At 37.2% G+C, this 56,042-nt stretch overlaps 1 long non-coding RNA gene across 4 annotated transcripts; it reads left to right on the top strand.

Annotated features, from left to right (window-relative positions):
• The first annotated feature begins 9,388 nt into the window (after nucleotides 1-9,388).
• On the top strand, nucleotides 9,389-37,697 carry LOC107195457. 4 transcript variants are annotated; one of them, XR_003045457.1, is made up of 6 exons: nucleotides 9,389-9,794; nucleotides 24,023-24,107; nucleotides 24,410-24,510; nucleotides 27,476-27,565; nucleotides 27,682-27,950; nucleotides 35,677-37,697. It is a non-coding gene; the product is annotated as an uncharacterized LOC107195457 (long non-coding RNA). The 4 variants fall into 4 exon arrangements; XR_003045455.1 differs by having other exon boundaries at nucleotides 24,410-24,514; XR_003045456.1 differs by lacking the exon at nucleotides 27,476-27,565 and having other exon boundaries at nucleotides 9,391-9,794.
• The last annotated feature ends 18,345 nt before the right edge of the window (nucleotides 37,698-56,042 follow it).

Below are 56,042 nucleotides of genomic sequence, written 5' to 3'. Positions count from 1 at the left end.
TGACTGAGCTTTTTTAAAATGGTAATGTCTAGTTACTGTTTTTTAGAATCAGCAATCATCATGTTTCTTATTGCCCATAGATATAATCATTAAAAATAAATAAGTAAAAGTACCTGACATCTATGTTTGCTTGCTGCCTTGCCAATATATCTTGTAGAACCCATTCGTTAAGCCAGAGTTCTGTAAGGGGTGCTGTCTTTCTGGTTTGCTAACTTTTGAGTAGCAAAGTCTTCACTAGAATAATCAAGTGAGGTCAGCCATGTATAGATCTATAAAGAAAAAAGATTTAAAACTTTGTGCTCCTATGAAAATAATGATATGATAGGTGGAGAATGACTGGACTCACACTATATTTTATTTATTCAATGAGTAAATGAACATGGGAACAAGTGAATGAATGACAAAATAAACAAGTGGATAAAGGAGTAACTACAAATGAAATAAAAATTTAACCTTTCTGTTAAACAATTATATGTAGAAACAGTGGATAATTTACTGAAGTATTAATGAAATTAATTTCTAACTTCTCAAATTGGAAATAGTGGGAGGAAAGCCTTTGATAGAAGAAGGTAAAAGATAGTATCCCTTTTAGATAGATACTCTCTCAGTTTCTACTGACATTTTTCTACATGTTCCACATTGTTCTGGTCAGCAATATTTGCTTCTTGGTGTTTCAGAGCCCATGTTATCAATAGCAGAAAAATAGTTTCTCCTCATGCACTTGCTCAATGTGCACTATAAATGCAGTCTTTAGCAATAGCACTTGTAAGGAGAGTTCTTTTATTAAGTAATTTCCAAAATGCCAACTATATCCTTAATTTATTTCCCTAGGATTAATCATTAAAAATAAATAAGTAAAAGTACCTGACGTCTATGTTTGCTTTCTTTCTTTCTTTCTCTCTCTCTCTTTCTCTCTCTCTCTTTCTCTCTCTCTCTCTCTCTCTCATGCGTATTTTCATGCCATAGCAAAAGAATGTGGTTTTATATTCAGATGCTTTTGGTAGAAAAACAATTTTCTGAGAAGAAAACAGATTCCCCTACTGGATGAAAATACAGCCACCATATGACTTTTTATGTAGTTTTATTATTAAATATTCCCTCCCCCTGACTTAGCTGCTCAGAAGTTGGTATAACTTTTTCAGTATTGATAATTGAGTGTTTTCATTCTATCATTCAACCTTTTGGTAAAAATTTTATATTCTAATCTATTGTGTCTTTTTGTGCTCTATTAAATTAACCTAGAATATTCTTCCACCACCAACTCTTTGAAAGCAGGAACTCCAAGATACCTAATAGTGTCTTTTACATATGTGAAATAAATTAAATTAAATTAAAATGACTTAATATTGCTTGAGGTTTTTTAAATGTGGAAAGTAGTATATAATATGTAGGGTACAAAAACAAGTAACTAAAATATTTAATATGTGGGTAAACTCTAGACACATGAAATAGTAAAAATATTAATAAATGCAGTCAAAAATATAATTTAACTTATTACATGGATTTGGAGACATTAAATGTTAAATCACATCTCTTGAAATGTAACTTCACAGAGTAAAATCCTAATGTAAACACAGTCATTCTTTGGGTTTTGTTTTTCCACCTCAGCCATGTGTTGGGGTCTGATCTCATGGGTTGGCCTGGCTAGCCAAGAAAAAATGAGATAGAAACTGATGCAGAGAAATAGCTTGACAATGAGGTCTGCTACGTTAGGAAAAAAAAAAAAAAATCTGAAATGGAATTGTGACAACTATCAGCTCCTGCGGACATAGAAAATTAGTTTGCTCAAAATTCCAAAAGGCATGCTCGAGTAAGGCAGTTTCAATCAATGCAAAGGAAGGGAGATGGACGCTCACTAACCTGCCAGGTCCAGTCCCTTCTTTATGCCTCTGAACATGTCTGAAGCACATTAAGAAAATATTTATGTGCTGCTCACCTTGAATGCAAAGGCACACACCACATCCCCCACACAGTCCATGCAGGACCTTTCATTTTCAAGTTTACAAAGAATAAAATAAAATTAGAGCTTGTCACCTTTAGAGGGAAGGAAAGCAGATGCAAATTAGGCAGCAACCTGAATCACTCAATCATCAATAGAGAGTAACCAGAAAAAGGAGTGTGTGGTAGCCTGTTCTTAGGCACAGCCAGTAATGAAGTTTTTTGTACACAGTGTAAGTGACTTCTAATTGCTCTCAGAAACTGAAACTCTGAAATCATAAAGTCCCATAGACTTTGTTCACATCGCAGCTTGTAGTAGTTACACTTTAGTGAACTGCATTCCTGGCTCTCCCCTACCCCTAGGTACTGTAAAACCTTATCTATTCAGATTTTATGAACTAAGAATTTTGGACATTTTAGAAAGTAATTTGGGCTGAAGCTTATCTTACCTATGAAGAAAATATTTCTAAGATATTAGTATTGTAAATAAAATTGCATCAAATGAGTAAATTTCATGGCACAGGCAAGACCAAGATGGCCTTTAAGGTCCCCCTCAGTTTGACTTAATCTCAAAGACAGGCTCTTCCCAGTTATAGGCCCTGAATACCCCCTTTTCCTAGAGCATTTATTTTAGAAAAGCTGTAATTGTACATTATTTCTCTGTCCCTTTAAGATATAAACCTTCTACAACCCAGAGATGTCTTTCTCAAGGACTGAAGAGTCATCCCTTTGAAATGTAATCACCAAAAAAGATAGCACCCCTGTATTCCAGTTTCTGTGGGAGGGTAGGAGCCAAACTTCCAGAAGTGACAATTAACAAACACAGACAGCCTAATCGCAATGACCTACCTCCTCCCCAGCATCCTTCAGTACTTTGGATGAGCTCATCCCAGTGTTTAAAAATCCTTCCACCTATTGTTTCGGCAGACTTAATCTCAATCTCTTTTTCCTGTTGTAACAGTGTCTCTCTCTCTCTTTCTACTATCGCAATAGTTTTGAATAAAGTTTTCCTTGCCTGTTTAACTGGTCCAGTGCACTTTGAAAAACAATCACTGGATATACCATCATCCACTATCCCCTTCTTCCATGTTTTATTGAGGGCAGCAATACTCCCAGCCAGAAGATTACTTGCTCCAGCTCTCTCTGCAACTGAGTGTGGCCATCCTTGTTCCAGCAGCCATTTTAACTGGAAGTTCTGTGCTCAGGATGGCTGAGGAGAGTGGATGCCTAAGTCTGGGAGCCTGGTAACCTTGCGGAACTATCACTAAAGTCTAAATTGGTCATTCCCTCCTGCCTTTGGAGAGAGAAATGCACTTCTCTGCTTAAGACACTGTATTTTGGGGGAGGCAGGCAGAGGAGCTCAAGCTATTTGATAGGATAAACTTTTCTGGCTTCCTCCAAAACCTGAAAAACATCTATTTTACATATATCTTAGGACCTGAAGGGATATTAAAGAAGATCTAATCCTTACTGTCTATTTTACAGATGAGAAAACCGAAGAGACCCAAAGATTGCAATCAAGCTAACCAAAATCTTTTATAGAGGCCAATAAGTGAAATACAATAAGTGAAATACAAATTATTACTTTTTCCCAGTGCCCAGCCTGGCACTGACATGTGGCAGATACTCCATATGTGTTTAGTGCATAAAAGAGTATGTAAACAAATTATTATAATTCAGTGTAGTGTTTATTACATTAGACAAATAAATAAACTGATGCGGAAGTATAGAGGCATGTGCCACTAATCACTCTACCTGTAGTCACATGTACACCACCTTTAAACTTCAAAACTCAAGTTTAGAGACATGTTTATTTTTAATTCCTTAAGTCAACCTTTTTACTAGCAACTGTCCTTCATATTAGTGGTTTTTATATTGATTGCAATCAGTACTTTGTTCAACACACCGAGTCTGGCTAAAATATTCAGCAGACCCAATTCTCTATAAGTACAGAGCTATTGAGTTCCAGACATCCTTCCTCCTGAGGATCTGTTGCTCAAGGTCTGTGTAAAGTTATGACAGTGGAATCAAAATATTAAATCTCTCTGTTGGGTTAGTTCTCCTGTTGCGTGTAAATCCACACCAAATATGCCAAACCAAAGTGTAAATTCTGTCATATGCCAGAATTTTAAACTTATTGTTAATTGTATGTTTAAATTTGCAAATATTTGAAGTCAAATGCATGGATGCCAACTTTTTACTAAGGCGTAAGTTATATCAAACTGGAAGCCTGGTTTTTTTTGTCATAGCCTCTTCTCTATGACAGGGTCATGTAAGGGGTGTTAATATGCAAGAGACACTACGGGGGAGCTTCCTTTGGTCTCTGTGACTTCACGTTTATGGAATTGTTTCCTCATCTATACGGTAATGTCTAACCAGACAGAATTTCAGGTCCTGTCAGCTCTGATAGTCTATGACATTGTTATTTAATTTCTACACTGTGTAGTATGGGAATTGCTTACTTCTCCATCACAGGACATAGAGAAAAGAAAGTTCTGCTCTAATTCCAGAAAGAAGGTACAGGAATGAACCGTTGGGTTCCCACTTTCCATCCATTCACTCACTCACTCACTCATTCACTCCTTCCAATAGGAGCAGGAACAATTTATCTGATGGGGGAGGCAAGGAGCATCTGAAATCCACAGGACCTTGTTTACCAAGGGTTAAGGTCACAGCATCAAAACTCACATTAGCCACAGATATTATTTTGCTGTCTTGGTTCATGTGCCCTAATGCTGGGTGTTCTCTGCCCCTCTGCCTCTTGTCCCAAACAGTATCTTTCTTCTACCAGGAGAGCCAATAATCCCTGACTTCTCTGCTCAGGACTGATAGGCAAATTTCAACTGGGGTATGAGATAAGAGGCCAAGCCACCATCCTCTAACTTAGCTTCCCTTGTATAAAGCTGATACTATACTTTAATCCATATTTGATAACTGGCATCCATTATTGGTTAATGACAACACCACATGCAATAATTGTCCCAGAATAAGGGCTTAAGCTGGTATTTTCTGCACATTCCAGAAAGTCAGGACATGACTCTGTCATAGAGAAGAGGATATGACTAAATTCTGGAGAATTATAGCTGGGCCTTGAAGTCTGGGCAATAAAGGGAACAAGGAAGAAATTGACACATGGTAAATAAGGAGAAGTTGAACCAATCTGAGTGTAATCCATTGCAAAGTTGAACCAATCTGAGTGTAATCCATTGCATGATGATATCTGTATCATTTTCCAACTTAACCCCAAGAGAATTTACAGCAAGATTTACCAAAATAATAAATTTTAAGAGTAAGGTTAATGAGTATCTTCTATCAGAATAAGGTTAATGAGTGACTTCTATCATCAGGGAATCTGTAAGGAATAGCCAAACTATTTGATTCCTTAAGACAATAAGTAGATAAAGGAGTTTGCAACAGTCAGAAGGGAAGCCTTCTCTCCTCTCCCACTCAGCAGTGATGGGAGAGGATCAGCAGTCAGCCACGTCTTGAAGCAAGGACAGGAGCAGAAGCCATAGCTAAGAGGGGCAGATCAAATATGGAGTGAGGAAGGCAGGAGAATGGAAACTGCCAATAGTCATGGCTCAGAGGAGACTGGGTGCTACTGAGGAGCCCCAGAGGAGACAACAGGGATAGAATGTGATTGGAGTTCCAGTAAACTTTTCACAGCTCAGGAAGGAATTCCAGAGGATTGTTTGTCATGACGTACATTATTAAACCGGAACTGTTTAATAGTAATAGGCTACAAGCCACATAGGTGAATTTTATAGTAGCCACATCAGAAAAATGAGAATAAACAAGTGAAATTATATTTCATAATATATTTTAGTTAACTCAACATATTAAAATATTACTATTTCAACATTTAATCAATATTGAAAATTAAGTTATTTTTTATTCTTTTTTTTTTTTAATACTGTCTTTGAAACCTGGTCTATATTTTATACTTACAACACAGCTCCATTCAAACTAAGCCACATTCCATGTGTTCAGTAGCCACATGTGGCTAGTGGCCATGACATTAGATAATACAGTCTTAAATAATAGCCAATTGTCTGGTTAGTGTGGGAAACATGGACCGGGGTATGTGTGTGTGTGTGTGTGCGCACGTGCCCGCATGTGTGTATCAATAAAACATCTCCTAACAGCAGCAACAGATGTAAACTTTGAACTCTAAAGATATTACTACTGAACCAAATTGTGGATGATGTTATCTTGCAAAGTAGGTAATGTTCTTAATCTAGAGCCACCATTTACCCACATATTGTAGGTTTCATCCTAGGGTCAAAAAAAAAAAAATCTTTTGTTTCAACATATCTCAAATCTGGCTCCACAAAGCTGCATTTTAAAATCCCCAGATCTTAGGCATTCAAGATTAGCCTCTCCTGAGCAAATCTCCCCCTCTTCTTGCAATTCTAGGTTCATGTGAATAAGTTGGCCACAATGTTGCCTCTGCTCCAAAGAGCAAATCATTGCAACTAAACTGTCATCCCTTGTCTCAGTGGGTATCCAACAAAGGTCGATCCTGTAAATTGCCAAGGAAAATTTATCTTCTCTACCCGTGAAATCATTTTCACATTTACACTAGTAAAAGATTAGCCAACAATGAAAAGATTTTGTCACAGAAATCTGCATCAACAAATCAGTCTCCTGCCCTTCCTTTTCCGTATTTCCTTTGCATTTGTAAAACCTAAGACACAACTGATGATTTAAATATACATATAAATATATACATCCTTTTATTCCTATGAAAATGTGCTCTAGAGAGAATAAGATGAGTTGCCTAGTATCAGAAAAGATAATCTTGTTTAAAATTTAGGTCTTCTGTCTCTCACAGAGGCAGTTGATAAATTAAAACAGAGGAATTAAAAGATATATAAGTTAATGCAGCCTGAAGGCAACTTCAACTTTAATGTCAACAAATCATAACATTTTTAAAAGCTTTTTCCTGCTTATTTTACATTTAAAAAAAATGAATACCTAATATAGCAAAAGCATTCCCTTACAAAAACATATACAGCATAAAACAAGCAGACCTTTTTTTATTTTCCTACACTAATGAATCAAATTCTAAACTACAGCAATTAGCAATCATTGAATGATCAATACCCAAGATTGATTTGGTTGGGCACTTGTGAAACTAGGTTTTGACAGTAGGAGTTAATGCTATGTGCTAGTAAGAAATCACAAAGAAAGAGAACTTTGGGTAAATAATGAATCGATGGTTTTATCATGTTGTCAACTGTGCTCACCTTGCAATTTAGTCTTAGAAGCTCACGATTACTGAGCATGACTCAACTACAGTGACCTGACTTTTTGAAATCCTACAAGAAACGTCATCATTTAATTCACAAAATCTTAACCATAACCTCACGTTCTCATGCCTGTGATCATTCAGACACATTCAGTCTCCAAAGATAGACTCTACTTATCTGCCTCTTCATGACTGGCCCAATTTACCTTTAAGACCTGAGGCTAATTTCTCCCAATAGTGGATGTCAGTAAACGGTTAAACTTTCTTGCATTAACGTTGTCATCCTTTTGAAGTGGATCTCACCAATTAATTGTTAGGCCTTGTGGCCCCAAATTTGCAGAAACTCTCTTAGCAAAGTCTCCCCAGTAGCAAACCTGCAGCCCCCTTTTGGAAATCGAGTTATAATGTATAAAATTGTATTATTTTTATTTGAAAAGTGAGGAGAAAATATTTGAGGGCTGAGCTTCATTAATATAACATAAAGAGGGGTTTAAGTTTCCAAGAAGAAGGTCAGTGCAGTTTTAACTACTGTTTTACATGTCAATAAATGTTGTAAGCTGAATTTTTAGTGGCACATTTTTTAAGAAATCTACACTATGTGACTATTCAGTTACTCGATTAATTTTACATTGTGTAATACTTTTTAAAGTATATCCCTTATCTCCATCACTGAAAATAAATAGATAAAATTTGCCTACCCAATAGTCATTTTCTTCTGGCCAGTTCTTCCATTATGGTCACTGCCTCTGCTGCCATCATTATTCTTCTACACCACACACTGAGGAAAAAAGAAAAGATCAAAATAATGTCTAGCCAACCACAATCCATGACCTCTCCAGACCAACTGAGAAAATCTACCCAGAGCACAAATCTTCAGGGCACCTATAACTCTGACTTAACAGAGTAGCACTTGAATGTGCTGGATTGTGCCTTGTAACAGATCATGCTGGTGACAGTCACTTATCTGTCCATACCTCCCACCCTTTCATTGTAACTGGAGACCTCAGATGTCACCTCCAAAAAGTCACCTGGGCCACATTCACTGTGTCAGGTATGCAGGCTAGCCCCCTCCAGAAGAGAATGATTGCACATTTCCTGCCTGAACTCTTGAACATCACATATGTTTGGATTCTCTATTACTGTGCTCCACCTGCCTGCTTATAGACTACTCATCAATTACTTCAGCTTGAGGGACACTTCCTACCTAAGCGATACCCTTTAGATCTTATGATTGGATGGGGAACGCTAAATGCCAGCCGGCATTAGCAGCTAAATCTACCTTCTCCCCATTCCCTACCTCCAGTGCCTGCCCCACCCCTGCAAATAGAATATTTCCAAGCCTTATTTATACCTATTTCCTTCCCCCACCAAGTCACCTCCCTTCCACCTAGTCTGCCACATTCTTCCATAGTTATCAGGCCATTGCTGGCTCTTTCTTTGAAAATAGCAGCTCTTAAAATGATGTGGATTTTAGAGAATTAAGCAGTAGTCAAGAAGTAGGACATCTTTTCTTCTTATCTTAAGTTTAGCCATCAATAGCACTTCACTATTTCTTTTAAAGTGCTAGTTTTCTAACTCAACCAAACACTTGCATATTCATCAGCTATTATCTATATTAAATTATCCATGCTTTTGCCTACTGCCATAACTGCAGTTAATAAAGAGCAATAGAAAGTAGAGCTACTATATAAAGTCTGAATTTTGTGGCAAAGTATGTGCAGAGCTAGCAGATACTCTTGCTATATTTGTTGACCTTTCATGAAGGTAGAAAGGAAACTGAACGCTTCAGATATTTCAAAGGATTTGAAATGATTTGGGAAGAATTTGATTTGCTAAGAAGACTTCTCTAAAGTGAATTGCAGTTTGAATTGTTACATCACATATCCATTTTTATTGCCATTTCTATTCATTCAGTCATCAGAACACCAGGCTAAAGCATTGGACCATTGGACACAAGAATGAATTCCAAGAATATTAGAGAACCAGGAAAGTGAAGAATAGGTTTAATGACTCATGGGTGAAGCATTAGTCATTGGTCATAAACCAATATGGAACCAAAGACACTAGGAATGAATTCAGGCTGCAGAGCAACAGGTTCTGCCTGTTCCACTGAACAGTTCAAGCAGCTGACTCGACACTTCTGCAGAGTTCACAAAGCAAAGTCCAGTCAGTTTACTATATTCCATCTTCCATTTAACCTTTTAAAATCAAGGTATCATTTAGCATACTAGAACACACACAAAAAAAGTGATTTATGGAAAGATAGGATTCCTAAGAGAGAGAACAATAACCTAAAATACTCAAATAAACACATAAGTAAAAGGCTGCAATGGTTAAGCTGGGAATATCTGTTTAAAATAAATTCATTAAAATGTAGCTTCTAGCATAAGCAGTATCAAGTGGTTTCATGGATGACTAGGAATTGGGAATTCTGGCTCTACTTAATTCTGCCTGCACTTGAGGTTACAACTCAGTCTAAGCACATCCCTCATGTGCTCTGCCTCTCCATTTTGGACACATGTAAAGGAATGTGAACCTTCTCGGGATCCTTTTCAGACCTCTCCACATTTCTGAAGGCTTCCTCGGTCCTTCCCCTTACTATAAAGTAAGTTGCACCCCTCTCTGTACCACTTCTTTATCCTAAAGGTATTTCCTCCTTTGCAACATACCTATTTGTACTAGTGATTTACCAACTAGTACTGTGCTTCTGCCCACTCTCTAATTTCTAATATGTTATTAAGAGGGATTTATCATTGTTCAGGGCTGACGAACAAATTTTGGCGGGGATCTGATTGGAGAAGTCATCTCAAGATTAGAAGAGGCATAACAACTTTAGATTAACTGACCAGAATTGTGGTTCCCAGTGTTTGATAATTCTGATCCCCAATGTCCATATTCAACTAAACAACCAGCAAGGATGTCATACAAAGATCATGGATATTGAAGTCAGACTGGCTTGGATTCAAACTCAAATCTGTCTAAATGTACTCTAATGCCTCCATTTGACAAGTATATGTTGTGTATTTACTATGTTTTAGACATGGTTCTAGATGCTAGGGGTATAGTAATAAACAAAACAGATAAAATAGAGAATTGTGAACCTGGAAGAAACTTTAGGGGTATTCTAAGTTTGATCAGGATATATTCATGCCCATTTGCTTACATATTGTCTCTGACTGTGTTAAAGCAGGAAGGTTAAAGAACTGTGGCAAAGACCAGATGGACCAAAAAATTCTAAAATATTTACTTCACAGAAATTCTTTTTTTGCAGAAAAAGCTTGCTGTCCTTTCTCTAAGGGCTGCTCACTTTTTTTACTGAAAGCATTCTTCTAGGCTTTGGGAATACAGTGGTGAATAAAGCACATACCCTGTCTTTAGGGAGCTTGCAGTTTAGAGGAAACAGGACAAGTGAATAGGCCATTAGTATCCGATAAGGTAAGTAGAGTCCTTCCTGTTTTGTTCATCAATGTGTCCCAAGCACCTAGAATAGAGTCTGGTAGGTTGGAAATGCTTAAGAAATATTTTTAATGAATTAATTTCATGTTTCCCAAAGGAAGAGGCATCTTAACGAAAAAAAGTAAAGATTTTCTAAGCAACTAGAAAAAAGAGAAGAAAATGTACATGCAAAGGCCAAGAGGCTAGTGCAATTTTTAATAAAGTAGATCTATTGGAATGAGATGGGTGAATATTGAAGAAAAAAGCTGGAGCAGTTAGCAAAGGACAGACCCACAAGGCCTATTAAGACATGCTGATGAGTTGAGACTTGACCCAGAGCAATAGGCAGCCACTGAAGGATTTGAGCTTAAGTGTGACGTATTTAGGTAGACGCTTTAAAAACATTGCTCAGTGTAGGGGCTAGGGAGGAGGTCCAGGGGCCAATTAGCAAGCAGTGACAGTTACTTTGCAAAATGACACAATGAAATCTTCCCCTCTAGGAGTAAGTCTAACTCCAGGTCTCCTCAGTGGACGGTTTCAGGTGTTTGGGTGTCTGTGCCCCTTGGGTTATTGGGAGACACATGATCACACCAACACTCACAACTGACGACTGGGAACTGTTAAATGATGAGGAAACACATTAGCAGAGCCTGTGGTATTTCGAAATTATCGTTAGAGTAATTGGAGATTTTAAACAGATACCTTAAAAAATCCAGACTCCTGGTTAGCGAAGAGAAAAGAATGCTTATCTTCTCTGAAAAGCATTATCACTTAAAGCTGATTCATAATTCAGTCAGGAAAAAACTCTTCCCATTCATTTGAAACCCAATGTGTGGTTTCTCTTCCTAGATTAGAGTAGAGGTGTATGGCAAAGTCACAGGAAGATCAGCATTGCCACCAGAAGGAGACACTATCAGGTACCACACATTGTCTTGCTCGATTCATCCCTGCCCAAGGTCCTGGCATGAACCTAGCACATTCCAAAACTCAGGCCCAGGGATGATCAGGCTAAGGGAGGCTGACTCAGGATTACTGTGTTTACGAAAGATTGAAGTATAAACCAAAAAACCAACTTATTATTTTACCATGAGAAATATAAGTAGCAGTAAGTTATTAACATCCTCCGCCTGGTGTGTTCTTTTTCTCTATAAGCAAACTATGCAGGGAGATAAATTATAATCAGACCATTTCATGAAAAGTATCGAATCTATACAAAATAAATTAGTCACATGCTTTAACTATGGTGACATTGGGCTAAGACAGCCAGAGATAGACATCCCACCATGACAGCGTTCTTGCCAACGGAAAAGAAATATTCAAAGTCCCTCAGCTAAGCCTCCTTCTCCCCTGGGTAGTTTTAGGAGAGCACTTGCCAGTATTTGCCTCTCTGACTTTCCATTTTCTGTTCTTCCATTGCTGTCCAACTGCAGTTCCGAATGATAAGTTCTGTCTTTAGATATGTTAATATAGTTAATTAGGTTACAGTCCAGTCTTGCTGACTCAATTTAAAGTCATTCTCAAAAGTGTCTTTCAAGTCTGTGAACTAGTCTGCTAGGTGCAGAGGGCACATTTATTCCCTGGTTTCCAAATTCTTGAACGCACTTCCCTCTTGCTCCCCCATGCAGATACAGTTTCTGATGTTCAAATGCTTGCCCCTTGTCCTACGTGTATCTAGAAGCTGAAAGCAGGACTTGATTAAGATAGGACCTCTTGCATTATGATATTATTCTTGCTTTTTACTACAGTGAATTTTTCCACGTTTGAAATCTGGTTTCCTTAGGATATCATTAAAGTGTTTATATTCTTTACTGATTAAAGATCTCTTGGATGTAAGAGACAAAAATAACACTGCAATTAATATGGTGCTTGCTATTTACAGGAACTAGATTAATGACTTAATAGCCAGTTTTTCATTCAAGTCTCTAAATACTCTATGATGAAAGTATCATTACTCTCCATACATGTATAGGGAAACTGAGGCTCAAAGAAGGCAAGTGGTTACCGAAGGTCATTAAGTGATACGGCTGGGATTTAAAACTAAGCCCACCAAACATCAAAGCATGTACATCACCTGCTCGTGTTCAGAAACGTTTAGGAAGAATTAACTTGGCTACTTGTCAGATAGGAGCCTGGCTGTTTTCCATATTCACTGTACTTGTCAACTCTTTCCAGAAACTGAAAGCTTAAGTGTATTGTATTTTGATGGTCAACTGACTCTTCCAATTTTCGTCCAGGTGGTCCCAACCTGTGGCTCCACATCTTTGATATTGACAGTCCCCTCTGTGTCGCAGCACTTTTAAAGGTATATTATTGTCCAGGAAAAGGTTGGGAAATATTTCTTTATTTGTTATTTCCCTACATCATGTGCTTCCAGACACTAGTAATCAAACTGAACTCAAAATTGTTGCAGGCTTCATAATTGGATGGATTCTAATGCCTCCTAGGTATGGCTCTGCTAACCTTCAAAAAATTCTGCTCACTTCCATCCTAGAGTAAAGAAGAATTCATATTGATTAGTGAGAGAATGATGTTTCATTTATCTTAATACAGTGGGTACTGAACCGGGTTGGTCATCAGAATCACTTCAGAGATTTTTAAGCATGTAGATTCCAGAGCCCACTCCAGAAACTAGTAAATGTACATAGCTCCAGAGCTAATTTGAAAACTCATCCAGATTTATGATTCCTAGTACAGTGGATACACCCATGGGTGTTGGGAGCAGAAGATCTAGGTCTAAGTTCTTGTCTGCCATCACATGCAAATTTATCTTGGGCAAATTCATCTCTTGAGCATCAATTTTCTCTTAAGTATATGGAGGTTATAAAATTCTTATTTCTTGATATGTGCAGGGAGGACTAAATAAGATAACAGATGAAAAAATCTTTATAAATAATTATTTCATTTAATATCAACATACCTCAATAAGAAAGACTCTAAAGTAAAATGGGCATGCAGTCCAATTTTAGATTCATTTTTGGCACTTAGTGCATTTTACCATATTCATCCTTGACTTCAATAATTCCAAATTTATGACAAATATAATCATAGCTATCCCTTATAAAAACAAATATAAGCATTTCTGTTGTATTTAAAGAGAAGCCAAGAATCTTGAGAAGTCTTTCTTGTCCTCAAGCTATTAATTTGTCTGTCTTTTGGGAAAGGGTGTTTTGAATTTCTTGCTATCAATCTTTCACTTAATATGGAACTTCATGAATTCCAGCTGTTAGCCACATAATTTCTCTCCACATTAGATTTCTGGGCTTTTCCCTTGTCTCTAAATTCTTCCCATATGTTTGTCAGGGGGCCCAGGACTGCGGGGGGAGCAGAAGACAGGAGGCTCAGAGCTGCCCTCTGTCCAAGGGCTAAAGTGATATGTGGGAGCACGTGACAAGCCGCAAGTGCTCTCTGTCTTCATACCAGGCCTTCTGCCCTCCAGGCTGCGGCAGCCACCTGCTCCTTATTTTCCTGAGCTATTCTTCAATTCACCATGTTAAGAAAAATAATTATACTTTTTTCAGCTGAAACTGCTCCTAGACTGTCTGCATCCTGGCTTTTGTTTACAAAGGCTCTGTGGTGTTCTTGCCAAGGGAAAAGGAAGAAAAAAAATACCCTAGTTCATCTTCAATTTAACCTTTTACAGTCAAGATCTCTTTTAGTACACTGGAAAAATATGAAACAATGATTCACATGGGAAAGATGTGATTCCTAAGAGATAGAACAGTGGCTCACAATATTCAAATACACACATAAGGAAAAGGTTGCAATTTTTAAACTAGGAGTATTTGTTCAAAATGAAATGCATTGAATGTAGCTTCTAACATATGGAACATCTAGTGGATTCACAGCTGACTTGAAACCAGGAATCCTAGGACGGTTGAATTTTGCCAGCAGTTCAGGTTACACCTCAGCCTGAACACAGGGAATCCCTTGTGCGCTCTGTCTCTTCATATTGGCACACATGATGATGAACCAGACCACCCCAAAACCTTCAGGTGCTCTCTATGACCCATCCACCTGACGGAAAGTTAAAGACACTCTTCCCTCCACCATTTCTCCATCCATCATAGCCCATCTCACCTTATTCTAATTACCTGGCTACTTCTTCAGCCTCCTCAAGTAGGCTGAGCCCTCCTAAGGGTCAAGATTATACCTTAATGGTCAAGATGCTTCCCAACCTCCACCACCCAGTACAGTATCTGGTAAATCTCAGGTATCTGTTGATGAACTTCATGAGTAGCAATGTATGTTTAGAGAATTAAGGAGAATGTATGTGTCAATTATTAGTGATATATTCATCTTAACTCGTTTTTCCACAGCCTTCACTCTTCCCTTCCTCTCTGCTTTAAAATTTTCTCTAGACAGACTATATTTGGAGGGCTTATTTAATTCTGAGCAGCAGCTTTGAAGAAATGTAGAGAGACTGGAGCCCATCCAGAGCCCAGCAGAGAGCCTGGTGGATAGCAGATGCATCTGCTATCTCTTGGTCCTACTTTTCCCTAATTCCAACCACTGCCATAGGACCAGATCAACTTCCACAAATGTAACTGACAGCACTTGCCTCAGATCCAGCCTCATGCCTTTTGCTTCTTCCTCAGGTCTTCTCTGCTGAAGAGGTTAGTTTGGGGAGGATATTCCTGCTCAGGCATTTGCAACCTGAGAGTGAGGAAGAGTTAACACCCCACCGGGCAAAGTTCTGATCCATAGAAGATGGGAGACAATAGATAAATGCTTTCCTTGTATAGATGGTCCTCAGACACATCTCACAGGGCTCCTTGAGCCCTGCCATGGAATGGAGCATCCTGTTCCCCCAAGCAGTGTCCAACAGGAAAATACATCTTTTATTGACTCTTTCTTCAAATGGCTTCCTTATCCCTCACTTCTGACCCTAGGTCATACACCCCAATAAAATATTTACATATAAGCTTTGACCAATATTTAAGTGAATGAATCAGAATGTTAAAATGATATCCCATGGTACATAAAGAACTAGGGCAAAATCCTTTTTTTAAAAAAAAAAAAAGGAAGACCCTAAAAGAATGTAGAACTTGTAATATGAGAGATAGAGTAGGTTTATTCCATGTTGCTCCAATCAAGTTAAACTAGACCTATAAATGAAAGTACCAGTGAGGAAGACTATGACTCAATGCAGAGTTAGAAAAATGTTTAATGATTAGAACTGGCCTCCCTGCCAGTGTCCTGGCTGCCAGCTCTCCTCTCAGACAACCCTGTGCAGTATTCACAGATTCTTCCTTTAATCAATAGCCCTTTAATCAAGGTAGCTTCTGCTTGAACACCTCTTAAAGCTTGCAACTCACTTAAGGACCAGTTTCAAACCCTGGCACTGGAACTATTTGGCATTACAATGAACTGTAGTGTGAGGTAAGGAGAGCTCTGTCACAAGAGCTCTGTGTTCAAGCTATGGCTCATTAACCATTTGGCAGATTAGTTATAAATAAGATTCCTTCCCAGTTCCTTTTCTCCAGGTGCCTGCCAGTCACTTCCACTCTGGTGTTCCATTATCACTTTGTACTTAATTCATCTAAAACAGAATTCATGTCTTCCCCAACCTCCACCAACTTACTTTCTCGACTTTTTTTATTTCCGAAGTGGTGCTTTCCAATCCTTTGTTGAATTTCTAAACATGGGCAAGACCTTGCTCAAATGCTACTCCTCCATAAATGCTTCCCAGTTTACTCTTTTGTTTTTTTTTCTGCCTACATTACAACAATCAACACACACAATTATAGGTACTGCAAACAGAAACAAATCTGTGAACACTCTGAGAACAGAGACCATGTCTCGCTCTTTAAAAAAAAAAAAAAAAATCTCAGCACTTACATAGTGTCCTGAACATAGTAAGCACTCAGAAAATATTTGGTAAATGAATCACTGAAAGAATAAGGCAATGTTAAGGGACATGATTCCTCAAATTACCACAATGTAAAACCTGAGAGTCATTGTTGCCACCCCACTTTCAAATCCCAGAGTCACCCACCTATTAGTCTTCCTTTTTTCTTTAATCCTTCACATCTCTCCCAGTTTATGTCTCTATCCCAACAATCCGATCTGGGACTCAAATCTCGTTCAATCACTTCCCAGCCAGTATCCCTACCTCTAGACACTTCTAATACCTTTTAAAATCCATTCACTATGGATAAAAACACCAGATTATCATATCTTAAATCCCACTAATGGCTTCCCTCCAACCATGAGATAAAATCCAAGTGCCTTGTCCAGGAATTCAGTCATATTCTAGTCCTATCTGTCCATCTTTGTTTCCCACATGCTTTATGTCAATCGGCAATTCTGCATTTCTTCTGCCTTGCCAAACCCTACACTATTTTAAGCACCAGTTCAAATTCCCTCACCTCCATGAAGACTTTTGTAATAACCTCAGCCCTGAATGCTCACTTCATTCTCTGAATTTCTAATGTGTTTATTGCCTTCAAACACTCATTTCTCAAAGAACGTTTCAAGGAACAATAGTCTTTTACAATTGCCTCTTGCAAAAAAAATAAATAAATAAACAAAAAGCTTCGTGAAGTTTGGAGGATGTATATCTATACATATAGTGATAACACTTAACAACTGTTGAAGGTGTGTGCCAGTCATTAGCTTCATGTATGCTGTTGTTCCGATGAATCCTCACAATAGCCCTATGAGGTGCTGTTCATACCTTAGTCGACAGACAAGAAAGCTGAGGTGAGATTTTTCTTATCTGTAAACTAGGATTCAAACCTAGACAGAGCTTATGATACTGAATATATACAGTCTGTCAAAATTTCAGGTATGTAAAATGCTATACAAATGTAAGAGCTTGCCACTATCGATATTATTTTTGTTCTTCAAATAGACTGGAAGTTCTCTGAAGGCAAACACCAGTCCAGTTCCCCTTTGAATCTCCACGGCAGCGAGCACAGTAAATGCCCATCTCCTTGATAAAGAGGTCGATTTTTTTCCCTAATTTTCATACCATTGATGGCCTTTTTAATGTAGAAAAAAATATACATTATAACTTCTTAAAGCACTTTTTCATCTGTTAATTCATTTTATTTTCACAACAATGCTCAACTAGGTCAGTATTTCCACTGCTTTTTGTATATGATGTGCCCAGGAGTGAATACCTAGGATCTGGTAAGTAATAGACCTTACGTCCCACCCAGTGAGTGTGAAATCCTTACTCCACCTGACACCAAGGTCCCCCGTTAGCATCTCCAGGAGGGGCCTTGTTGTCCACCTTGAGTAAGTCCCTTTATTTCAGTCAATCTCCCCTGTCAACCTCAGAAATATATATAAATGCAACTATTATTTTAGGAAAAAAAATGATAAAGTCTGATGTATCTACCTTGAGTGTATTCAAGCCACTATTTTGTGGGAATTAAATCACTGTCTCTCTGAAGTGAATTACTAGAGGAATACATGATATTACACTAAATCAAGCCCCTATTCCTTTGGTTACTGCTTTGTTTTTCTTTCCCTTTTTGCTTATCCAATCATATTGCCTGTTTGTATTCAGTATTTGAACACTGTAATTGAAACATAAAATATAATACATTTCTTTACATCTCCTGTGGATATGTGAATGGAAAGTGTTCACATACAGGCACAGATGTATCCTTCACTGGATAGAACTTAATCCTCTTTTCTTTGCAAGGCCACTTTTTCTGTCCTCAAAGCCCTTGTCTAAATAATGAGCTTTGGTATTTCCATTAGCAGCAATTTACTTTCTCTTAAAAACTCCTTCTGGTCTGTAGGGTAGGCTGTTTCCAATGAATTTTTCTGTTCTTTCCTTTCCCATCATCCTTTTCCTGATCAATGTTTTAGTCTAACTACTTGATTTTCAAATTACTTCATAATTACAAAATGTTTAGCTAATTTTAGCTTAATTCCAAAAAGCAATTTTCAATAGTGCCTTCCCTGTCTTTGTCTGTTCCTCTCCTTGGCAATATTGTAGCTAGATGTGAAATTAATTGCACCTTGATTTTAACAATGCTACCTGAACTAGCTAGCTGTTCTTCTCTGAGGACACATCAATTTAAAAAAAAAAAAAAAAAAGCATTCAAGCTGATGGGTAAAAGAATTAGGATCTCTTAGCCTGGAAAAGTGTTGAGGGGTGACTACAATGGCCTTTAAGTACATAGGAGATAATGGCTAGTTGTCGGCAACTCCAGGGAGAATAGAACAAAAGAGAATAGGTTATAAGAGGAAACATGGAGATTCAGAATAGAGATAAGGAATAATTAATATCTAAAGACAGAACCAATATAATCTGTAAGTAGGACAAATCTATGGTACATGTGGTATTTTAAAGATTCCCAGGAAAGCTCCTCTTCTCCCACAAATGTATCTCTCCTGCTGGCTTCTAAGGAGCTCTCAAAGTCCTCCATCACTCATCCTTTCAACATTCCCTAAGACTTTCTTTTACAATCAAATTTTCTTATGATTTATTAAGTCACAGGACCAGCAATATAATTTGGTGGGCCCAGCATGAAATGAAAATGTACAGCTCCTTGTTCAAAAATTAAAGACTTCAAGATAGTGACAGCAGAGCATTAAAGTCAAATGTAGGGCCCTTCTAAATGCAGAGCCCTGTGCAACTGCACAGGCCACACACCTACAAATCTGGCCCTGATGGCTTAGTTTGGTAAGATGGAGCAAACAAGGAGGTTGGACCTCCTTTAAGAATCTGTCAAATGGTGGACCTAGATCCAGTGCCTAATCTTGAGGCAACCAACTTCATGAGATCATGCTTTTAGGAAGAGAACATCATGAGAAGAGGAGGGAAGAAGAGCGAAGGGAAATGAATATGAGCCCAATTCACCCTGAAGTTATGTGAGGACCTATCTTAGGTAAAAGATGATATGATGAGCACAGGGAAACCTGCGTCTTCAGTAAGTCTTCAGTCTCTGGCCACTCTTTTGCTGACGCCCCTTTTCTCCAGTACCCCCAGCTAGTCCTCAGCCTCCACAGAAGAGCCTTCTCCTCTCAGCATTAACCAGGTTCCTTCCCTCCAAGGCTATGGGTCTGTGCTTCTCTATTTCCACTCACTGTGATGCAAAACTCATAAGGCTGATACAAGCTAAGGTGTTACTAACTAATAATGTCTTAACACCTAAATCTATTATTTCTAAAATGATTCACTTAAAAAGAAAAAAAAAGAAGATGATTAAACCCAACCCTCCAGGGCCTAGGAAAATAGCCTAAAATAAAATAAGGCCAAAGTTTAATCTAACATTTTTAAAATCTTAAATATACATGTGCATTCTACTTTCTAGTACATAATATGGTTGTATCTATTTCCAACTTTTTAAGAAATTTTAATATGTCAAATTACTTTCATCTAGAACAAAATGAATTGTCTACATTTTCATTTTTCTCCAGGCATAAATAAAATATTTGATCCAATACAATTGTGACAAGAAGTCATACTGATATGTGGGAGCCAGTTGGTTTTGTTTATTTTATTTCACTCTTACTTGACATAATTAGAAGTTCAAAAACACTAGTTCATAAAGAGACAAAATTCATTTTTTCAGAGACTAGCTGCAGGATTTGCTGAGGCCAGTTTAGAGCCTCATCTCTGGAAAGGTTGCACTAGCCTTTGGGACCAATAAAACCAACATGTGTTCTCCCAAAACATAATGTCTGGTTTATTTTGATGTAACTCATTCTCTAACAGCCAAAAGTTTCTTGGTAATACAAAAATAATAAGTGCCAATTTCCAATCATGTACTCTTTGAGTTGTCAAGAAAGGATGAAATTGGCCAACACAGAAAAAGTGGATTTAGTGGATTTTCTTGAACATTCTGTCACCAAAACACTTATAAGAATAGAAATTCAGACTTAACCTCTGCCCCATTATTCTTACATATACACACACAAGTTGATGCTTCCTATTTATTCTATGGCTTCATCATACAGGCTGAAGAGAAAATGCAGGTCAGTCTCCTTTAGACAACATTTACATGCTAATTACTGGTTGCCTTTTAATAAATATCAACAAGAAAACAATTGCTGTCATTTTCTGACCACTTCTCACAGACTAGGCATGATGCCAAAGGCCATGCATGCCTTATCTCAGCCACACTAATGCTAAGAGAAGGATGATTATCTCCCTGAGTCATTATGAGGATTAGATGAGCTAAGCGCTCAAAGTTAGCTTACTATTAGCTTATTTACATATGTTATTTTCTTTAATCCTCTTAATAATCTCATGATTAATAAGTTAATAAGATCAAACTACTAAGTAACAGATAAAATTCTACCCCAGTTCAAAAAAAATAGAAAGCCTATGTTCCTTTTCCTGCACTGCATTCTAACTAAGTCCAAGACTCAGCAGATACAAATTTTTCCATAAATCACTTCTACTTCATTCCCTTCATGAAACTGCCTCCACTGACCACCCCAATAAGAAGTGCCTGCTGCCTTTTTTTTTCTCCCATTGGTAATATTCATCTGATATTTATTATTTATTTCTTTATTCTTGTGTCATTATAGTTATCTTGGTAAAAAAAAAAAAAAAAAAGTAGGTACTAGGTAGTAGCTGAACCTTTGAAGGAAACCAGCCTGAGTGAATATTACTTCCAGATCTGGAGGAGTTCGCAGTTAGAAAGGACACTGGGATACGTGCACAAGTTAGTACCAGAAGTTAAGGAGATAAGCACCATGGGAAAGGTACAAGCAAAGTGCCTCCAGAGTTCAGAGGCAGGGGTCTTCTCGGGTTTGGAGGTCAAGGAAGATTTCATAAAGAAGGTGACATATGAGGTAGGCCTTGAACAACAGGTAGATTTGGAGAGGAGGACCTGCCATCCAAGAGAACAATATGAGCAAAGGCTTGGGAACAAAGATAAATAAGGAAATCTCACAGCATCATTATGGAATTAGGAGTAGCTCAATTAAGCTGAAGGAATATGAGTATGGTAAGTGGAAGTTATGGCTGGAAAATTGGGTGAGGAATAGAGAATGTGGGGATAAAGTTTTATCTTTTATTCCCCTGACAAGAGGGAGCCATTAGGAGGCATGGGACGGAAAGGTGGCTTACCCAGATGTAGTTGGGGGGTAGAGTATGCTGCTAATATACAGCAGTGTGTAGACTAGAGGAAACAGGTGAGAGAGAGTCTGAGGGGCCAGCTCACAGATACTTTCCAGGCCCAGTAACAAGAACCTGACTGAAGATGGGAGAGAGGGATGTGAAACAAGGTCCAGTTCAAGGAACACTGAGGAGCTAGGCTCAGCGGAATTTGGAAAACAGCTGGTGAAGGGAAGGGAAGGGAAGGGAAGGGAAGGAGAAGGATGTGGGAAGAATCAAAGCCCACTTTGGCTAGAAGAATGTCAGCACCATGCTTCACCATCCATAACAGGCACATTCAAAGAGGAAAGCAATGTGCTCCCGTTAGAGTACAGGGAGCACCTCAGAGGTGTACTTCCATACCTACCCACCATACCCTATTAGGTCCTACATAATCTGACTCTGGCTCAAGCCTCACCAACCCTCTGTTCTTTGAACATAACAAGCTCATTACTCTCAAAGCTTGTACTTTACTCCTTTTGTCTATAACATTTCCTCACCTCCATTCTTCACCTGGCCAGCTTCTTATCACCAGATTTCGGTTCAAATGCTGCTTCCTCAAAGAGGCCTTCCTTGACCATGCAATCTAAGACAGCCCCTATCTCACACTCCCAGACACTCGATCCCATTACCTGATTGTATTTCGCATTTCCCACTATCAGTGGGTTTCTTGATTATCATCTGTCTCCCCTCACTAGAATACTGGCTTCATGAGAACAGAGACATTATCTTGTTCACCATTGCAAACCTAAGACCCAGAATGGTGCCTGTCTCTTCATAAGCACTCAAGTAGTCGTTGAATGAACCACATGTCATTTTGCACCACGTAGCATCCTCATGGACTGGCTTTCCTCAGAGAACACTGCTTGAACCCAGCCTACTTTCTAGCCTAAATGCACCTTCATTGTGGTATCATGTCAACAGTACTGACAGAAACTTCTATTACTTCTACCACTATTACTACTACTACCTATCACATGTTGAGTGTTTACCATTTACCACATAGAATACTAATCATTTTATATACATTATCCTATTTGCCATTGTTACTATGCTCATTTTAAAGATTAGAATATCAACATTAATTTGATGAAATTATGAAGCTTGAAAGTCATACAGCTAGTAAGTGGTAGAATTAGAGCTCAGATCCAGTTTTTCTGACTCAAAAAACACCATGACATATTCCCTTCCCTGTCAAAAGTACATATTTCCAAGGGTATAACTTAAAAGTTTGAGAAACACTGAACTAAATGATGGAAGCCCCAACTAGGGAGACCCTGAAGAAAATATTTCTAAATAGCTTTGAATGATTCTGGGTTACAGACAGGAAGGTGAATGCATTCTTTGAAAGGAAAAAGGAAAGCGCTTTTTAAAAAAAAGGGGGGGGCTTAGCTAGCCAATTATTCCTTGTTAATTGTGTCAAGACAAACATTAATCACCCCACTTTAGAGAAACCCAATTATGAAAGTGGCCTCCCAAAGCGAGGACAGAGATTGGGTTTGAAAGAAATGCAACTAACTGAGAAAGAAAGGTCTCATAGCACAGCAGGGCTGTCCACTACAGTCAATCCTGCCTGCTGCTTACAGCCTCAGCAGAGCCTTTAGCAAAGTTAGGGAGATAGAGCTGCACATTTTAGTCAGAAGATGTGAGCAAAAAATCATGCAGGTTTTTAAAGAATATTGTAGGTTATCGGAATGGGCAGTGGGTTTCCCATATGCAACGCACATCCTAATCTCGCTAATCCTGCTAAATTTAGGGCCCATGATAAATAATGGATAATCAACTCTGAGATTCATTAAGATACATTTTGAGCTGGGGAAAATGTCTGTGAATTGAGCAATAATGCCATAGGAAGAAAAATACATAGGAAACCAAATGACCCAGGTTGTGAAAAATAAATAGGATATTGTGAGGTGATTGTGACACCACTTTTCAAGAATGCAAATAGAAAAAGAGGATGAGAGAAAAGGATGAGGTTTCAAAGCAATATAAAATTTAGAGCTTCCTAGTTTATAGTCAAATGTATGTGAGACTCCAGTAGGAAAGCTAAGGACCTTGATTATCACGTCACTTAAGCATTCTGGATGATGTTATACTCAGCATGCATCCTATCAATATTGGGGCAATACTTCCTTTTTCTAATTCTTAATATATGATCATTTTCAAACAGAAAAACATAGTCTGTATCCCTGCCAAATTTACCAGAAAAAATTCTTTTAAAGAAACAGCAGTCCATTAATAGAATGTGCTTGATTTCTGCATTCATCTTAGCAAGTCCTTACATGTGTACATCTCATGTGTCATTAATTTATTTTAATACTTGATTACAGAGTTCTTCTAGAAGCCATATTCCTGTCCTGCTAGGAAACAATCTTTAAAAAAAGAAAAAGAAAAGCTGAACCAAAAATAGAAAAGGTTAGTCCTATATTATTTTCACACCATAGAAAGCATGGGGGCACTGGGGGCAAATCTGTTTTAATAGCAGAAGAAATGGTATAGTGATAATGTTTCACACTAATAAATTAAATTTTGGCTGCCAATATAAAATAAAAATGTTTTTGATAGTCATGGCCTAAAATATGGAATCTATAAAAGAAGTACAATTGCTCTAGAAAATGTTTCTTTGTATTTAAAAAAGGAGGCTATCATTTTAACATTTCTCTTAACTTTGCTAAAAATAATAACCATGACAGAATGCTTTTTTCCCCTACTAACAGGGACGCCAAATGGAAAAAAAATAACTAAAGAACCACAGTGACCTCTAGTGGCATAAATCAGGATCGTTCTGCATGCACACTAAGTTAACTACGGAGCATTTGTGGGTAAAATCATTCTCTTCTTACAAATGAAATGATAAGAAAATAATAGTACTGTTACTTCAAAAAAAAAATTCAGTATTCATTTCTGGACCTGATTTTCTTTGTTATTAGGTGATAGTTTGTGTAGTTGCATGACTACACAAAGTGATATGCATGACTTTGCATGACAATTCAAGCATTTCTCTACGCTATTAAAAAGCTTCATAAGCACCTTTTGTATGATAATTATTTAACCTTTTCTTTTTCCTGAGACTTTAAAAGAATTAAAAATATTTTTAAAAAACAAAAATTTTGCAAAGGAATTCAAACACGATTAGCAAATTATTGCAATGTAAGAAAGGTCCTTGGGCAGCTGCTTTAAGAAACTCATAGAGATGATTTGTAATCCAAATACCAATTATTCTGTGATCCCCCTACTATGTTAAACTGTTATATACACACTGTGAAGGAACCAACAAAAGAAGTTATGCTGGAGAGATATGATCGAGGTATTTAAAAGGCGTGTGCATATAAACAATGCAAGGCAATATACTGAAGTTGGAACTAAATACCATAATGAGCTAAGATCAGAAGGGTTAAAGCGACCAGCCCTCTAGAAAAGTATCAGGAAAGCCATCAAAGGGATAGATAGTTGAAGAGGAAAGGGAATATATACTCAAAATAGAGTGAATAAAGGAAGCAAAATACAGAGATAGGAGAGCAAATGGTTTTCCCAAAGGATGGAGAATAGATTTATCCAGCAGAGGGTTCAAAAGAAGCAATTCCTGCAATACAAAGGGAAATGGGTGGAAAGAACATGTGCCGAGCATCATCCATGTCCCAGTCACCACGTCCAGAAGTTTACCTGCTCATCTCACTTATTCATCATTCAACCTTGCAATTATGGGGGTTACTGACCTCATTTTAAGATGAGGAAGTGGAGAGGTGATTCGTAAACCAACAAATGGAAAAGACAAGATTTGAATCCAATCAGTTGTCTTGTATGGATTATATTTTCTAAAGTGAGGAAATTTTATCCCTTGCAATCATATTTAATCTATTCATTTACCTAGAAGAAGAAAACCCTTTTTGTCATAGAAAGAAAGTAGTGCCTTTCAATTAATATTCTATCTTGGTGATCATAAGTGTAGAATATGTAGTTTCTGAATTAATTAAAATTGCAATTCAATGGCCAAAACTCTTTCAGATTCTTCAAAACACAATTCTCAATTGTATGTGTAATTTGTGAAGGCTGAAAACTATGACACCTAGAGTAAGGATGCTAAGCCAGCCTTTGTAAAATTGCAAAGGGTAGCCATTCTCTTTCCTGCCCAAAGCAGAGGGGTAGAAAGGGTGAAATTAAATCAAGAACAGCAATGCCGCCTTTTGGGATGGTATTTTGTTGCGTTGGACCTGCTCTCAGGCAGCCACACATGCCCACAACATTCCTATTCAGAAGGAAATTAACATATAGCCCCCCTACTAATTGCCATATGCCCTTTACATATGTTACCCATTTGATACTCATCCCAGCTACCCAGGGTCACAGAGTACTGAAAAGCTGTGACCGTGTAGTTCAGGCGCTCAGAGTTCTCACATTCAAAAAGTACAGTCCAACAACACAAAGTCAGTTAAAACTAACTCAAGTCTTTACTTGCATTTCTCAAATATTCTGAGAGGTGTATGTAGGTCACAGCAACGCTCTTCTAAAATTTCCTCATTCTCTCTCCGTTACTTTTCTTACCTCTCATATTTCGAAATTCACATACACAAAAATTTTTTTCAAATTAAAAACTTCTGCTCTAAGGGACTGTTAAGAGAATAAAAAGACAAGTCATAGACTGGGAGAAATGTATCCACTGGGAGGAAATATTTTTCAATCACATATCTGATAAAGGACTTGGCTTTCAAATGTACAAAAAACTGTTAAAACCCAACAATAAGAAAACAAACAACCCCAAAAGGGTTGCAAAAGACCTAAACAGACACCTCAGCAAAGAAGATATACAGATGGCAAATAAGCATTTGAAAAGATGCTCAAACTGAACTGTAAATGTAATTGCAAATTAAAACAATGAGCTACCACTACATACCTAATTAGAATGGCTAAAATCCAAAACACTGATAACACCAAATGCTGACAAGGTTATGGAAAAACTTCCACTCATTGCTAGTGAAAATCAAAATGGTACGGCCACTCTGGAAGATAGTTTAGCCGTTTCTTACAAAGTTAAACATACTCTTACCATAGACTCCAGCAATCACATCCCTTGGTATTGACTCAAATGAGTTGAAAACTTGTATCCACAAAAAACCTACACACAGATATTTAGAGTAATTTTATTCATAATTGCCAAAAATAAGAAGCAACCAATTGACCATCAATAGTGAATACATAAACAAACTGTGGTACATCCACACGATTAAATATTACTCGGTAATAAAAAGAAATGAGCCATCATACCACAAAAAGACGTCGAGGAAACTTAAATTTATATTGCTAAGTAAAAAAGAAGCCAATTTGAAAAGCCTATATACTGTATGATTCTAACTATGTGAAATTCTAGAAAAGGAAAAACTATAGATACAGTTAAAAGATCAATTGTTTCCAAGGAGTGGTAGGCAGAAGGGGAGGAAGGGTAAAAAGGCAGAACACGGTGGGATTTTAGAGCAGTGAATCTATTCTGTAGGATATTGTAAAGGTGGCTACATGACATTAGGCATTTGACAAAATCCATTGTACTTTACAAGACAAAGTGAACTCTAATGTAAACTATGGATCGTAGTTAATGATAATGTATCAATATTAATTCATCAATTGTAACAAAAACATGCCACACCAATGCAAGGTGTTAATAATAGGAGAAATCAGGGAGGGGTGGAGTATGTGGGAATTTTCTGTACTTTCTGCTTATTTTTTCTGTAACCTGCTCTATAAAATATAGTCTATAAATGTTTTAAAATATCATTTTCCTCTCCACTTAGAAGTGGACCCTGGGACCATCCACAAACCCCCACCAGCTGTTGTGGGTGCCAGAAGACTGGGAAAAATGTGTCTTCCTCACTGTATTTCCCGTGAGAATCTACCCATATGTTTTTTGACCCTCTATCTTTCCTCTTGGCCATTATTTTGTTTATTTTGGATTAATTTTCATCCTGTCCCACTGGTTATTCTTTTGTCTGTGTCACAGAACCCTGTGCTCTTCATGATGCTTCGTGGCCTTATGAGAAGATGAGAACACAGATGGCTCAACCTATCTCCTAGGGAGATTCTCCAGGGAGAGACAGAACTTCTTGAGAGGCCACAGAGGTTGCCCCCAGGGAAGCAGTGATGATCTGGAGGCGACAACCCCATGTTCAGTGTCTTCCCAGAAAGATTCCTTGCAAAAGAGCTCAGAACTGATTGGTGGGATCTCTAGTTGCCCAGACAAAGGTCTGATCAAGGTGAACCAGGGTCAAGGTCAGTGCTCAGGGGAAATGACCCTCCCTGCTTTGATTGGTTGTTCAGAGCAATAGTTTTCTGAACCTGCCCCTCCCTTTGTTTCATTGTGAAGCTTTTGTTACAAAAATGTTACTCAGGGTCCAGGTCTCTCCAGATCTTCTGGAGTCTACTTCAGAAAGCTCTTTTTGGAAAGGCCTACTTTGGGAATCCCCGAAAGTAGCCCATGTGAAAATATTCAGTATTTTCTGAGACAGGACAGAAAAAATAACCAACTAACAAAATCCTCAAAGAAACCTGTGTAGGAGAGTAATTATACACAAGTAATTATAACCAACACAGGACACTAAGCCCAAAACTGATCAACAGTCCTTTACAAGTGAGTTCAAAGGTAACATTTCCTAGTTAAAAGAACTCCCTCTTTGCTTTTAAGAGTTAAACATGCAAATAATCTCCTTTTATTTTCAGGCGTTACATTTTTCCTAAGGCTCTAAACAAACACCCTTATTTTTCTTATCTGGCAATTGTCAGTCTGCCAAATCACTCGGGAGGAAATGTTTACAGTGCAGTACATACATTTTTAGTTTATCATTTTGCCATCTGTTCGTGGAAAATTATCAACACCAGCACATACATACACATTGTCCTCTAGTCTTCTCCTACCTAAACAGTACACAACAACAGAAGTTCAGCACACAGTTATTAACAGCAGATGACCTTTTCACCGAAATTCAAGGAATATTGCCTAGACACACAGAACCCATGGGATCAGATAGGATGCCAAATCAGCAGATACCTTCCACAGAGAAAATCATTTTTCTCACACAACTTCAATTAAAATAAAAATGTAAAACTGGAATGTTTTCTAAAACACATCTTTCCTAAAAGAAATATAACCATGATGTCATTTTAGAGCAATTTCTACTGACATACAATATTTGATGTGGACGTAGTCCCTTCATAATTTTCAAATTGTTGTAGAAACTTTTATTTACTTTTACTAGTAAGGAAGGGTATTAAATTCACTCGATGTTTTCTGAGTGCCTGTTTTGAGGTTATTTTTCATTATATCCTCCTTGTAAACATGGAGAATTTTACAATCCCCTTAAAATGTGGCGACTCTATCAGATGAAGAATGTTCTCTGATAACCCCAATTTAAATTTACATTTCTCTGGGTTTTAATCTTTTGTATTTTAAAGATTTATTTTTTTCATTATAGATTTGATTTAAATTTTAGCTGAACTTTTCTGAATTTAAAGATTGACCTAAATAGGGTTGACCAGTGTACATTCGTGAGATTGCTGACCCAGATGACCCAAAAATATGAACAAATTGGGATGAGATGGTTACTTCTAGGTTCTTTGAATCTTGACTAAATTTAAGCAAGTTATTACTTCCCTTACAAAATCTCAGATAAAGTAGGAATATGATACCCTTACAGAGCAATTGTTCATTTCCTGGATTGGTTCATTCAGCCCGATAATGACTAATCCTAATAAGACCTGCAGTTGGGATTTGAACCTCAAATGGACCAGCTTGCTTTGCATTAAAAAAAAAAAACCCTCTCTTGATTGCCCCTATTAAGCTTCTCAAAGATGTACCTTTTTTGTTGCCATGGATGCCAGGAAAGATGTATGGGTATGGATCTGCACAAATCCATAATCGCTAATCGCCTCTGGAAAAATGAACCCAGAACTTCAGGCCCTACTGAAAATGATTCATAACATCATTTTGAGTAGAAACAAATGTACTTTTCTCCTACATTGAAACAAAAATTCTGAAAGCTACAGCTCACCATCACATGCCAGGCTTTCTTACCCACACCACATATGTGTATATTCATGGAGAAGAGCAATGTCAATCAATACCATAACTATCTTCACTTTTGGTTCTAAAACCAACTGAAATAAAATTATTGCAAAATGTATTTTATATTCTTATATACTAGTATCCTGCCTTGATTTTAGCCAGACAAAAGATAAAATTAAAACATTAGGAGATCCTCTTTATAATCAAGCAGGGAAATATTTCTGCAAAAAAAACCCTGCAGTGTAAAGACAAAAGCAGGTGATTGCTATGAAGGCATTATTTACCAAAAATCTAAACATCATTAAATTGATATATATTTTTAAGCCTCAGCCATGAGCCAAGCACTGAAGATATTTTTAAAAAATTCAAAACCTATCATTTTCAGAAAGCTTATATTCTGCTTAGATAAGTGAGGCATATATACCAAAACTACCTATGAACAGCAAAGACTGTCTAGTCAGTCACACTCCAGAAAAGATAGTATAGATAAGCACTGTGGAGATCAAGAAACAGAAAGATCCTTATAGATTGAAATAATTAGAGAAAGGCTTCCTGGAGATGGTGAGCCTTGAGGTAGACTTGACTTGACTTAGAAATAAATAAAAGGATAGGCATTCCACATCAGATGAGGCCGCTTACTTTCATTAGGACGCTGAAGGAAGCCTCTCCGAGGAAATGGTGTTTGAACTGAAACCTAAATTATAAGCAGTCATAATTCCTGCAGGCATCAGGAAGAGGAAGCAGCAAGATCATATGTTCTTAGGAGAAAAATAGTTCATGTTCATATTCTAGGACAAAAAGGAGACCAATGTGTCAGACGCACAGTGAGAAGGCAGAGAGTGGCCCATGGTTCAGGCTGAAATAAGAAGGCAGCAAAATGAGGAAGGGTGTGCGTATGTACCAAGATTGAAAGTTTCCCAGAAATCTCCAGAAGGCTTTGATATACATCTCCCATGACTGCTCATAGCTGTGAGGATGTCTAAAAATGTAGTTCTTAACTATGCATATTGCTACCCCAAACAATACCAGGGTTCTCTTGGGGAAAGTAAATACTGGGAAGGTATCCAGCTGCGTGAGCATAATATCCAAGTACAAAGTGAAAGAAAACAGTTGGTTAGGGGTATCTGGAATCTAGGGGAGTAGTTAGAAATATGAGAAGAAGAAAAAAAACAGACATCAGCCTATAGAAGATATTTAAAGCCATGGGGCTAAGTAAAACTAGTTAGGTAAAAAGTGAAGAAAGAGAAGAGAACTCCAGGCTGAGCCTAGAAACTTTTCAATATCTGAGGTCCAATAGAAGAAGTAGCAAAAAAGGTTGAAAGGAACAGTCAGGAAGGCAGAAGGAAAAACCAGAAGAATATGCTGAACCTTGCTGAGAAGTCATGTTAGAGAGGGTAGAACTGGGGCCACTGGATTTGGCAACATGGAGATGGTTGATAAACATGAAAAGAGTAGTTCCAATAGAATAATGAATTACAGGCACCACATGGAGTGGGTTGAATAGTGACTAGGAGGCAAGAAAAGGGGATCGAGTATAAAAAACTATTCCAAGAAGTCTTGCTATAAAGGAAACAGAAGTAAAGCAATGATGGAGGATAAGTGACTTCAGGAAAAGTTTGTTGTCGTTCTTGTTGTTAGTTTGACTATTTCCTTGTTTTGTAAGTGAGAAATACTAGAATATGTTTCTCTGCTGATGGAAGACCTTGAATTTCAAGCCGATAGGTTGAGATTTAATCTTAGAAGTGTTGCCAGTTTTAAGCCAAAAAATGACATAATGAAGTCAGTGTTTTAGAAGATTCATCTGAAAAGAGCTTCCCATAAATTGTGTAAAATTGGAAAAGTATACATAGCAATGAATAGTGCTAGATATCCCCCAAAGGGAGCTGACTAATGCAACAGCAAATGGCCTTAAAGAGGCTCCTGAGGTAAGTCAGCTTGAGTCTTTCAATGGCTAAAGAATGGGCCCCAGAAGGGCATTTAGAATCGATGCCTCTCCAAAAGGCAAAATTTAAACTTAAAGTCTGTCTCTGAGAGACTGCCATAAAAACTCCAAACACTATAAAATATCTGAGGATAAAATAGTGAAGCCATCACTAAAATCTACTAAATATTAAATGGATGAATGTGTTGCATCAGCACTTATTTTTATTCTTATAATTTATCAAACTGTGTAAATGTACATGGTACATTATAGAACATAAAACACAAAAGACAAAATTCCTGTCCTGTGAAGTTTACGGTCTCACTTGGACTTAAACTAAAACACTGTATGATGACCCCTAAAATTTTTTTCAGCCAGAGTGATTAGAGAAGGTGTGAGTGCCGCTAATACAATAGATCAATGTTTTACAAGTCTCAGTTCACAATCCCGAAAGAAAACCTTATTAGAGGCAATGGACACTTACCAAAATTTTTTTTATCTGTGTTGCATATACATTCCAAAGTATTTGGAAATGAACATGTGTTTATTTTCATGGCTCCTCTCTGGTACTTCTCTGGTAACAGTTAGGACACATGGAGGCCATAGCGAGCAGCACAGTCAATTTACTTTTCAGATGGAGCTGACAGCTTGCAAGGCGAAGGTGACATAAATCGCCCTCGTTCACTCCACCCATTAGCAGAGCTGGACCCTAATGTGTAGTCTAGTACTCATCCTCTTTCCTCCTTCAGAAGCCAATCAGCTGATAGAAGTTCCATTTATTTCTCCACTGATTTTCATGAAACTCCTATGACCCTTTTATTCTATTTCCTCTAAAATTCAGCTGCACTTTAACAAAAGGATCAGCGAAGGAGATAGGGAGCTGCTCTCTAAGACCCAGGTCCCAGGTTCTGATGGCCCAGAATCAAAGATTGGCCATATTGAACATGGAATCATCTCTGACAGAGGCTTTTCTGTTCCCTGAGTCCATTTTTGAAGTGTTTTTTCTCTGAAAATCAGATGGTGCCCACTCTCAGCAGTCACATTTAAATCAACCTAAAAATGTAGCAAAAACGCAGTTTGTGAGATTTGGGTGCCTAGAACAACAGCCTACAGAAAAGAGCATACAGTATGTGGTAGATTAATTGACTGTGAAATTACGTTTAAGCAACAAAGCTTTTTAAAGTGTTAGGAATGTAAAGAAGCATGTAAGCAAACTGATTTTCATTATTTGTTGAAGTAAAACAGTTTGCCTTTTCCTCGTGCTTTTTTTTCTTCTTTTCTCTTTATAAACGTCTTACAAGTACCTGCTATGGGATCATTTCATTTAGAAAGCTTTCCTAAACACCACTCCCTGAAAAGAAAGCTCTATTTGTAGAGGTGGTGAATGATTCTTAGCCAACATGATCTGCAGTGGTTTCTGTGGATGGTAAAAGCTAATAAAGCACTATACAAATCAAAAGTATCATATTAATATTATTATGATGAATAAGGTGGATGGTCATTGTTGTGCAGCTGAGTGATTGCCTATCACTTTACAACTGCAAAGGACAATAGAGAAAATTAATCCACCCCACTCATTTTAAAAATGAGGAAAATGCAGGCTAAAATGAAAGAATGTGATTTGTCCAGGACTCCACAACAAGTGAGAGGCTGAGCTGGAGACAGAATGTTATAAAGTATAAGGAGTTATAAAACTCTATTCTCCAGAAAGCTCTCTTGTGTGATACCTCAGGTTTGAATGTGATATCTTCCACCAAACCATACCTGTCAGTTCCCTTAGTCTTGCCCAAGAGCATCCTGTAGGTCAGTGACTGAAGGTCCAGGACTAAAGCCAACTAACAAGAAAGGTCAGTCATTATTAGGCCCATGTTCCTCAAAGCTAAAGCCAGGAGAAATGAGGCAATTATTTTGGAAGAATATTAAAATATTGATTCCATGGCCTTTAGCCTACGGTCATAGCAACATAGGCAACATAAATGCACAAAACTGATTTTTTTTTTAACTTTAATTTTCAAAATATTCATTCTTTTTATTTTATCAGAATTCTACAGTATGCCCAATTTGGCTTTTCTATTTCCAAACACTGTATTGGTTTCCTACATGATAATCATTTCATAGGGTACCAGTGTAATAATTGTGCATAGTCCATTTGCTGAACGGTCTATTTGTTATTGGCTTTAATACAGTCTGTTGTCTCTTGTATCATCCAATAAAGAACAGAGTATTCTTTCTAAGCATATTTATCAAAATTTTCAGTAAGACATGTGGAATCTATTGTTTTCCGAATAAGTGAATTTATTACAAATTTAAAGTCAAGCTATAAAATATTTCCCCCTAAAATTCTATGTTTTTCAAAATGTTGCTAATTCTACAGAGGCTAGTCACAGATATGATGATGAGGTCAGGCTCCTGATTGATAGGAACACGTAGGATCACGAAGTCATCAATGTGTGACTTCCAGCCATAGTGGATGTATGTTGAGAGAGAGAGAAGCAGGCAATTATAAAGCTCGGGGGAAAATATTGTGAATAATCAGAGAAGGAAGAGGTGGAAAGTAAAGTGTGTCTCTTGCCTACCTCTTTTCTTCATATATTGGACAAGGTAAATGCATAAGACACAGATCTATTCTCTTTGCATAAAATCCCTACTTTCCAGATTATGATATCTCCATTCCAGAGGCATTCTGTCTCCCATTCCAGCAATTATCAAGATTTTCAGGATGTCATTATCCCAATGAGAACCTCAGTAGTCCACTCAAGTCAGGGAAGTCCTACCATAAGGAAGGGCAGAAAGAAGAAACAGCCCCTACCGCAGTTCTTGGAAAACAAAATCCTGTTTCTCTCATAGCAACAGGGTACTCCTCCTAAGCAGTTTATATAAAGTAGGGTAAAAACCCACAATGGTAGAAATGAAGTTTCTGATCTCAAAATGAACTCTTCAAATTTGGCGGAGAAGGGAGATGACAAAGCCCGACCTCAAAATCTCCCAACCAAATCAAGTAACAGTAGTAGTCATTTACTCATTTGTTCGGCAAATATTCATTGAGTATCTGCTCTGAGCCAGGCACTATTCTAGGTACTGGGGATACAGCAGTGAACAAACAGTCCAGGAAAGTGAGTTAGACAGTGTAAATACTATGGATAAAAATAAGGCAAGGGAGAGACATAAGGACTTGGGAAGGTGGGCCAGTTCACAATTTTAAATAAGGTGTCCAAGGAGAGGCTTACTGAAAAGCTGACTTTTGAGTAAAGGTCTGTAAGAAGTGAGTGAGTGAAACAGGCAACTCTCTGGGACAACAACAGGAACAAGAGCAAGTTCAAATGCCCTAAGGTGGGAGCATACCTGGCATGTTAGAGGAATTGCAAGGAAGTCTGTGTGGCTGGAATGGAGAAAAGGAGAACAATGGATGACAAGGACAGAAAGAGAACATGTAAGGTCTTGTAAATGATAGTAAGGACTTTTACTCTCAGTGACATGATCTGACTTACATTTCTAAAGGATTATTCTGACTTCTGCATTGAGAATAGACTAAATGGGGGTGGGGGGAAGCAGTGGAGGTCAAAGTAGGGAATCAGTTAGGAAGGTATTACAGATGATAATGGCTCAGACCAGGGAGGCAGCCTAAGTGATGTACAGAATGATGGGTTGTGAGTATAACCACAGACATAACTGCAGAGCCAATAAGATTGACAGATAGATTTTTTAAAATTTTATTTCATTATTAGTTTCAAGTATACCGTACATTGTTTTAGTGGAGGTCAAAGTAGGGAATCAGTTAGGAAGGTATTACAGATGATAATGGCTCAGACCAGGGAGGCAGCCTAAGTGATGTACAGAATGATGGGTTGTGAGTATAACCACAGACATAACTGCAGAGCCAATAAGATTGACAGATAGATTTTTTAAAATTTTATTTTATTATTAGTTTCAAGTATACCGTACACTGTTTTGACATTTATATAGTTCATAAAACAATCCCCCTAATTGCTCTTTCTCTCCTCTGGCTCTCCACCTAGCCATTACATTAATGCTAACTGCGTTCCCTATGCCGTGCTCCCCATCAAGTGGATGCGGGATGGAAAAGAAGAGTCAAGACTTCAAGGTTTTGAACCTGAATAGCTGGAAGTGTGAACTAAAATGCAGAATACTAAAAGAAAAGCTAGTTTGGAAAGGATGATCAGAAGTTCAGTTCTGAACATGTTATATTTGAGTTGCTTCTCAGACATCCAAATGAAGATGCTGGGTATAAGAACTTGGATATGCAGATCTAGAATTGGGAGAAGAGATCCTGGACAGAGATATAAATGTCAGTCACATATATAGAGCTTCTCCACCTACTGATCCAATTTTCACGGCATCTCTTCCTGTTCTGAACTTGATTATTTCTTCAAGCTCTTTAAATTAAAAGGGCCCTACTCCTAAGGACTTTAATAACTTAATATTTTTTTCTTCTGTGTAAGTGTCTTAATTCAGGGCTCAGATGAGTAACTGGAAAGGAAAATTATTATCGTTCTACTATTTCTAGAACTAGAGCTTTTAAGTCTTACGTTAGTCACTAAAGAAGCTTGAAGGATACTTCTTTAAAAAGAAAATAAAGCGAGAAATTCCCTGGTAGAATTATTATAGAATTTAATTTGTGACTCTCCTCACGGCAATTTTGTGAGATATCATCAATATTTCACTGTTACGGCACTGGAAACATTCAATATGTTGTTTATTTGCATTGTTATTAAAAGTTGCCTGTAGAGTCAGATTCCTCAATATAAAATCTTAAGTTTCTTTTGGCTAGTTTCTAAAATTTAAGGATGCATTATTGCCACATTGTCATTTTAAGATATAAGAAGACATTCTCTGGCCACCTAGGTCAAATGTTTGCCTCCCTTTAGTTATTTGATAATCCAGAAATCGTTTAGTCTCTATCTCTTCCAAAAACTCCTTTAATCCACCTGTGATTAAATTGTAAGGACGAGAATCTCTCCACACCAGACTAAGATAGTATTAAGGAGTCGATAAACATATACCAGAACTGTTTTCTATTGATTTTTGCAAAATCTTAGATTGTCTTATATTGAGTAGGCAAAGCACACCACGCAGCTCAAGGAGTGGCTATATTGTACAAAGGCAAGAATCTTCTCCTGGATTTGGAGGCAGGAGATGTCTGTTCTGACCACAATGATGCCTTATGCTTGGTTTGTGACAAAGACAATAGCAAGTCACTCTGCTTCTCAGTTCCTAAACCCTAAATACAGTCGCATGCTGCATAAAATGTTTTGGTCAACAATGGACTGCATATACAACAGTGGTCCTACAAGATTATAAATTTTCCTGTCACCTAGTGATGTCATAGTCATTGTAATGTAGTGCAACACATTACTCATGTGTCTGTGGTGATGCTGGTGTAAGCAAACCTATTGTGCTGCCAGTCGTATAAAGGTACAGCACATATAATGAAGTACATAATACTTGATAATGATAATAAAGGACCATGTTATTGGTTTATGTATTTACTATACCATACTTTTTATCATTGTTTTAGAGTGTACTCTTTTTACTTATAAAAAAAGTTTGCTGTAAAACAGTGTGCTGTGTTATGCTAGCAGCAGTCTCACACATCTCATGTTTACCTCATCTCTTGATTCATCATTTTCTCTTGTAGATGGACCTAGAGGGTATTATGCTAAGCAAAATAAGTCAGACAGAGAAAGACATACTGCATGATTTCACATATATGTGGAATCTAAAAACAAAATAAACAAAACGAAACAGAAACAGACTGATACAGAGAACACACTGATGGTTGCAAAGGGAACGGGATGGTGGGAATGGATGAAAAAGGTGAAGGGGGTTAAGAGGTACACAATTTCGGCTATAAAATAAGTCATGGAGATGTAATGTACAGTGCAGGGAATATAGTCAATAATATCATAATAACTTTGTGCAAGGATAGATGGTTACTAAACTTGTCATGGTGATCACTTCATGAGGTATATAAATGTCGAATCATTATGTCGTACACCTGAAACTAATATAATATTGTATGTCAAAACTAATTTAAAAATAAATTTTTTTAAAACTCTAAGTCTTCCAAAAGTGTATACCGAACTCATTACTTATTTACAAATTCCAGATGTGAGACTGTCAAATAAGAAATACCAGTATAATCATTTATAATAAATATAATAGTCCTACTAATGGTCTACAATAGAGCAAAAATAATCATTTACCTAAATAGTGCATGTATCAAACAAGAAGTCTCATTCAAACAAAAAAGCATATCATCGGCCAGAATAACAAACAACTTCTACATTTGAAGTTAATTTCCAAATTTTTGGAAATTTACCTACATGCTACAGTTTCCACTTTTGTTCAATTGAAATAACCTTAACTTGTAAATAGAGATGTCAGGAATAATATTTGGAGATTTTAAAATGTATATTCACATCTCGGTGATCCATATATAAGGGTTAGAAGCATCAGTGAGTATTTCTAACTGTAATCCTAAAATTCCTAGAACAACAGAATCATAAGAATGAAACAAGGTCTCTGATTCTCTATGAGTATGTGATTCTTGAATAAGCTGCTCTAACTTTTGCTAACTAAAACACCATGTATTAATGCTAATTTATTTGGGGATTATAGAGACTGTGATAGCCAATTTCCATGGTAGCTTCTGCATCCCCTGGTGTTATCCCTTCCCACATTGTAGGGTTGGTCTATGTGACCAACAAAATAAAGCATAAGTGATGATATCTAACTTCTGAAATTAGACTCTAAAAGACACTGCAGCTTCTATCTTGGTTTGTTTGTCTTGCTCTACTCTCTTAAATCACTTGCTTAGTGTGGCCAGCTGCCAAGTCGTGACCTTCTTGTGAAGGGGCCCACATGGTGAAGAAACATGGCCTTCTGCCAACATCCACATGAATGAGCTTGGAAGTAAATCACCCAGCCCATCAAAAGGCTGCAGTCTGGTTAACAGCATGACTACGACCTCAAGGGAGACCCAGAGTCAGATCCACACAGCCAAGCTGCTCCTGAATTCCTGGCCCATAGAAATTAGGTGAGATAAACATTTGCTGTTTGACTCTGCTAAGTATTTGAGTAATGAGTTACATAGCAGTAGATAACAAAATAGAGACTAACAAATATCTAATATGTAAATAAGTTTACATAAAAACAGATTGTAATCCACCTGCAGTCAGTATAGAAAGGACTGATAATATTCAAAGGCAGGCAAGGATGAAAAGCTTTTCAGGTGTCTCAGCTAGACTCTGAAATGTGGCTCACTCTGATGAAATCCAGCCATTATCTGTGAATGTGAGTTCAAGTAGCCAAAATTTGACGATGTATTTCCTGTTTAGCCATATCCTGGCCCTGAAATTCCATTTCCTTCCTTCTACCAGTGCCAATGTGCATATTTTGTTCACTCTTTGTGGCCCTGGTCAGTGCTCAGTTCCTTCCCCAAACCTTTTCAGACCACTGCAGCACCAAAGTGTCTCTCTACCTTTTCTCAGCATCTATTGCATTTAATTCTATATCACAAAATTTATAATTAATTAAGAATTAGTTTAATCTTTCTAAGTACTCTGAGAGCACGGCATGTTTTTATAAGAATTCTCTTGCCTTTATCTCCTCATATTATTCATCCACTAGTGACAGTACCCTGTCTCATGCCCATCTTAGCAATTCAGAGGCATGTTCTGTGCTAGATACTGTATGTGACATTCCTCATCAATTTTCAATCTCTTCCAAGGTTCCCCTGAATTCTGGGGCTCAATGGCTGAAAATTACAATTCTCAGACTCCCTTGCAGCTATAATTCTGAATATAATTTGGGTTCTGCCAGTAAAATGCACTTATGTGAGATTTGGAAGGTGGAAAAAGAGATGAAATCCTTATTTTTTCAGTTATGATTCGCAAGAAAGAGGCTCCAGCTAACACTAGTATTGACAACCCACCACCTTCAAGGCTGTAAGGAAGTTGTAAAGGCAGTAATGATAGTAGTAGCAGCAGTTTCCTGACCAATGGTCGCGGCTCAGTCATATGACCTTGAACAAAATGTCCAGAAACAGTCCCCACCTCTGGGCCTTCCAAAGATTTTGTAAGCACCTAATTCTTTGTAGTAAATTGCTTGTAGGGTATTTGCTCCTCTTGCTTGCATTGACCCCTGAATGATACACGTATCATGCAACTTTCTTTTTTTTTAAGCCTATACTGATGACCTGGTAATTTTTTTCTTATTTCATTTATCCGCTCAACTCTAGATAGGCATTTGCTGAATGAATAGATAAGTGGAGAAGAAAAGGTCTCGATGGAAAGACAATGATTTCAGTTTTTAGTAATGTTTGTGGGTTCTTCAGATGGAGATAACAGACAATAAAATCTAAGATATGCTTTTAAGGATAGAAGTCCAAAGCTTCCTTCAATACTCTGGTGTTAGTGAAGTGGCAAGTAAAGGGACTTAGCATTCACTCTTTGCTGATTACCTTAATTGGGTCTGAATCAGAGCAAATGCATAGAAGCGATGAGAGATGACAATAAAAATGTGAGGGTTAACCCTAACTCTTTCTTAAATGCTTTGCAGTGGGAAAAATAGTTTTATTACCATAAAATCTTCAACATTTCAGTAACTGGTATTTTGAGGCTAATTTAAAGGAGAAGAATTATTTCAGTGCCTCTGCTTGCTTCAGCAAAATTTAAGTAGGGGAAAAAAGGCATTAGTATAACATTCTGAGACGGGGCTTTTAAGAACTTGGGCTATCCAAATCATTTCAGCAATGCCCTTCTAAACTCCTAAGAAGGCATAGAAAATTATTGCTACTTAAATATTTAATGTTAATTAAGGCTAGCATATTAGTTTCCAATCAAATTTATGGTAGAATGGAATTATATTTTTAAGTGTTATGTGTATACTTGATACTACATTAGTGTCAACTACAATCAAAGTATAAGGTACATTTATGTCTTTTTTTACAGCATTTTTATTATTTTAAGTGATCATAAATGTTTATAGTAGCTGTAGCTTTATCAGATTGTTAATAATGTTTATAATGCTGTGGTGCCCGGAGATAAATATAAAGCACATACCCGATTACGACATGTTTTTCAATGTGAAAATAGGATTTTCTTCATACACTTTACTTTAACACAATACAGTCAAACTTTGGCACCGCTGATACATTTTTGCACATCTCCCACAGCAGTTAGAACAGTGCAGGGTACAAAGAAAGTGTCTAATTAATTTTCCTGTTGCTTGAGTAAATGCATCAGTGTTTGTAAATCAGTGAAAACATTCTGCATCTGAAATACCAGTGATTTCTTGAATTGACATGCTTTTCCCTCTCCCAACTGTTTTGTTCATGTCCTTCTACATATCAGAGGCCTTTCCTGACCTCAAGGACAGTCCCTGATGAACTACAAGATATGAAATCGTGAGTCTGGTAGATAATGGCTTCCCCAGTTAGTCTCTCTACTCCAACTGTCTCTATCACAATTAAACCTTATATAACTGCTCTCTGAGGCTGTGCAACAGCTCATGATAAGGTCTCACTGCTTCAGTATTACCTGCTTCTATCACCAGTCATTCATCCCATCATCATACACAAGGGACCACCACATGCCAAGCACTGGCATGACAACAGAGAATATGGTTAAGAGGACAGTTTCTAAAGCCACACTGCCTGGGCATTCATATCTTAGCTCCATCTGTTACTAGCTGTGTGGCATTGAATAAGTTCCTTAACTTCCCTGGGACTCAGTTTCCTCACTGATATAATGGAGATTAAATTAGTGCCTACCTCACAAGTGTATTTTAAATATTAAAAGAGTTAATACACAGAAAGTGCTCAATAAATAGTACCAGTCTTGGGGATACAAGATTGAGTTAGAGTAATCCTGCCCTCAGAGAAATCACAATCTGATAAGGAAAACAGATATTCAATCAGTCATTACTTACAGCATAAGTATTGTGAGAAGGGAAGCACAGAGAGGAGAAAAATGTTTAAATTAGACTGAAATTCTGCATAGGCATTCTACAGCAGTCAGTATTTGAGCCAAGCTTTGCAAAAAGTACAGAGAAGATATTCCAGCCAGAGGCAACAACATAATGAAGGCCTGGAAGTAGAAAGGTGCAGATGGCCGGAGGAATGACTGGGTACAGTAACAATAAGGAAAAAGTTCAAGGGTTCAGAGCAGCTGGAAGAGGAGCTGAAGCCAAAAGGACAGTTAGGGAACAGATGATGATGGACCTTGCATGCAACCCTAAGGGATGCGAAAATATCTTTTTGGCCGTAGGATAGAAATTGATGCGCAAAGTAGCTCTAAATTTCAAAATCTACAGAAAACTGTACGAAACAACCACCCTATCCACTTTCTCCTTATTGTCACTGTACCCAGTAAAGTTTTGTCAACTATCTGCTCTATGTCCTGTAACTATGTCAGCCTAATACCCTTAATGAAGTTTACTCAATATAAAAACTTTAAAATTACGCATGGACTCTAGATTCTCTTATGTATGCTATATTAAAAGAGAACTTCAGACCATCTATGTTTGATCAGCTCTACTAGAAAATTAGTAATGTGGTAGCCCCTCATCGTTCTATGAAATTTCCATTCATTCAAGAGGTGAATCTGCCCAAAGATACAAATGAAGATCATAACTCTATTTTTAACCTCCTATTCTTCCCAAGTAAAAACAGGTTAATTATATTTCAGAAGTAACCTTTTCTTTCCTTTAGATTAGTGTCAAATAGTTTCATAATGGATAATAAAAGTTCTATTAGTGTTATGAATTATATTAGTATGAATCTTTTCCAAAGTCTTAAAATTTTTTAGCTGATATTTTAACTGTCTTAAAATTATAGTATAAAGTACTTTTTAAAAATTCTCTAATGGTTCTATCTCAGCTCACCCAAAACCAGCAATCTTAACCACTGTGCTGTATTAGTTCAAGTTCTCCTCTCTCTAATATAAAGCCTTTCGTAATTCTATATCTGATGCTCTTACTACTCTATATTCTTAAATAGACCTTTACATTGCAAAAACAAGACTTACTTTTCCAAGGGGGCTTCTTAAAACTTAAAACACTCTATGAATGCCTTCTAGGATGGTGAATGCTAGATAGAGAAAAGAATTGCTTCCAGACAAGCAATAGTATTTAAATACCCTTTCTTCTGTCATTGTTTCTCATCTTCTATTATAAATGCTATCCATTCCTAAAAGCCACCCTTTATCAATAAAATGATGCTTCACACAAACTTTGCTACTCACAGGTTCTATGTCTCCCTTTGGATACCACAAAAAAATTTGATGGTGATTAGTTATTTGAATTATTCTGAATATATCTTTAGCATCCAGATGAGTAGATTTGTATTATGACTACATGATTGCAAAATATTTATTTGAGAAGAAACAACTCAGTCATCCCCTAGGACATTTAATTCCCCTCAAGACAAGTAACAGATTTATTAAAATATTTAGTAATGCCATAGAATTACTATGCTATAGATAGACCCTTAATTTTTTGACCTGAAGTAGGTTATATTCATTTATCTTGCTGCATCACAAATTATCACAAATTTAGCAGCTTAAAACACACATTTATGATCTCAAAGCTGTCATGGCTCAGGAGTCTGGGCATAGTGTAACTGGGTCCTCTACTTGGGGTCTCACAAATCTGCAATCAAGGTGCCAGCCAAGCTGTATGCTCATCTAGAGTCCCAACTGGGAAGAATCTGCTTCTAAGTTTATTTGGTTTTTAACAAAATTCATTTCCTTCTATCTGTGTAACAAGGGCCCTGATTCTTACTGGCTGTCAGCTGGAGGCCACCCTCAGGACCAAGAGGGCAGTGTAGTTCCCTGTCACCATTGTCTTTAGGAAGCAGTTCACAACATGGATTTTGCTTCCTCAAGACCAGCAGGAGAATCTCTTCCTCCAATCTGTAAAGACAGTATCTCACTCAACAAAACATGTAAACAAGAGTGACTTCTCATCACTTTGTTATATTCTATTGATTAGAAAAAAGTCATAGACACCACCTACAATTATGGGGAGGGAATTCAGGACATGACTCATGGGAGCTCACATAGGTGCTTGAGCTACTACTATCATCCATAGAATACATCCTACCTTTTCACCCAAAGAGAATAGAATGTAAATAATTGTATTGCAATTTTATTCATTGTTGGAGATTTTACTCTTGCAAAGTCATTAACAAAGCACTGAAATAACGTTATTTAAAGAGAAAATAATTAATATAATTAGTACAATTCCTCCTGTGTTTTGAAACACTCTGTTGAGGTTTTTGAGACACACTGCTGAAGCTTAAAAAAAAAAATTTAGAGGCATGACTTTGGCATTTTTCTGAAAAGCAAACAAGATTTTCAGGGTACATAAGTGCCTACTGTGCCTCCTACTTATCTTACTGAAGTCTGGCTGGTAGCAGTTAGCTCAAGAATTCACTGGGTGTGTCTGCAGTTAGCATGCCTGCATTTTCTGCATAAATCTACCCAAGGATGTTCTCAAAGAGATTAAGCCTGGGTGTAGAGGCAATGCAGCCCTTTATCAAAAAATTTCTGACAAGATTTTCTTGGTTAAATTTAACTATCGGCCATAATAGGAGAAAAAAAGAAAAAGATGAATTTGTTCTTCGTGATGCACTTTTCTGGCATAACAAACTTAAACACTTCTTAGGAATATCTGGGAAGTTGGCAATGGCATGTTTGACCATTTCTCTTCTGGGATATGCCATGACTGGAATCCTTAAGAATTTTTCATATCAGAACTAGAAGCCATTAACATAAGTTGATCCTCATGATTTTTGGCTTTCCAAATGTGATTCAGGACAAGAAGGGATCTCCAGAGGTCTTATATTGCAGCTTTTAATATAAGTTCCAAAAAAAAAATAATGCTTAAGAATGTATTCAGCAGAGTGCAGAAAAGGAAATGACTCGGTATTCTTTGATTCTTGACACCTCCTCTCATCAATCTTAACATTACCACTGGTTAGATGATCTAGTTAAAGGAATATTCAGAATTATCTGGGAAGCTCATACAAAGCAAAGACTTTAGGCAATTGTCACAGTTACTAAATAAAACCAAAGCAGACCCTAAAAAACCTTTTCTTCCAGAAAAACTAGAGTCAAAACCATTTTTTGCTTTACTAATGTAGATATTATGAAAAAATTGGGAGGAGAAATATTAGTGTTTATTTTTTTAGATAATTATTTCAAATATCTTCTTTACTTCACATGTGTAACTAAATGTAATAAGAAAAACAAGTCAATATTCTAAAAGTTGAACATCTATCATCCTTCCTTTGTTCACTCACTCAATAACAACAAGTCTGCAAGGTTCTCTGCTGGGCACTCTACAATGATGAGATATACAGGATTCTAGCTCTACACGTTTATGTAATGTGATTTATTAAATATGCTCTCAATTCTAATGTATACTAAATTAAATAAAAAATGAATCCGTAATGTATTTCCATTGAAATGTGTCAGTTAGTATTTACACATGCACCAGTGGTGTTCAAAAGAAAGACTGGACAAAGGTTAAATGCGTATTTCATTCTTTCCATTTATGTCTTATCTCATTTATTTCCTCAAAATGCGAATATTATTAAACACCAATTGTATGTACAATTCTTAGTTCAGAATAAACTATAAAAAATTATAGTTTTTACTATAAAAAATTATTCCCAGAGACTGAATTTGTCTTACAAATTCTACCAAAGTATTTACTGCTCATTTATTTTTATTTTTATCCTCCATTTTGAGCTAATTTTAAAACTAATAGTGGAGTCTTTCAAATGGTACATAACAGTCAACACAGTCCTTAAAATTAGAGAAAAGACAAAGTCAGAATCCTATATTCAACTGTCAAGTAATTCTGAGGCAAGTTGGTTTCTAACCTCATGAACTTGTGTATGTTGGGTGACAGGATGGTAGATAGGGCTTTGGGGAGGGAGCAGGAGTGAGGTTGTGAAGAGTCACTAGCTTGGAACACAATAGACTGAAGATGAATCACTTTGTACACCCTTGGGAGACTTGCTTCACTTCTCTTGGACTCAGTTTTCTTTCATCTGTAAAATGCGTGTAAGTACTACTGCAGAGGTAAACACTAACTGAGATAATGTAGCACTTTGAAGCACTTTGCATGTAGAGGGCACTCAAAAATGGTTGCTATTTCTTCACTTATAAATTGGGAGTAATAAAACACCCAACTCACAAACTGTTGTGGAATCAGCATTGGTAAATGCATGAGGAAATGCACAGGCACAGTGCCTGGTACTCAATAGACATTTATTATAAATGTATAAATGAATGAGTGTGTATGCATGAGTGTGTACACATACGTGTTTGCAGAAGTGAGTGTGTTTATTTTATTTTCCAAACCATCATACAGACTAGAAAAGAACCAAATTGTTACTTTGAGAAATGCACAAAATAAAATGGCAAGTTTAGCCACAGATCCCACAGTCTATATGGTTGATATAACCTAAAAAGATTCGATTTAATTAGCATTGTAAACAACCCCCTAGGAAGATCTGGAGTTGCTGCCATATAGCTGTTAAGTCTGCTTTCATTTTCCACTTTTTATGAGCATCTATCTCATGACTTCCTTATCACACTGGCTCTTTCTCCCTATTCATGAAGTTAAGGTTGAAAAATAACGTTTGAGATTTACTTCAACTTCTTTGAGATTGGTTTAAGATAATTTCACACTATTAACAGGTAAGATCTTCCTCCTAAAGGCCTCATCTTGAGAAGGTAGCATTCCCCATTATCTGTCTTTGTACCGATGAAACGTTCTATCAATAATGCCAGTTTCTTGAAATACAGATCTGAAATCTGAATGTAATAACTGTAAAAGACTTGAATACCTATTATTTTCTGTGCTGACATATAATAAAACAAACCCTGACTGATAGAGCTCTGCATTCTATTTCTCTTTGCTTTGGTCCATCAGTAAATATTCAAGCCATTATAGTAAGTTTACCCACCATAGAATATTTGGTCTATTGAGAATATTCTAATTTTATATTATTATTTTTTTATTTTAAGCATTGTCCGAACTAATTTCTGATCTGAAAATAATCTCCCACCTCCTCTGCCTTTGTATTAGGGGATATATATATTCAGCTGCATGTTTCATAGGCCAAAAAATAGCAATGTCTTAAGTATGGCAGAAGTTCATTTTTTTTCCAGTCATGGGTGGTAGAGGGCTGGTAGGGTGGCCAAGTTTTGGAAAGTCATTAAAAGACCCAGACCCCTTTCTTCCCATTACTCCACCAGCCCTAGGCTTCTATCCTCATTCACATGGTTCAAGATAGCTCATCTCCAATCCACATTCTGAGTAGCAGAATAAAGGAAGGAAGTGAGAAGAAGGGGCACACTCCTCCCTTTAAGAATGAATTCCAGAAATCACACACCACTGCTCCTCACTTCTCATTGGCCAGCACTTTTTCACATGGCCACACCTAGCTGAAAGGTAGGTTTGGGAAAATAGTCTTGGTCCCAGGAGTCAGATGCACAGCTAAAATCAGTAATTTCATTTTAGCAGAAAAAAATGAAAGTGAATATTGAATCATAATTATTGGTCCCTGCCACACATTTTTTAGAAATATAATGATCATGAAACAACTCTGCAAAAAATTATTTCTCAGTAAGGACTTCTGGAGTTGGGAGGGGGAAAAAAGTTAAACCTGAGAACAAAATAAAGAATTACCATTGTGGATAGAGGAATGTTGATAAAATGAAAAGGCAAAAAAGTTCATTCTAAAAATTTGAACTTCACAAAATATCTCTCTTCAAACTCTCTTTTGCTAATAACACGGAGTTTTCTAAAAGTTTGTCTTTTCTTAAATGTCAACAGGACATAAGTTCTCCTGATTTCTATTTTCACAATTTGGGGATTTCAGTTGTTGTTCTTGTTGTTTTTGTTTTTGTTTTAATGCAAGATTTTCCTAGGATGGGGTTGTTCCAGAAACTTAAAAGAGGCCAGGTTTGCCTGCTTGAACCTACAAAAAGGAAAGCTTTTTTACAGATTTAATATTAATACCATTCATTTGTATATACTAACTTCGTAAAACATAACCATCCCTTAAAGTAGGAAGAAAAGAAAACACAAGTCCTATATTTCTAACATGAAGACAGCTGATATAATGAAAAGCACACTAGGTTGGGAGCCCCAAGGCTTGGCTCTGGCACTGAATCTTCACCTTCCCAGCCATGTGACTTTCAGCAAGTCAAGTAATCATTCTGTAATTATTAACACTTTATAGTAGTCCCCATTGTCCACTGGGAACACGTTCCAAGACCCCCCGTGGATGCCTGAAACCTCAGATAGGGCCAAACTCTATATACCCTATATTTTTTCCTATCGTATATACCTACAATAAAGTTTGATTTATAAATTAGCACAGTAAGAGATTAACAATAATAACTAATAATAAAATAGAACAATTTTAACAATGTACTGTAATAAAAGTTATGTGAATGTGGTTTCTGTCTCTCAAAATATTTTATTGTACTGTGCTCATCCTTCTTCTTGTAAAAGTAGGAGATGATAAAACATCTACTTGATGAGATGAAGTGAGGTGAATGAGACATAATAAAGTAAAAAAAGGGTTTTCTGAACACAAGCACTGTGATACCATGACAGTCCGTCTGATAACCCAGCCTGATACTAAATGATTAATAGGCAGGGAGCATATGCAGTGTGGATACACCAGACAGAGGAGTGATTCACATCCAGGGTGGGGTAGAGCAGGTCTCGTAAGACTTCATCACGATACTCAGAAAGGAAGTGATTTAAAACTTATGAATTGTTTATTTCTGGAATTTTTCAATTAATATTTTCAGGCCACTCTTAACTACGGGTAACTGAAACTATGGAAAGCAAAACCATGGATAAGGGAAGACTACTATACATGGTTGTAACAGAGGTGCAAGTGGAAATCGGCATCCAGACAGATCTTTTTTTTTGATGGATTAATATAATATGTTGTCTAAGAGAACTATTGATTTAAATACTACAGGGAACCCATACTGAAAACAATGTGTATATTTTCTTAAAAGCAAATTCAATAAAAACTGTCGATCTGATCCTGCAATAATTGGTACAATGCTAATCTGGGTATCAAAAATATTGCCATCCCAAACTGTGGTCTTTTTTAGCAAGTAGGTGTCTCACAAAACCACAGGTTTGGTTTAATGTTTACAATGAGCTAGCTATTCCTCTTTCTGTTTTTTATGATGGTTGAGGCCAAGGGTCATTAAAAGTCCTTTTCAGAGATGGGCTTCTTTAACTTTTCTCTTCTTTCTGTGTGATGGCTGAAAAATTATTAAAGGCATTGATTCTATTTCTGAAGGTTTTGTGCTGAAAAGTGTGCCTTAAAACATAAAGTGAAAAAATAGACTTTAATCATTTAGGAGATCATTCACTAAACAAATGTTTGTGAAGAGATGACCACGTATCAAGCTAATGGGAACTATAAATTAATAATTTAAAATACAGTAGCATATAAGGCCCTAATCCTGTTCTCAAAGAGATGACGGACCAGTGGGTAAGACCATCACATATACGCAGAACTACAAGTGGGAACAAATGTGCCTTGATAGGGAAATGTGGTAGGGGGCCACTACCTGGCCTGGAGAGATAGCTGTGAGTGGTGGAAGAGAAAGTCAGGGAAACAATATAAAACTGTAGTTTAGAAGGAGCTTGGCTCTAGGCATAGAAAGACTGGAGTTGGAATCATATCTTCATTGCAAAGTAGATAGGTGACAGAAATTAACAATATTATAATAATTATTAATAATAATATGCTAGATATTTGTCTTTATTTTAGTGTTTCTAAAGTACCATCAGCTTTTCAAGACACAAGTATGACCCAGTTGAGGAACAAGCCTGTCTCATCTCTCTTTTCCTTTTAAATTTCCAGTTAGCATGAGTCTGTCCTTGAATGTGTCTGACAAGGTACAAATGGCGCCATTGAGATGAGAATAATTTAGGTGCCTAAAGGGATGAATGAAGATGTTTCAAAATCCCACTTTAAACTTTTTCCAGTAAAAATATGCAAGGAAGAGCTATTTTAACTACTATGCAAAATCTTCTTTTGGCAGATACTTTAAGGATTAAACAGAGATTAAACATCTACCCTCTTTAACCTCCCACCAAAAGGAAGCTGACAAGAAATCTTAAGTCCAGCCAAATTAGGTTTGTACAAATCAGTGTACAAAACCTGACATCACAGAGGCTGAGTTGTCTTGAAGTGACCTCACAGGTTGTGAATGCTAGAAATTTTTTAAAAACCAGAACTATCTTAAGTCTTTAAATTTAATGCTTGAAGGAGAGAGTATTTCTCAAGAATAAAGTTTGCCCTCATCGAATAGCTACTTCTCATCAAATCAGGTGATACCAGAGAAAGAACATAAATGGAAGATAAAATTAAGGCTATAAAAGTTTGTTAAATCTTGTCAGTTTTTCATCCTCTGCCCAGCTTTCAGAAAAACGGATGGACAAAAGATGATAATCTTGAAAAGCAGGAAAGACTCAAAATTTTGTCTTTTTTGCAAAGAAACAGCATTTGAAAGCCCATTCTGATTTTGGTATGTAATGATTTTCATATTTTCTTTTGTTGTTCTTGGGGGTTTTTTTTTATTGTTCTTAACACAAAAGGTATTGTTTTGTTTTCTTGAGCTTTTATCCTTCAAGTTCATTTCACCCATTTCAAGGTATTGTATAACTAACTAAACACTGAATAAATTTAACTATGAGTCACCACAGTGTCCTATTTTCAATAGTTGAGATGACTGGTGCTAAGGCCTTGTTTTCACTGTGGGAGAACTGAGTTCTCCTCAAATATTCCTGAAGAAAACCAGCTCAGCTACTGTGGAGCTGCAGTTCCCATGTATTCAAGTGGTGAGTCATTCTCAGGATAGCACGATGTCACAACATCCACTGTTTTTATCAACACAAAGGTAATTCTGGGCTAAAGAAATTACATACTTGAATCTGACTTACCTTCAAAGCAAGCAAAACTAATGTCAATTAAGCAATTAATTTTATTTTACATAACAATATTTTGAAATATGGACATAAGGATAAAAATCTTCCAAAAGATCATCTTTTCAAGTGTTTCATAGGCTGCCTGCAAAAGTATTTTGGTCTTTGACTCCAAAATACGTAATACGTTTTTTGTCAAGTCAGGGATAGAAAATAAAAATGGCTTTGGTCTAATTTAATTTCATGATTTACCTTATAAGCAGTAAGATGACTACAGAAAAGATGATGGTGAAGATCTCAGTAAAGGTGGTGGTGGTAGAAATGATACAGGCTTTTAATAAATGAGTTATAATTGATATTTTTTATTTGAGGGTTAGTAAATAGAAGATGAACCAGAAAAAAACCCAGCAGGCCTAGGTTACTTTGAGAATTCATAAGACATTTTGCATTAGAAACATTTTGTAGGAGTACTAAGTCTTGATAGAATATGGCCTTTTGAGGGCCAGAACACGATATTTCTATTTTAAAATGTAGATTAAATAGCATCTAAAGAACAAGATATTGGAAATATCACAAATGAACCTGTGGTAACTATATAGCGTGCTCTTGGGCAAGCTACTTGACCTCTCTAAGATTCAGTATCTGGCAAATGGCAATAATACCCATTTGAGGGTTGTCGTAAGGTTCAAAATAATAATAAATGTAAAATAGTTAGCCTATAGTAAGCACTGAACAAATATCAATTCTCTCTCCTCCCACTTCCACCCCCACCTTCTTCTAGTGTTCTCATTTTTGTTTTTAATAGAATAAAACTATTTTGATAGAATAGTATTAAATATCTTGGAAACTCTAATAAAACATATGAAATAATCTCACTAATTAATTCAATGTAAGACCTATCTTTGATTGCACAATGCTTTGTAAACTAGAAACACATAAGGCTTAAAATGTTCAGAGAATAGGGCTTCTTCAGAGGCAGACCTAATGCACACCGAGATATTTGATTCGTTGTTCTATTCTATTCAGTACATCACCTCCATCATTTGTTCAATCAATGTCTGCTCCCAAGAAGAAAAATTGATTAGATTTTACTTCTTAATAACATATGAAGCTTCAGTTAGAGTCACTAATTTGGAATTAAAAAAGCAATTTTTGGTGTAAGTAACACTTCTATTCTATCCCTTTCCAAGAGAAGAATGCCTCATCTAATAACCTGTGTCTCTGAGATAAATGAATGCATTAAAGCTCTTAACACCTCTTTGATGGACTACAAATGGTCACAATACAGGACAATATTTGAACAGTAATGATCTGTGCTTTCTTCTTAAGTGTAAGCTGATTGCAAAGGCTCCTAGACCACACGAAGTAAATAGCTAAAGGGGTCATGAATCTTAATAGCTTCCAAATCAGAAATATCTGCAACTTATATGCTCTGACTGGAGTGTGAATGGAATGTATAAATATTAATAGGTCTGGCAGAGCCTCTGCAGACAAGCTGTCTAAAATTTCACAGCAGGAAGATTGAGGTTGCAATGCACAGAGCAGACACGAGGCTCTCACCTGGAAATGAACTGTCAGCATGTGTGTAAATACATTTTTCCTGAAGGGATATTTAACACTTGGTGCTGCCCTGACACCCAGCAACACTATGCATGGGTATTTAACTCCGGTCCATTATTCAAGAATATGAACATGCAGACCTGGCTCATCTCCAGAAATGCAAAGACAGAGAGAGCATCCTAGTTTTAGAGTCTCAAAATACAATTCTTTTTCAAAATACAATGTTGAAAACAGCACTAAATCCCTGGAAGACTCTAAAACAATACCTAGCTCCATCACATAATGACTCACTTGTTTGTGGGGTGCGACTTGGCACTGTAACATCCTGTTCTCCATGGACAGGACACATGGGCATTGATTGGTCTAATCAAGAAAGAGAGATTTCAGCTTTGAGTTGTGAGTGGTACAGTGAACTGAAAATAATAAATATAGGTTAAAAATGGTAATGAAAAGAAGAAAATTAGCTTTTAAATAAAGAAAATCTATATTGAACAATAAAGAAGGTTTCGTCTTTTTTAACCATAGCATCCTGGAAGGAATAAGACCTATATACTAACTTTTCTATACTTTTTCCTATAAGCAGGGACCATTCTCAGAACAAAGTATGCAAAGATTATTTTGCTATCCATAGATGACACAAAACAAGGAAAGAAAAGAAAAACGAGGCATTCTTAAGAGCAGCGAAAAGAATTTCGTCAAATTAGAAAACAATTCACATTTTTCTTTATTTCAATATTTGTGAGGGAAACAGAAATGCACAAGGATACTTATTTTTGTATTGGCTTAAGGATGTTTCTGTATTTTCATAAAGGAATCAGATAGTGATTTAAAACTTTTCTGACTTTTGTTCACCTTGGACAAAACAAAGCCAAAAATTTCATCACTAGCCACTCCCTTTCCTCCAAAAGTAGTATTGGTCATTGTCGGCCCTCAAGTGAGAAAGGTAACGAAACCCTCAAGAAAAAACAAATACTGATTAGGTTTAGAGATTTGTGCATTTGGTTCCTGTTAAAATTTATCAAAATCTGTCTTCACCAACTTGGGACTCTCAAGAGAAATTACTTGAGATTTGTTACAGTTTTCACACCAAAGTCTGTCATAGGCAGTCAAACCAACAAATCCTCATCTACCACCTTTTCGCACAAGGCAATTTAAAATAATTAATTATCACCCCCAAAATAATTCAGGCTAAAAGCAAAATCTGAATCTAAACAATAGTCTTAGTGTAATAATCATGATGGCCCTAGCTACATTGGCCAAGGAAAGTACCATGAGTTGCCATCATTTGGTCAGTTATGTGCTGCCTCTCCTACAGTGGGGGTCTATTTCCTAAACAAATGAGCTCCTGGAGAACTGTGCACATGTCAAACCTAATCCTTCCATTTAATTTCAGACATACAGGTATTCCCTGCTTTTCAGAAATTTATGTTAAACCACTTTGCTTTTATGAAAAGTCTTCATAAATTAGTACCTGTTTTCACTAACCAAAAGAACTCCAAAGAGATTTTTGCTTTTACAAAACAATGTGGGAAGCGAAAATAGTGTTAAGCTTTTGTTTTGCAACGAGCTGTTATAGAGACAGCATGCATCCAGAGGGGCAACAAGAACAGGGCCACCAAGCTCCTTCCTGGGAACTGCACTCAACATTTCAGCATCTTAGCATCAAGCCGCCATAGCTTTGAACTCTGTCTGTGAGCATTTGTGATTTAGCTAAATTATTTTGTGCATCATTAGCAAGATGAGTCCTAAGATATCAGAAAAGCCTAGGAGAAATCATAAGGGTGTTAAACTTAGTGAAGAACTGACTAAATTTTTTTCCATATAAATTAATGGTAATTGCTTCTTCACTTTATGCCATTTCGGCTTATGAAAGGTTTTATAGGAATGCTCTACTTTTGGATAATGGGGGAAACCTGTATTATGTTTTCATTTCCAGTAGATCTTGTGATGTAAATAATTCCTAGCACTTTACTTTTAAGTTCCTCTCTCCTCAAGCCTCTCTGATAAATTGTTAAAGAACCTAAGGAATTCTATTGTTAAACTTTCAAAAAAATAATTAATCTTTTAATACTAATCGGTCTTCAATAATCTGCTTGCTACATTTGGAATTTTTTAAGCTGCTACACACCTGTGTGAACATTTAGCAGAGACTAGAATTTCATTAGCAATTGCTAAGAGAATTTCAACTTTACAAAAAAGAGAACTGTCCTGTGGGAGTGTGACACCAAGTACAATGCTGGTTAACGCACATTTGGCAATGAAAAACCTAGAGCGATTAGTACCTCAGTTATCCCCAAAATTACAGACATAAGATTAGATCTGTATTTCAAAGCTGTCTGCCTTCAGCCTGCAGCCTGCAAATAAAAGAACAGTTCTTAAAAGTCACTGCAGAAGGCTTTGGTGTTAATTATGGCCATCCAGTGTCATAATGTCCTTCTAGCTTTTTATATTTCCAGTCAAACTTTATTTTTGAAATGCTTGCCTTTATCCCCCTAAATTCTGAAAGTTGTTTCTTTCTGAGTGATAGGTAGGACACAGGTGTCATTTTTTATCCCCAGGTTTATATTTCTGGACGATACAAAGACAACTTTAATTACAACTTTATATATGGCTGCTTTCGATATGTACTGAGGCCATTTTTCATGTTATGGGTACTAGAATTAAAAAGTTGTGGTTAAGACCCCCCAAAAATGGTATAGATGATAGTGGCTTTGTTCATCCCTCTTGTGACCACATCAAAGTTGTGACAGAAACACGGAACAAACAGCAAGCAAAGTTGCCTGGGATCTAGAAGAACAGAAGGACTACAACTAGGTAGAGAAATAAAAAATTGCCCTGCAATGGTAGAAGGTAGGAGGCAGCGAAGACATGAGGCTGCCCCTCCAAGTAGCTGAGTGGGACAGAGACTGTGGCTGCTGCAGCCAGCAGCTGCAGACACTTCTTAAAGGGGTCATGTCCGGGAGTGGACTTTTGTGGTGACGGATTCACTTGATCTGAGCACCAGCTCCAGGTAGGCTGCTGGAGGAGGGAGGCACCAGGAACTTACAGGTTGGAGGCAAGGGCCAGAGGCAAGGCTCTCTCCTAGACAGAAGTGCTGGTGGTATCCATTGTTCCTCTGTTAAGCCCTCCCCACTCCCAGTGTGTAGACTCAGCACCACCACAGCTGAGACGTCATCGAAGTAGATAACAGAGGTCACTTCGCCCAGAAGATTCCCTGAAACTCCGCCTCCTGCAACTCATGGCCTCACTCAAGCCACATCCAGGTATATCCTCAGCGAGTCAGGTGCTCCTTGCTGAGTAGCGCCTAGGCTCACACCAGAGGCAGCTGGCTTCGGTTTCTGGTGTGGCCTTTTGAGGCAATTATAAGCACAGCATCTGTGGATTGCTCACTGAATCTTAACAGGCTGCCTCAGAGGGGCACAGGCTAGAGCTAAACTTGGCCTGCAGCTGAACCCCTCAGGACTATTCCACTGGACACCTACTACACAAAGCCACACTAATAGGACCGGGAGACTTAGGAGCTTTGATTAGTACATAGAAATAGACAGGAAAAGGCAGCCAAAATGGGAAGACAAAGAAGCAGAAACCATATGAGAGAACAGAACAGAGATCCATAAATAATGGATTCAAGCAATCCAACAGATACAGAATTCAAAACATTGGTTATAAAGATGCTCCATGAACTTAGACAAAGTGTAGATGAACTCAGTGAGAACTTTAACAAAGAGATAAAAAACATAAAAATGGAAGTGGAAATTATTAAAGGAAACCAGGCAGCAATGAAGAACACATTATCTGAGATGAAACGTGGATTAGA

This window comes from Pteropus alecto, unplaced genomic scaffold (genome assembly GCF_000325575.1).
Source record: "Pteropus alecto unplaced genomic scaffold, ASM32557v1 scaffold433, whole genome shotgun sequence".
Lineage (NCBI taxonomy): Eukaryota > Metazoa > Chordata > Mammalia > Chiroptera > Pteropodidae > Pteropus > Pteropus alecto.
The sequence above is the reverse complement of the archived record's forward strand: the minus strand, read 5'-3'. Positions and strand labels throughout refer to the sequence as shown.